The 72089-nt window shown below is 33.4% G+C and overlaps 1 long non-coding RNA gene across 1 annotated transcript; it reads left to right on the top strand.

Annotated features, from left to right (window-relative positions):
• Nucleotides 1-24566: 24566 nt before the first annotated feature.
• Nucleotides 24567-64209, top strand: LOC139486748 (uncharacterized). The gene is made up of 3 exons (XR_011655628.1): nucleotides 24567-24834; nucleotides 63098-63221; nucleotides 63595-64209. It is a non-coding gene; the product is annotated as an uncharacterized lncRNA (long non-coding RNA).
• The last annotated feature ends 7880 nt before the right edge of the window (nucleotides 64210-72089 follow it).

The raw sequence follows: 72089 nt of genomic DNA, 5'->3' as shown, positions 1-72089 counted from the left end.
CAACATCCTTCCAGCTGAAATTGATTGTACTTTACCCACTAACCAGTGGAAGAAGCCGACCGAAATTAAAGTGGATCTTTCCGATAATAATGATGTATCACTCGACCCAAGGCTGTTTTTCGCTGGAGCCCCATCCTCTTATATGAAACACCCCCTAGCTAAAACACTGCAAGAGCAAATCAATCTATGTAGAAAAACCCGTGCCTCTCGGTACCAGAGAAGGCTAATACCAATTGGTACCAGCCGGATAATGAAGGAGGAGAGATGCTACCTGCCAGACGGTACAGTCTTAGAACTTAGGGACACTTGAACTGCCAATCACACTGAGGAATAGGTATATAATTTGTAGGTAGGATTTTGTAAGTAGTATTTCCTTATTATTTTTAGTTCGAGGCGAACTCTTCCCGTGGGTGGGGGTAATGTTACAAAATAGGGGTAAGGTTTAAGGGTGATAAGTATATTTATGTAAAGCTTTATGTAAAGCTATTATTATTCTTTTCTTATTATCCAGACTGCACTTTCTATTTTACTTCGTTCGCGGTCGCTGCCGTTTAAGTCTGGATAATTGTGTGATTGAGATTATATGTACGAACACAATTCTATTTCAGGAATCGTGTCCGAATTATATTATTATTGTATGTATTTATTGTTATATTTATTGGGAATGATAGGATATAGAGTTCGTCTCACTGTTTGTCCAAAGGGGGGTCCCGACATGTTCCCAGCCTTATTTCTCCCCGGGTTATCATTGTCACGCTTTCTCACCTTTATCGTGTATTTATATAAGGGTTATATATTGTAACTGGGCATATCATTTGTTAATGCTAAGCTTCCATCGTCCCCTTTTCCTACACTTTCCTATATTTCTCCTACGTTTACTGGAGGCCGCCATTTATTTACCATTATTGCGCATGTGCTTGCCGTGGGAAAAGAAGACGACACACGACCTATAACCCCGTGGGCAACCAACCAATGAAGTGCCGTAGAATTGCCCACGGCTACCATGGGGATGTGGGTTGTGGGCGCTAGTATAAAAAGGGCATCTTCTGTGGGCTCTGGTCAGAACGTTGTAACCCGATACCAGGGACCTTTGATTGTAATATACCATAAATTATACCTACGAATTTACCACCAACAACTGATAAACATCATTACCAGATAATATTGAGTAGGTTTCCCTGTTTTATAATAGACTGGCCTCTGACCTAGATTTTTACTACAACTACTACGGAATTTTTACAACCGAAACATTATGCTTGACGCTCGACGTTCCACGGGGGGTCTCTGAATCGTTTTTATTCTCTGGGTATTATATTATTTGTATGAAATATTTCTATTATATGTGTATTAAATTGAATAGGACTTGATTTTGACTCTGTTATTATTTGAAAGTGTTTTATTATATATTTACAAACCAGTGCCTTATAAGCCATGCTACCAATGGTTGAATACCAGTAACCTACTACCAAGGTTGATTTAAAACTACATAAAACAGTTTGAGGTCTACAGACCCGAACCGTAACACTAGCAAGAAAGAAACAGAAACCAAAATCAAAGAGCTGAAAGCTCTGAAGAAAAATGACGCCACTGTCTCTAATATTGGGATAGTTTTTATGCAAGTCTTGATTTTCACATACCGTAATTAGTTTAACAATGCAACATGTCTCGTAAGCATATAATTGATATTCGTATATGTGTGTGTGTGAAGTGAAGGTGCCAACTGGCTGGGGTTTTTTTTAAGACAAATGAATAGGTCAAGACTACCTGAATTGTACAAATAAATACTGTATAAAGGCTTCTATATTTCTCACTGGTACATAGGCTGAATCCGGGTCCGTTCGCGCCCATTCACGTTTGCACCAACTCATGTTCGCCCCCTTTCACTTTATCACCCTACATGTTCGCAACTAATCTTAATTGGTTTTGTGTTTAATAACTCTGTAAGCAAGTGTTTTCTTATAAGTATAATTGTTGTCATTGTCTCAAAATAAAGTGAGACAGCATTTTTTTTTTGTGTTGAATAAATCTTAATCATGTTTTGGATAGCGTATTGTTAAAGATAATAATAATCCTTTCTAAATAAAGTAGTATTTTGTCAACGTTTTATTTAGCGTTGAATAACTCTTAATCATGTTTTGGTTAGTGTATTGCTATACTTTGTTTCATTGACCTCTTTCATAATGAAGTGAGATTCTGACTATTTTTTTTCTGTGTGTTGAATAAATTTTATCATGTTTTGGTTATAATAGTGGATTGCTATATTTTGGTTCCTATATTTTATTGTTTCGTTGTTTCAGATCAAAGGGCTTAAAAACAATTATCTTTTGTGTTTTTCCTTTAAAATCTTCAATGTTTTACTCATACCAAGCTAAAAATACATTCAGTATTTACACCAAAGCAATTTAAAACAACAATCATGATTTTCCAATTATTCAACTTGAATTTGAATTAAAATTGGGCGCGAATGAGTAGAGTGCGAATGGACCTTGGGTGTGAACGTGCGAGGTGCGAAAGTGTATTGGGCGCAAACAGACCTGATACCACATAGTCTGAACCCCCTTCTCCCACAAAATATGATGTAAATTAAAAACAAATTGTTCAGAGAATAATTGAAGTCTTTCCACTAGAAAAGATCTATTTTTATATTGAAATATGAAAAATCAGTTTAAAATGTTAGTTCCTATGGCTTTATGACGTCCTATTAACCTATGACCTTGACCTCAATTTCAAGGTCACAAACCATGGACCTTGAATCAAAATATTCTAGGTCTTTAATATGTTTGGTTAATGAGAACTACCACTTGACGCGTAATTTTAAATGTAAGATGGACAAAAACTCCCTTTTATTGTATGCGCAGCCTTTCAACCAAAATATACAAGTAAGGACATGTCGCAACTAATAATTTATGAAAAATTATTTGTCAAAATGTCATACAGTATTTGAAAAGAAGTGAAAATAAGCCAAAATCAAAATTTATAATATGACCTTGACCTTTGACATTGACCTCATTTTCATTTTTAGTACCAATGACCTCATGAAGACCCTAGGTCTCTATCAGTTATGGTTTACCAGTTGAAAATGCATATCGCTTGAATCAAATGAAAAAGGGGGAATAACTCTCATATGGAGTCCCCATAGAGCTATGGTTCAAACGAATATTCTTATCCTAAATATGTAACGAGCAATTTGGTAAAATAAAATCTTTTACGGTTACAAAGGAGAGGTGGCCACAAGAAAAACAGTGTTTGGGGAGATAACTCTTACAACGTAATGTATTTTGTTATAATTACATTTGATATATGTTTCATTATAATACTTTATTCTGATTGGCTAACTGCACATCACATGTTATTCCTCAAGCAATTGCATCACTCAATAAAACTTTTCATTCATGATAACACGTGGTCCCACAATAAAGTGCACAGATGAATTGAATAAAAAAGTTATAAAATTCGTGTTTTCATGATCCTAGCTAAAAAAAGTAATTATAAGTATTGAATGTTTCTTTTTGTAACCTCATAGGGTTGCAAAAGCGTTGACCGTGTGCACATTTTTAGAATGAAGCGCTTATGCGCTTCATACAAAAAGTACTTCGGTCAACGCTTTTACACCTCAATGAATTTACAAAAAAAAGCATTCAATACTTATATGCAGTTGTAAATTTTTAAAGCAAAAAGAGTTAATACTAACTTTCACTTTTTTGGATGTTCATGTACATTTTGAATGTATTTATTTTTCTCAACTACATGAATTTTTTGGTGTATTTTTAATGATATATATGAGTAGTCCAAATAATTATTACGTCTGGCAAGGCTTTTTAAATTTTATTCTGGGACACCTTCCTATGACCACAAGGCTATGTTAATTTTTTTCTGGGACGCCTTCTTAGGAAGCCTTCCTACGAACGTCTTAGGAAGGCGTCCCAGAAAAAAATAAAATAGCCTTATTGGATATTTTTATGCATTATTTAACCAGTTGAGTCTTTTACAGGATTGTTTGTTTAATGCTGTTTAAACATTACTGAAAAAAAAACACCTTAAATTTGCTAATTATTTGGCATGAAAGTTTGATTTATTGAAAGGGACTCATAGTTTTCCATTTAATTTTAATAATTGTCTAATGGTTAAAACAATAGCTTCGTTGTTTACTTTTATACACAACAACATATTCACTTTGGTCTCGTTGTTTACCTAATATTCACTATGTACTTGGTAACAGTTATTAATTAATTGAATAGAAAATATTATAATAAATATTATTGGAAGCCGAATTGACGTCAAATAGGTGCCGATTTGACTAGATGCCAATTTAACCAGGTGCCGACTTGACTTGTACGTTTCAATTCCTCTGCGATCGTTTGCGGTATTTTCTTGAGAAAACCTATTTTCCATCATCAAAGAGAAGAAGAAACTGCTTGAAATGATTCCCGAACGCTTCGTGATTGTTAAAATAAGTTTAATTCACTCAAAAACAATTTTAAACAGGAAGTTTCAAAAGCACGTGTAAAAGAAGAAATTAACCGGTGAGAGTGGAAATCCGTACATAACATATATCACTATAGTACGACTTTTAAAGCAAAACAGTTTCATCCTTTTGTAAAACAGTCTTTAATATACCTATCACATTAATGTTTGAAGGGTCTTAAGCTTATTCAAACCATATAAGTCGGTATGAAACACCAAAACGGAATGATAATAACCGATTACGTTTTGTAGTTTACAAAATTCTGGACTGGTTCCTGTCAAACTACAACACTTTCTTCTGTAGTGGAATACAAACAGAAACCAGTTAGTTTGTAAACTGGTTCCTGGCTGATTACTACACAATGCTCATGCATAATGATAACACAAGCACATTCCTCCAGTTTGTATTGAAATTAGTAAATACGAAACCAAGCGCGGTAGGCAGAGAAATCAGGTCGGCAGTTATGGAACAATGACTGCGTCATTTTCCAAAAACTATACGTAATGTGGCAATATAATATTGTAAATTCCAACTTCCTGGTCAACAATAGGGCTCTTTAAAGGATAATGTTTATGTTTGAGTTGTTACATCTGACAAGAGTTGCGTTACATAACATATTATGACATCATCCGTTATTCTGCTTTAACATGATTTTAATTTGAATAATATATAACTGGCTAAATTTCTAACAGTGAAAATATATGTTATTGGTATTTTAAAAGAGAGGATAAAGATACCTAGTTGATATTCAAACATGATAAACGAGGCAAAGTAACAAGTTTATTATTCACACAAAAATGACAAAGACAGATGAAAAAACCCCGAATAAGACAAATATTTTAACAAATTTTGATTAGTTTATTTATATGTTAACCTGTAGAATCAACGTTTCCAAGCAAGAACGAAACAGAAATTCAAAATACCCCGGGTATTATGGAAATATAATATTGAGAATGCCAACTTCCAGGTCAAGAATGGAACTCTTTAAAGGATAATAGATCTAGATATAGGAAGATATGGTGTGAGTGCCATAAGACAACTCTCCATTAAAAAGTAAACCTTTAAAGGTCAATGTATGGCCTTCAATACGGAGCCTTGGTATACACCGAGCATAATGTCTATATTTGAATTGTTACAACTGACAAAGATATCTTTTATGAGTCGCGTTACAAAACGTGTTATGACATCATCCGTTATTTTGCTTTAACATGATTTTAGTTTGAAAAATATATAACTAGCTAATTTTCTAAAAGTTAATTATATGTTATTGGTATTTTAAAAGAGAGGAGAAATATACCATGTTGACATTTAAAAATGATAAACGAGACAAAGTATCAAACACAAAACAAGTTCAAAAAATGGAAAAAAAATGTGGAAAAAAATGCGAATGAGACAACTATTTTAACAAATTTAAATGTGTTTATTTATATGTTCAATAGCAGAATTGACGTTTACAAGAAAGAAAGAAACAGAAATTCAGAATGCTACACGTAATGAGGGAATATAATATCTTGAATTCCAAATTCCTTGTGAACAATGGGGCTCCTTAAAGGATAATGTCTATATATGAATGTTTAAAACTTACATATATTCCTTTTATAAGTCTCGTTACATAACGTATTTATACATCCGTTATTTTGTGAAGACAAACTATAAACGTAGCAATAAATGAAACACAAAACAAGCTTATAATGGACACAAAAATGAATAAAAAAGACAGTTGAAATAGGAAATGAACGAGGCTATTCCTTGTTAACAAGGTTAAAGTTTTGAATGTGTTTTACCATCATTAACATGATTAATTCATATCGGTAGTCTTATTTACAAAATGAATAATTACACTTTTGCAGGACAGTGTGTATACAGTTGTATTATTTCAACTTGTTTTTGCATGTCATATTCCTATTAACTATTCATTTACCTTTACTACATTTCTTTTGAATGACTTTTTTTCGGCTGTGTTCTAGGATCATACATGACTTTGATGATGAGACAATCCATCAAAATACTTAGAATTTTTTTTTCAAAACCTTATTCAAAACAGTTTTTATTTGCCTCTGATGATAATTTGATCAAAATACCCTTCCAGACTACACTGCACGGTATTATTTGCTGAACTACTACACAGGCAAATTTTGTTCACGTAAATATCACGTGAAATTCACGTGAATTTCACATGAAATTTTTCACGTGAGATTCACCTCAAACGAGCTTATACATGAAGCTCACGTGAGATGTTGAGAAAATTTTTGATTTTCAGTTAATTTTTTATAACTTAGACACTATTTATATTTTTTCACATGAAATTCACGTGAAATTTTTACGTGAAATTCATGTGAAATAATTTCACGTGAAATTCACGTGAAAATTTAATGTGAATTTCACGTGAAATCTCTTCACGTGAAATTCACGTAAAAAATTCACGTGAGCAAAATTTGCCTGTGTATAAAATTGAGAATGGAAATGGGAAATGTGTCAAAGAGACAACAACCCGACCAAATAACAAAAAAACAACAGCAGAAGGTCACCAACAGGTCTTCAATGTATCGAGAAATTCCCGCACCTATTTACTTTATTCATAACTTGTCCTTAAGTGATTATGAGTTTTAAATTGTTGCATTAATGAGAATCATCAATTATATGTATCGATATCTTGAGATGAGAGATGCGAAACCTGTTGTCGCAGCTGGTTTAGCTCATCTTGTTGAAAAAATCGACTTACTAGATTTGAAAATCGGTCCATTACTTTAGCTTTTATCTCAAGTCATGACGTGTCTCAAACTCAAATTAATAATCGCAGGAACAATAACATACATGTAAATTGCAATGGTGCATATTAAGCAATCTTGACCTTAAACGCATATTTATTTCAATGGATAGGAGAATTGCCTGTATTATTTTTGTAAAATGTTAATGACAGATTTGTGATTGTACCCCTTTTAATGCTCGTGATCAGTTATAGATCAGAATATAGACAATCTCTGTCAATTGTTTACCTGTAGATGCTCAATGCTTTATAATGTTGTTTTTTCTCAATGCATAGTACTTCACATATTCATATGAAATAGCAATAATCTAGATATAATCTTTTATTCTCAGGAAAAACAACACTTAGTCAAGAGGAACAGAAACACAGCCTTGTTGGAATCATGGGAATAGGAGTGTTTGTAGGAGTATTTGATGTTGCTGTATGTGTCATATGTGTCATGGGCTTCGCAAGATGGGTACGACTCAACAGACCACGTGATTTAAGATATTTCATCCTAACGGAAGACTAGGATTAAGCGTGAACACGGATTTGATTTGGATTTGCAACGTTGGCGTTCACCACTTTATAAACCATTGCTACTCATCTAGTATCGTTTTTAATCAATGTAGATTCTCCATTACTCATTGACGAATGATACATTTATGAGGATTGCCCTGATAATCATAAATGAAGAAAATACTAAATTCTGATGGATAAATTTTTTTGAAAAATTCATAAAAAAAATCAGACAGACTAGAATCATATGTCCTGATTTGTTTTTGGGGGAGGGCTAAATTTCAGAAACAAAACGAGTTCGAAAACTATTTTAACGTTTTTCCGTGTGTTAGTGTGTGTGTGTGTGTAGAAATAGGTTCAACCGTCTTTCCACTTTGTTACTTTAGAATTTGGCGTTTGTTCTCAAAGATACTTTTTTTTGATATATTATAATATCAATCTTTAGAAAGTGTAAATTATCAATCTTGCAATAAGAGTTATCAACATGTTGTCATTTACGAAGAATTTTCTTAATATAGACCCAAAATTTACTCTAAAAATATAAAATAAACAGCAATTTATGCTCTTTTCCATATTAAGATGGTTCAATTCTACTAGGGACAATATTTTATTAGATTGACGATAAAGTGGACGAAATTTTGTTTCCTTTTATTTATCTTAAGATTCTTTACCATGTTATAACTTATCTTCAATTTTACCGTTTTAATATTATCCCTATTCGTTCACCTGACGCAAGTAATTTTATTAATTCCAATGAACGCAATATATATATTATGATGTGAGGGGCATTCCCTCGAACAGCTACTTAAACCTTTTACTAACACATTTTAAGAATGACTTGTTTTTGAAGTTTTGCTGTATCATTCACATTTTTCATTGACTTTTAGTTTTATAGAGTTCGAAAATTTGGCTACGATCCATATATTCTCATCAAAACGTTGATTTTCATACTAAAATTTAATCGATTTAACACTGTAATAAGATCTTTAAACATTGTTTTCATCGTCACTATCAATTATTAATCAATAAATAACATATACCTAGATATCTAATGTTTTTTAAAGTTCTAAACAATGGTCCTGTCGAGACTTAAATTTAGGCAACGCACATGGTAAAATCTACATTATTTTAATATCTGGTTGATAGTTGTCTCATTTACAATCAAGCCACATTTTCCTACAATTGAATTATCTATTACTAATCGATAAATCATCTATCAATAAAAGGTAAGGGAAACATTAATCAACCAGGAACCAAAATGACACAACAAATAAGAGGGCAAAGACAATAGAGGTGTGTATAAACAATATATTGATCTTTCATGTATCATCCTGAGTCTTCGAAAGTTGTGAATAACCGAATCGAAACAATAAAATTAACAAATCTGCCATTTAAACTCCATTTTCCAAAAAATCATGGTGCAGTCGTGCTGAAATCAGGTCATCGTAGAAGCGAAGTGCGAGCGCAGTCAGGTTGAGCGGTCATATCGCAAATATAGATGTACTATCGTAGCGAAAGCGATATTCTAGACGGGGAGACCTTTCTATGATCACCATGTTCTCACCGCGACAAAACCACGCTTTTACTACGACTATACCACGTTTATACAACGCTGTTCATGATCATAGTACGATTCTAGTACGCCCATGCTGTCCTCATCATCCTCTTCTTCTGACCAGACTATACGTTCATACTACGACTACCATGCTAATCATTGTCGTTATCACATGCAATACATTTATAAAAGCTCCCCGGAATTGCTTGTCTGTATGTAATTTTGACCTCTTATCCTTTTCACCAACAGCGAAACCATGTTTGACATATCGGTATCATCCCCACTATTGTTCACTAAAGCAGCGTCATTTGATCTTGATGGACTTTCAATACCTCAGATTCAGGTTAAATTGATCAGGTCCGACATCTCATCCGAATCAAGATTCGTATCAAAAGACATCTACCACTACCATCCCGTTCACGAGTTCTTGTAGATTTTGTTGGCATTACAGTGTTGTTTTCTAGAATTTTACGTATTAAATAGAATTAGAAGGAATTGAACAGTATGTATATGGAACATAATGTTGCTGAGAGTGTAGTTAGATCGCAACATGAACGTGGTATGATCGTAATAAGAACGTGCTATAATTGCAGAAGTAGCGTGGTAAGATTGTGGAATGGTCGTAGTAAGATCGTAATAATCGTAGTGAGTTCGCAGACTAAGCGTGGTGAAAACGTGACAAAAGCGTAGCGGGGTCGTTGTAGAAGCGTAATGGGTACGCAGTAGCATCGTGAAAACATAGAAAATTTACATTTTCATGCCGCTCATAAATTCATTTTAGATCGCAGTGAGCGTTGTGCCATCGTGGTCTTGTGTGACTAAGGCTTTAGATATGACAACCAACGCATAATCGTGTGTTCCAAATGCTCTTTAACACGACAAACGTCACATGCGAAGCAAGATATGCTTACCTTTCCGTCTTTTAGTTTATAATTGTGTTGTGTTGTATGGTTATAACATGGTAATGGTGCTTGTCTTTTAACTTCTTCAAACAAACCATCATTGCAAGGTGGTCATATTGAATATATGCGGAAACATTTTGCAATTCCACAAACCGTCTGTCATCTTTTTTTCCATCTGTTTATAAAGTTTTATTGTCTATATATTGAGCGAAATAATATTTCAGTAAAATGCGTTAATTTTGCACACCTTATCGTATCTTGCAAAAACCGCACGAAATCTTTTTCTTTTGTGGAATTCTATAGATGTGAGACGACGTGGTTAGAGTGCCAATAAGAAAACTATTCATTTAAGTTCAAATTTGTCAAAAGTAACCAATTTTAGGTCAATCTACGGTCTTCAAAACGTCACTTTGGATGACACCAAACAGCAAACTATGAAGGGTAAAAAAGACAAGTGTAAAATCATTCATATCTCTCTTTTATTCCAATATATTATTAATACAAATATATTAAATCATGTTTCATTTGTTAAAGGATACAAAAAAAGAAGGGATGTGTGATATATTAAGATAAAATCACAGCGACACAAATAACCAAAACAATTATTTATCATGTCCGATTTTTGCAAAAATAAACATTAATATATTGCATTTTTTCTTAATTTAAAAGTAAGTTAGTATTTAAGGGTCATTTAAACATTGTTTAAGATTTAACATTATACAGTTAGGTCGCAACAATGATTGAAACGTTGAATGCATTCAACACATGGTGACCTATAGTTGTTAATGTTTGTGTAATTTGGACTTTTGTTGAGAGATGTCTCATTGGCAATCATGGTGCCACATCTTCTATTTTAATAAGTCGTCCTCTTTGTGGAATTTTATATAGTAGACAGTAATCGTTGTAGATTAATGTGAACATATCGATATAATAGTGTAATTCATGTGCAAAACGTGTTATTTTTATATAAAAAATTATGTTAAATGATATTTCATACTAAAGAGTATGTATCTCCCAAAACTCCAGGGCTTGGTTTTCCTATTAACAATTCATTGATAGGAGGTTGCTGCTTACAACAAAGCTATAAAACCTAGAGTTCGAAGTGATAATCTAAATTGTTCCTTCGGGTTGATTGACCGTTATGGGATATCCCAAATGAGGACACATATGTTTCAATTGTTGTAACCACAATCCTGGGGTTGAAGTCATAAAACTTTGCTCAGTGTTTATAGCACAAAATTTATGCTCGAAACATATAATCTAGCATTTTGATTGGTTGATTCTCGAGTATGAGTACAAAAATCCTGCTCGAAAGTTTATGACCGCAAGGCCAGTTCTTTTTCCACCGAGTATAACCAATTGAATTAGACTTATTCTAGGTTTGTATATACATAAGCAACACTGATTAGAACAGATAACATTTTCGGTACCAATTACAATGCATGGAAAGTGTACTTAGGCCATTCATATCTTTTTCAGCGATTTGCTACTTAGTTTTTAATACTTAGTTTTTACATGTTTACGAACCTATTTCCATTTGTCAATAATAACAACGTGTTAGGTTTACATTTGTTTTATGCATGTATTTCAATCGTTCATTGTCAGTTGTGTCGTCTGTTTGAACCTTTCAGATTCCGTTTTTGTTTTGCATTTGAAGTAGATCCTTACTAAACCCATATGGTTGCTAGCCCTATAAGATAACTAACCATGTTTTGTTTAGGGCATCCTATACGAAATATATAGAGTCACCACGTGTAGCCCGTTAACCAATCATATCCCCATAAATCTATAGGTGGTAAGATAATTATATTGTTTGCAAGTATATATATACTGTGAACCAACTTATTTCCGTGGATACTTAATTTTGCGTTTAGTCCATTCTAGCTAATTTTGCGGCGATAAATACGCAATTCTAAAATGGACATGATGAAGTTAATTAAGATACATTCCATGTTTTAACTATTCACGACGAGTTCTACTCGCGAAAGTCGCGATATTAAATCTGTCTCTAAAATTAGATGGTTTACAGTATATGATACAATCTTACCTCTTACAGCAATAATAATATTGATTATTATAGATTATATGGGGACGAAGTCCCCAACAACAGTAGAAAATTCAATAAAATAAAAAATTCGGAAAAATTTCACGAATTTTACATTGTACTTATGAACTCAAAATCGTTCAAATCTTTTTTTGTTGTGTTTTGAAATCCCGGACCTGCGAAGAAATCTACAATGTACTTCCTTTTACGGTCTAGTTTGTATGAATCTTTTAGTAAAATATAAATTTATCAGTCTAGTATAAAATAGGTAGGAACGCAATATCAATTTCATTTTTAATAATTCCTTGATATGAAAAAACGTTACCTTATGACAGCGTTTCTTTGTTTACATTGCATATGACGTCATAACTTAAATAACGTCACAACTAAAATCTCTAACAACAGGTAATGCCTGCCTCATATTAGTTTTTCATCTCAATTTGATTGATTTTCTCGATTGAGCCGGAACGGCGAAAGCGAGAAAGGCAATCGAGTTGAGATGAACATTGATAATCTGTTAATTGTCTATTTTACCGATAACAACGTTTTCAATTTCGTTAGCAACGCCACGTGCCTGCTTAGTTTCTAGCGAAAATTTTCCATCTCAAGCGAGAAGCACGATAAGAAAAATTTTCTAAAAAAAAGATCAAAGGTAAAATGCACAAAATAGCGACAATGTACGATATTGATATACGCTATCAACATTAACACTTATCCAGTTTCTACATTGAAATGTACACATCCTTAATTAAACCTTTTGTTTTTCCAATAAACATATCCAACTAAGTTAGACATCACGTGACTTTTGTGACGTATACTAGCCGCCGTTTTGTATTATATTTCCCCATATAAAATGCATATATGCTTCAATAAAGTTTAATTTTCTCATAAACCTGATACGTTTTCTTACTTTTGCAAATCAATCCTTGATATTCAAACATATTTCTATCAAACAATGTTGGTCCTAACAGTTTAATTTTTGATAAAATTCGGTCAGATCGGAATCGAAAAACATGCACTTCTTCTCGTCATTTCTCCGTTGACTCAATGCTAAATTACCGATACCCATGTCTACTTTTACAACAAATAAAGAAATTCTGTAAATAAAACTCAAACTTTGCAAATCGATTAAGTATATTCAAACATATAGCTGGCGAAGAATACTACTTAAAACAGTTTAATTTCAGGGCAAATTCGGTCAAACATCGATTTAAAAAAGGGAATTTTCCGAGATTTTTCAAAATGGCGGCTGATGTATCTTATGGAAATGTTGCATCAAATCAATGATTTCTATAGTAAGACTTTCCTAGATTATATTTAATTTTTCAGAAAGAATCTCTGATGTTTCTGTTATTTTCCTTTAGTGATATTTCGATTTCATTGATTTCAAAATTTCTTAATAAAAACAAAATATTTAAGTGTGACACGGGAACATTTATTTTGACAGATAATCATCCAGGAGATACTGTTACCAGAAAATAATTTACAATATCTATAATAAAAAAAAAATTCTTCTTTTTTTAAAGGTGTTTTTCAATTTTCTGTATATTTTATCTTTCTTTAGAAATACATTTATACATCCCTTTTAGAACAAAAAAATGTTTTCATCCTAAGAGAAAAAGACAAACAATGTCCAATTATAATAGATAAATATTCTATACCTTCACCTTTAAAATTTCATTCCTTGACCGAACAGGTGAAATCTGACTTGGGTTATATTGTTACATCATAATATATTGTCAGGTAGACGTGCAAACTAAAGCAACCAGGTGACATTTAACATCCTGTCAGTGTGTATACATGTATTACCAGAGTTTAAATTTTGTGATATACAAAAGTTTTCATAAATGTACAAATAAATATCTTCTCCTTCCCGTGTCAAATCAGAAGAAGTATGTTTCAAAATAAACTTTAGGAAAAAATGAATATTATGAACATTTCGTTAAAAAAATATTTTTTGCTTAAAAGGCATTCAAATATTTTTATGTTTCTATAATTATTTCAAAGAAATATACTGATTCAAATTTTAATTTAAATGAATTTCGATCATTGAATATGATTTTGCTGTTATTTTTTTTTAAATTCAATATTTAAAGCTAAATCCAGGCAATGAATCGATATATAGTTTAAATTGTGTAAACAAAAAAGAGTTATTGTTTATACATTCCAACAGAGACGTATAATACGATTGATCTGGCTTTAACAATATTGTATACCCGATAATATCTATCGACAGACTTATCGGTCCTGAATAGGACTGATATAGTGGGGTATGCCTTAAAGTCATAAGAAACGATTGACCGGTGAAAAATAATGTTCTTTTAAATCTTGAACCAATGCATACAAACATCATAAACTTAGTCTTCTGTGCACGAATTTATCCTTTTTTTCGTGTAAATTTCGAATAATCGTCAATTTTGTTTTCAATCGGTCAGTGTTGTTGTGAAAACATGGCAGGTAATTAAAGTTCGTGTTTTGAACAGAAGTTTAACGATTGTCACCTGTTTGTCAACAATCGACGAAAAATCAAATAAAAGCATGGAAATTGAGCACGTGTTTAACATTTAAATTCAGATGATAGTTTATTTAAGGACATACATGCGTATTGCGATCACCGAATTTTTACGAGATGGGTCACGTGAGGTCACTTTGCATACGGAAAATATGTCGGGGGAATTGAATCGAAATAAAGTAAACTTCTTCTAAATTTGAATAAATTAAAGAATTTTCTTCAGAAAAAAGTATATGTACATACGTTTTATAATGAAAACTATCCAATGAGTTATACAAAAACATATGCATTATTTTTTTTACTTTGAGGTTTCTTATGACTTGAAGGGTTTTAGTTTGTTACCCCGATTTTTTTTTGTCCATGAATTTAAGAGTTTTGAACAGCGGTATACTACTGTTGCCTTTATTTAAGGGTAAACGATACAGTTACAGGAGAGGTAATGGCGTTGTTAAAGTAAAATGTTATTTTCGCGACGTCAAACTGCGACTTATCGGGAAAAGATGCATTTTTCGACTGTTTTTTATCATTCAAACTGATTTAATTTGAAAACGAGTTCATGGACCCCTATTTTTCAAAACGGCAATTTGTTTCATTTTGCAGGGAGATTATGTGACCCAATTTTTATAGAACTGTAAAAAGAGGATTTTTTTAAATTTTGATAAACATGCAGCAAAAAATTACGATTTTTCTTCAATTGATGAACATTTGATAAATATGAGTTATTTTTGAATAAAAAATGCATAATTTTTTATGAAACTTATAAAATACAGACATTGACGATTATTTAACAAAAAAACAATTTGTGTTAATCGTTTAAAACAAAAAAGTTATGTCTTTCTTTCGAAAAAGAAAATACGGACACAAATCTAAATGTTGAGCAAATATACAAAATTTCGACCTCATTTTACCCAAAAAGTAGCACATGAAGGTATATTTTTTATTACATAAAAATTATTTGATTTAATCAGGTAAAAAATAGCCTATATGCAAATATTCATGAACTTGTAAATGCAGGATCAAAACTGTATCGTATGCCCTTACGTAAGGGCATATCCAACAGTTTCAGGGTAGGTAATAACAAACGTAACCGTCGTCTATTGTTTCCCGTAATTTCACGGTGTTTCAACAAAGTCATAATGGCCGTCTGGAAATGGTGGTTTCTTTCCTCAAAGGAAAGGACACGGCGGGAATCGGCAAACAAACTCTCACAGAATATTAACAGAACTAAAACTCAAAACTTAAAAGACATTTTTGTCCTCTTGGTCTATTATAAAAGACCTGCAATTATCTTGATCATTACTATACTATAAAATTGAGAATGGAAATGGGGAATGTGTCAAAGAGACAACAACCCGACCAAATAAAAAAACAACAATAGCAGAAGGTCACCAACAGGTCTTCAATGTAGCGAGAAATTCCCACACCCGGAGGCGTCCTTCAGCTGGCCCCTAAACAAATATATACTTGTTCAGTGATAATGAACGCCATATACTCACTTAAGTTTCTGTTTTATTAAAATAATCTTCAATACAGTAGAAAAAAACGAGAGCAAATGAGTATTGATTTATTATTGCATTAGAATGCAACACAAATTGTAATTAATTAATTTTTTACCAAACTTGTCCGAGATTTTGTTATTCAGGATAGAAAAAAGTTTGGTGTATTTGAGAAAGATGATCATAGATGAAAAAAGGGTTTCTTGAGAAAAATAAAACACGGCCGCGTTTAAATGAATACGACCTTTAACCCGTAAACAATGTAAAACAAAAGATGACACAGTAATAAAAGAATAATGAAATAGGAAAACATTGCCGTAATATATACGTTTTACCGCTAGTACACTCTTTATATCTTGATAATGTATCAATCATTTATTTCAGATCCACTCGCGCCTCGTCGTAAATATGCGTGATATATTTGCCACTGGAGCAAGGGAGAAATCATTTCACCAGTTTCATATAGTGATGAATAATCATTAGTTCTCAACGGATAATTGTCTAATAATAATAATACATATTAATATATTAAACAACTGATAATTGTATGGGCTTTGCTCATTGTTGAAGGCCGTACGGTGACCTATAGTTGTTAATGATTGTGTCATTTTGGTCTTTTGTGGATAGCTGTCTCATTGGCAATCATACCACATCTTCTTTTTTATATATCAAACAGTATTCCAGTTTTGGTATTTTTATTTCTTTCCGCATCTTTCTCTTTGAATTCTTTTGTTTGAATAATCAATAATAATATAGTAGTCAACATCAGTGGTTACATGGTATGCAGCCAAGCTATGTAGCATATATAACATTGTGCCTTAATCATATTGAATCACTTGTAATCATTTGTATGTAATTAATGATGATTGCTCTGCTCCTTGTGGGCGCTTTGATAAGCAATAAAATATATTTGAATATTTATGTAGAGAGCAGTAGACTTTATCGTTTCATGCAAAAACCACAATATTTCTGCCATCTATCATTTCTTTTATGTTAAAAAATAAATAATATTTCAACAGAGATAAACCAAATGATAATGTACACTCTTTAGACAAAGTACATATTACGCAAACATGAGGGACAAGAATACTAAAAAAAAAAGTCCATAGCACTATAATACAATGGTGGTATGCATATTATCTGTCGCGCCAAAAGTATATTACCTTAATTGCAAATTAGCTAATTGGTTATTTTTTTTAACTATACAAAGACAAATAAAAAATGAACACTTCAACACGTAATTAAGATGATAAAGACATCAGTATCTAGAAAGTATACACTCAGTCAAACCATCATGTATTATTTGTAAAGTAGATTCAGAATCTTTTACAACTAGGTCTCTGGCTTTTGTGATGAAAAAGAAGGAGAGGTTCATTGAAATAACCCTGGTAGGGTATATTAACGAAACAATTTTCCTGTTACCCAGATATTATTAAAATAATTTGTTTATCTCATTCCCACTTGGTCCGTTGCTGGTATGTTGTACCATCCCACCAAAAGTATTGGTTCCTAAAGTTATAATTTACTTTCTGATTGTAAATTTTAGTAAAAAGATCAATATAAAATATTTCTCAGACTGGACATTCTAAATTATCTAGCATTTTAAATTTGCACATTTGAGAGTAAATCTTTTTTCCAGTTTTTTGCGAGTATATACCAGTTAGTCCTTATTGATTAGACTGTGTAGTATATGGTGTCTGTATTATTCAACTATCAACGACTTAGTATCCTCTTTGCTACTCTTCATAAGGCATATCAAACCGATACAGCCAAAATAATTATAACAATTTCACAGATCATTCCAATTAATCCACCGACCGCTAATCAATGATGGTCGTCCTCCTCGTCTGGATACCAACGAAGACTTGATTGGGTTTTAATGTGATTTGGTTCATGATGAATAGTACTTTAGACTTTTAGGAATTTTGGTCCTCAATGCTCTTTAACTTCGTACTTTCTTTGGCCCTGTTTAACGTTTTTGGATTCGCGCGTCACTGATGAGTCTTTCGTAGACGAAACGCGCGTCTGGTGTATATACAAAATTTAGTCCTGGTATCTATGTTTAGTTTATTAGTCCTTCATGTTCATGGTATGATAAAGAACCAATACTGTCCCAAGAGTTTACAGTAGTAGATCGGATAAATCGCATAAATACAAAAGAGAAAACAAGAATTGTTCGGTCAATTACAATGTATTTGAATACTATTTAAAATCAAGAAATCATAAAAAACAGATGTGAATTTCAATGAAATTCACGGTGGGTATGGTTGTCCTGCGAGAGAACGTACTGTGCTGGTGATTCGGTCCTGACGGGTGCTGGTGATCAATGAAAAAATGTAAACAAAGACGAAAATGATGATTTTTGACGTTTTCACTCATAAAAAATGGAAGAAAACAGTTGAGATTTTTCAATTTCGTTTCTTATGGGTTCATATATAAACCATTAAAAAAATGACCCTCTAAACTGTTTCAGTAAGCGTAACACAAAAATGCTCATTGTCAGAAAATCTCGAACTGAAAAAATAAAACTAAAATGCTCATAGAGTCCGCTTTCTATACCGCAATCCACACAACAAAACAATTTTGTGAAAAAACATTGCAATTTATTAAAATTTAGCATTTTCTCAATTTATTCATGTCCTGATACTGTGCTGGTGGGTCCTGTCATTGTGCTGGTGGGTCCTGATACGGTGCTGGTGATTTTGGATAAGAAGTTGGTCATATTTGAAACAAATGTTACAAAATCAATAAAATTAGCCAGATAATTGTTGCCAACAGGATCTATGACTCCTATGTTAGCTCTTGTGCATCCATTTGGCTGTTTAATATGTGTTTTCAAATGATCTGAACTTGTATTACATAATAACATAAAAGGGCAACATCTTTCGTCCAATATCAGATAACAATATATAGTAACTAAAATAAGTTAAAAATTCCACAATACTATATAATTCATTTTATGTGTCAATTTGTTCGAAAAAAGTCGAAAAGAAGAGACTTTTTTTTAATGTCATGATTATATGTCGCTTTCTAGATCTATGCTTAGCATTTATTTCAGATGACATGGACTCCTCACCCTGATGACCCTGCTGCCTTTCATAACTTTATCCGTATACATATATTAATAGATAAACAAAAGACTGCATTCAACACGTATTTTTGTATTTAAAATGATTCGTTGTAACGAGAATATTTGTGGTGAATGGAAACTGTGAGGGTCACAATCTTAAATTGCTTATAAATGTTGCTGGAACCAGTTTCGTTATCTGATCTGAATTTTCTGAAATGTGCAAGGTAGATAGACATTTTGATTTTTTTTTACTCGGTAATGAACCGTTGTGTTGATCCCATGCTAAACATAACAAAAATCTCTGTACAAAGGTCTGTGAATTTTCTACAAAAATAGTGATTTTATTTTCACTAAATTCTCTTTTTCTACTAAATACAATAATGAACTATAAATAATAATGCTTTGCAAGAAGTTTCCCCTTGATATATGTACAAAATTATATCTCTATTATTCATTGTCTGTGCTGTTTTGATACTATTGCAGTTTGCACATTTCGGAATTGACAGGCCACAGGAGGGGTCATAACCCGTACACGAAAAGATAAAATATTGATATAAGTACTTATTTGCATCTTTGAACCCCCACCCCTGCTTGTTTTTTTAGGAGCCTGGGGTGTCTAAAAATGGTCGATTACAGACAGCCGAGTACGCATTTTACTTTCCAGGCGTGTTATTGTTGATTGTTAAAGTCCTGAAAACGGATAGATGGAAACAAAAATGTTTGATATATATCTGGCTTTAGATTCAGTTGTGTTTAAATATAAATTAAGGCTACATTTTAATATAATAATTCTAAGAATTCACAATATAAAAAAATGCAGGAAAAAAAATGAATGAAGTGAAATATCTTGAATAAGGAGTCATTACTACAGAGATGGTGTGTTTGACACACAAAACTTAAAAGCTTAGTGATATTTCCAATATTAAAATAAAAGTGTATTTTAGTTGGGTATTTTTTCCATTTACTCATTTTCAATTATAATCAAGGCACATTTTATTTTTATTCATGAAAAATATTTATATATAGAAAAGAAGGACACATTGTTCACTTCCTCCCCCGTAATTCTTTATCAAAAATATTTATTTTCAAATAAAAAAGCTAAGAAATCTTAATTTTATTAGTGTTCTCTAGGTTATCTTGTCTTAATTATCTGACATATTCTAGCCTGCCCTTTCATAAAATAGTGATTTTTTTTAGTGTTCTATCGAACTTTCGAAAAAAAAAATACCTGATAACCGTTTAGACAAAAAAAAATTGTTGGAAAAATCTTACAGCAAGTGATTCTTAATAGCTATAAGATACATTTTTCTTTTCCAATACAACTTTTAAATCTTACGGGAAACTATTCCATGCTTTCACTGTAACCTCGCTCTAACTTATCCCCATCCCTCCCCCCCCCCCCAAAAAAAAAAAATATAACACACCAAACAAACAAACCCGCAATACTATTGTCATTCTTATAGTCAGCACTCAATTGTTCACAAACAAATGTGTTTTAAGCTGCTAAAGACATGATTCAAACGCTCAGAAAGTCCTTTGTTCTATATTTTTGCTCTCCATTTTTATGCAAAACCTTTTACATTTTTATTTTATGGGTTATTGTTGAAGGTCGTACGATGACGTATCGTTGTTAACACATACTTCCTTTGGTTTCTTATGGAAATTTGTCCATTGACAACAAACATACTACATCATCTACTTTATATAAGTATTGTATAAATTACAACGTATTTTGGTGATCTTACAAAATTATCGTAATCCCGAAAATCGTAAACATATTTTCTTATCTTAAAAGGGGGCAAAAAGGGTTCCATTAACAGGCCAATAAATAAGATTACAGTTAGTTTTAAAAAAAAATTAAAAAATAGGGGTATTTTTTCTCTCATAATAACAGTAAACACATTCACAACAATGTCAATTTCAAGAAAGCAGACAACAGCTAATAAGTCAATAACAGTACAGCATCAATGATCTTGAATATATGCCACTTTTAACTAAAATATAAAAGCACAGAACCAGGACATAGGAGCACAGAACCAGGACCGTTTTTCTTATCACCAGCACAGCGTCAGGACAATTCCGTTTAACGAACTTGCACGACTTTTGCAATACAATATTGTTGTAATATACTTTGCATGGTACTTATGACACATCAGAGAAAAATTAAGCAACAAAACAGTCGTTTTATTGCCGTTCTGATACAATGTAAACAAACCCACCAGCACAGAATCAGGACCCACCAGCACCCGTCAGGACCAAATCACCAGCACAGTACGTTCTCTCGCAGGACAACCATACCCACCGTGAAATTACTCCTCATAAGAGATCAAATGGCAAAAAATAAACAACTATAGGTCATCGTACGGCCATCAACAATGAGTAAAGCCCATATCGCATATTTGGTTTTTAGTTAAATCTCAATCTAGATATACATTCATCTTTATTTTTCATTAATTATGACTTTTGACTGTTGGCCGCTTGGCTTCAAAACGTCGACGTTAATGTGTAAGGCCTTCTTGATGACGATTAATCAATAACTGTGCTTTGGACACACGACACAGAATATTTCTTTTTTGACTGGTTACAACACATTTTAAATTATCTATGAGTAAAATTGACACGGAAATTTACCAAAGACTATTTATGCTACTTTCCTTATGTCAATCATATTTCCCCCCTTGTATATTTATAAATTGTTTCTTGTTTGATGGTTTCTACAACAATGATTTCAATGACAGTTTCGTATGGACCAAATTTAATATTTTCCAATATCTCGATGCAACGTCAGAGAAATATCAAACTCGTTTTCTTTTTTTCTTTTATCAGAAACATAAGTCCATGTTGCAAATGGACGGTGCTATGTACTAGCGAATACAAAACTTGGATCGCTTCCAAAGCCCACTGTATTACTTTAGTGCAGTTTTGATGCGATCAGTCTTCAGTTGTCTCTTAGTAATGTTTTGTACATTATGCTTATCGTTTAGTCTTGAACAACAACATTTATCGTCTGTCCTTCTCCCTTCAAAAAATTCAAATTCTTACTAAAAATAATTCAAAGATTGAAAATTAAAATCTATCTTCAGCTATGTTAGTTAGTACAATCATTGTACACACGACCCCTTTTCTTTCTGTCATACATTGGACCTAGCAATGCATGGTCTCTGAACTGATGGAACTTTTTCGACTTTGCTTTTAAATATGCATTTGATACACATATTGCTGATTGGTAGTTATGGTGATAACGTAAACGAATGCATTCATGAGATCCACTTGAGATCTTATGATGAGTTAAGCCTTTTTCCACTCTATCAAAGTTTGTTCTTATGTTGAACTGTTACACCATTGTCCAAAGTAAGAGAAGGGTTGGGATCTCGTTAACATGTTTAACCCCGCCTTATTCTGTATGTATGTGTCTGTCCCAATTCAGGAGCCTGGTTGTCGTTTGTTGATGTTTTACATATTTTTTTGTTTATTCATTTATACATAAATAAGGCTGTTAGTTTTCTTGTTTTTTATTTGTCATTTGTTGGTCTTTTATAGCTGACTTACATATCCTAACACTGAACTAAATGTTTTACAAATGGAAAGGCAATATTTCTTTTGATGTCCAACATAACTAACCGTTTATAGATATAAAAAATACGTCTACCTGTATCTTACGAAATATGTTGTTTACAAAATGCATATCCGTGTACTTTAACAGTCACTTATTTTAAACTATTTCAAAATTGACATACTTAACCAAACAAGAGGTTATAAGGTGAAGGGTGTTTTATATCCGTGTACCCGAATAATGCAAAATTTGCATATTAAAATGATTACCTTTAATGTTATTACAACAGATAATATCTCTAAATTAAGAGGACTTCTATATCAACATTACGTCTTTGTGCAACTAGTGGGGCTTGTTTTTCTCCAGAATGTTGTTTTATTCAAATGTACAATATCATGGAAGCATTTGTTTTTAAATTTGAAACAAAAACTAATCTCTGTTACGATGTGAGATACTTTAGCGATTGTAATATTTGTGTTTCGAAAATTCAGATGGTTTTACTTGGAACAAAAGAGGGACGAAAGATACCAAAGGGACAGTCAAACTCATAAATCTAAAACAAACTGACAAAGCCATGGCTAAAAATGAAAAAGACAAACAGACAAACAATAGTACACATGACACAACATAGACACCCAAAGAATAAACAACACGAACCCCACCAAAAACTAGGGGTGATTTCAGGTGCCCCGGAAGGGTAAGCAGATCCTGCTCCACATGTGGCAACCGTCATGTTGCTTATGTGATATCAAATCCGGTATATACACTACCAACAATTTGACTAGCAATTACATGTACATTAAATGCCGCTATATAAACAGTACTTTTAGGAAACATCACTAATCAGTACATTGAATGCCGCTATATAAACAGTACTTTTAGGAAACATAACTAAACAGTACATTAGATGTCGCTATATAAACAGTACTTTTAGGAAACATCACTATTCAGTACATTAATTTTTATATCATTTTCAGTAATGTTGGGAAAAAGTTGTTTACAGTACTGAAAATTTCAGTCATTTTACAGTACTGAAAATTTCAGTCATTTTTCAGTACTGAAAATTTCAGTCATTTTTCAGTACTGAAAATTTCAGTCATTTTTCAGTACTGAAAATTTCAGTCATTTTTCAGTACTGAAAATTTCAGTCATTTTACAGTACTGAAAGTTTCAGTCATTTTTCAGTACTGAAAATTTCAGTCATTTTCAGTACTGAAAATTTTAGTCATTTTCAATACTAAACTTTTTGTCATCTTTAAGTACTTCTAAACATACAATATTAGGTCAATGTCAGAAAAATATATAATGTTTTTTTTATACTGCAAATAGTTCTGTTTATTTCATATAAAATATAGTAACACAGCTATATTGTGTACGATGTCAATTTCATCATGGAACACTTTCTCCACAATCAGGGGTCCATTAAGGGATGAAAATAAGTTTGACATTTGTGTTACGATTTGAATAGCTATCAATTTATTAATTTAAGTTGCAGTTTAAAAACAATATTAGGTCAATGTCAGAAAAAATATTTTTGTTTGTACTCGGCGCAAAAATGGGGAAGGGCTCAGTAGAACTTCGTCCTTCCCCAGTTTCTCAGCCTCATACAAAAAATATTACTGAGACTGAGAGACTGGGAAGGACGAGATTTTACTGCGCCATTCCCTTCCCCAGTTTTATTCGGAATACCAAAAAGTTTATATCTTTATGACATTGACCTAATATTGTTTTTATACTGCAACTTAAATTAAAACATTGATTTTTAAATCGTAACTATCATATATTAATAGCATAAAAATCAAATTTAGTATTATCCCTTGATGAACCTCTGATGGTAGAGAAAGTTTTCCATGATGAAATTGACATTGCACAAAATATAGAAATCAACGACAACGGAAGCCCGCAATGAACGGTGTTTTAATCTTTTGCTGACGACAACTTCTAAATCTACTCAGGACCAGGATTCTTTAAGGTAAAAAGTTACGAAATATATCAAAGTATTTCACATTTGAGTATGGTGGTCCTGAAATCAAATAAGATGTTCAAACTTGGGGTATTTTAGTTGGGTGCAAAACTATGGAAGGGAATATCCGCCAAAATTATACAATTCTTAATTTGTGAAATGGCATGCAATTTCTTATTCTATAACATATGCAATTTCTTAATTTGTAAAATGTCATTTCTTAATTTGTAACATGTATTTTTTCCATCCGTTACACGAATTTCTACATTTCTTGATTTGTGAAATGTAATTTCTTGATACATGTGTAAACACAATTTCTTAAATTGTAAACGTATTTTCTCCATTAGTTTCATGAATTTCTACGTTTCTTAATTTTTTAAATGTAGTCACTTTGTTTTAGTCACGTTTTGTGAGATCGCGTCTGTGTAATAGTTACCGCTACCAGCCAAAGAGAAGTTGCGTTTCTAAAGAAAAATACAAGTCAAAAGTTTTACAAATCTAGAATAAAATAGCTGTGGAGCCATGTCAACTCGTACCTTCGCAAACTCGTACCCAATATTTACCAACGCGTATTTCTACCACAATATATTTCCACTTTTAAAAATGAAACCCATTTTCACACATTTCAAGTATATTTAAATAATATTTATAATTCATCATGTAAAGTTTACGGAAGTGTTTCCCGATTTTTGTTTGGAAAAAAAATTATGAATATCTGGTGCCATCTAATACTTTCGAATAGACCTATTTTTCAATAAATTGTGTGTCAGGTTATTTATTTTCAAAGTACCACAGAACAAACCTTTGATTTTTGTGATTATCAAAGCTTAGTATTTATTTTCAAAATCCTCCTCCCCCAGAATATCAAATAGTCGTCCCCTTAGTAGGACACTATAAGGACAACTAGCTGGATAAATAATAAACACACACGGACAATTACAGTAAGAGTACGACCTTTTGTTATTCTAAGGATGGAAATGGAGCCGGCAGGAAGATCTTTTGCGAAATTTTGTATTCATGTTAAAGATTTAACTTGTCGCTAAGCATGGCTTTTTTTTCCAGCTTTTACCAGCCCACCATATTCATATTCAAAATACTCCTGCCACCTCCCCCTTTTAACCCAACAAATCAAATGATTTTCTCCTTATTGAACACGAGTTTAAATTGATTGATTGTTAGTTGTTTGTTTTTAACGTCAAGCAACTAATATTTCATAAATGTTTAGACAAGACCCGAAACTAAAAGCCATGTATACAATATCATACATGTAACAAGTACTAAGAAGATGTGGTATGACTGATAATTTGGCAACTATCAACTGAAGTTCAATGAAGTAGTATTATCAATTATAACCAACTGTGTGGCCTTAAAAAAGGACAAATATCCATACTGTATATCAGTTATAAAAGGCAACGACAAAAATGTGAAACAATTAAGACGAAATAAAGTAACGGTCTAGCGATATATATAACAAACCCATTCTAAAAACTTCAAATATGAGTCGACAGATATGAACAAACAATAACCACTCAACTACATGCTCATGATAATGTGGTAGGATTCAACATGTGTGTGAGCGTTCAACCCCTAAACTTAAACAGTCAGTGTTGTAATAGTATAACATAAAAACAACGTTTAAAAGTCCGTTGCAATTGGATTGACCTAAAAGATCGATACGAGACACAAAAACAACTAACATTTACTAAAAATTATAAAAGTGAAGCACCAAAATAAGAGTATTTGTAGTAACTGAAAACTACTAGTACTAGCACACTATTTAAAAGCCAATTAAAACCAGCATATAAATCATGCTCTTCCAGACTAAAGTATCAACCACTGGCGGATCAAGAAATGTTCATAAGGGGCCGGGTTTGTGCAAGAGGATACTCGCTATTATCATGCTTCAGTATATTATCAACCCCGCCCCTAAATCCTCCTCTGTCAAGCATTACACAACAAACGGATTAGTCATAAACAGTCTGAAAAACGCCATTACCTTGCACACTTTTACCTTGAAACATATACATTTGAACGATTAAGGTTCTTAGAAAGTGGTGGTACTAATGTTTTGACGACTACTAGAAGATTTGTCTTCCAGGACCAACAGGGAATAAACAGATTTTAAGAACTCTGCAATATCTTTTATATGCAATTTCCTTTTCGGTCAAATATATATACCAGTAAAATATTGACAATTTTTAAAATAGTTTCAGATTATTTCAAAAAGATAATAGTCCGAGTTTTAAGGCATATTTGTTTATCTTAATTAAGTTAGAAAAGTATAAAGACAAAATATTACTTACACAGCAATTTTTTCCAACCATTATTTTTTTCTAGTATATAATAGAATCCATATCGACAGTTTGCTGACAATTTGCATATAGGCTATTTTTTGCGTGATTAAATCAAATATCTAATAAAAATATACCTTCATGTGCTACTTTTTTTTTTAGTAAAATAAGGTCGAAATTTTGTATATTTGCTCAAAATTCGGATTTGTGGACGTATTTTTCCTTTCGACAGAAATACATAACTTTTATGTTTTAAAAGATAAACATAATCTGTTTTTGTTAAATTATTTGTAAATTCTGTTTTACATGTATATATGTAAAATGTAGTTTAAATTTGTGCAAGGTGTTTTTTCAAATTATTCATATTTTTTTAAAGAAAGTTTACTGTTGAACACAGTTTTTATTTGTTTTTTTTTAAACTGAAAAAAAGTTTTAAATGTCTGAATATATTATTTTCTTTTTATTAGACATAATTTGGACTAATTTGTACACTCTGCACTTTCAGGCCCTCCTTTTTGCTACTTTGAGTCCTGTTACCAAGGACATATGTAAACATGTGGGCTAAGTTGTAATATTTTTTGTTAAGCTCATGTGGCTTTAGTGAACTAATAAAGTTTAATACCGCAGTCCAACTAGGCAACTATCGCACTACGATCTCTGAAAAAAATGCAAATTTTGGCGATCGTAGTGCGATCGCAGTAAGGTCGTATCACGGTCGTGGTGAGGTCTTCAAGATCGTGATGAACGTAGCCAACTTTGAACATGTTCAAAACAATCGTGGTGCGGTCGTGTCGAAATCAGGTCGTAGTAGAAGCGTAGTAAGAGCACACTAAGGTCGTGGTAAGATCTCAAAGGTCGAGACCACTACGATCTCACAGCGACGTTATTACGACCTCACGACGACCATCACGTTCTCACCGCGACCCAACTACGCTTCCACTACGACTATATCACCTTTACACCACGTTGTTTAAGACCATAGTATGATACTAGCACGCGCATGCCGTCCTCATTACGCATTTCTTACGATCTGACTACGTTCATACTACAACCATCATTCTCATTGTCATTTTCACATAAAATATTAAATCTCTCCAGGTTTTGTCTGTCTGTATGTAATTAAGACAACTTGTCCATTTTCTCTAACAGGCTACACCATGCCTGACACATATGTGTCATCACTGCTAGCGTTTACTAAAATATCGTGTAATTTTCCGTAATTAGAAACGTAATGACGCAACGTCAGATATTGCTACCATTTAGTGTTACAGAAAAATGACGTTAAATTGGAAACGGGCTTTATCTAATTCTTCCTGCTTTCCTTTTTGGGTAAACGCAAAGTATAACACACAAGTATAAATGCCGTGATAATCCAATCAAATATGATTTTATAATTAACATAGGATTTTAAAAATACCACTTTGAGCATCTGGTCCGCATGGTCAAGCAAGGCTTGAATAATTGTATAGTCATTCGTGTAGGGATTATTTTTTTTACTTATTGTCACTTATCACAGCTTCAAATTGAACCCGATCTTAATAATTTACGACGCAGAATATATGTTCCAAAAATTTTATTACATTGCCTACATTTTTTACACAAGAGTGCACACGCTGAAATGTCTCGCCTTCTATACTAATCATTGATATTATGTTGATAGTCCTAGGTGTAAAGCTAAGCTTTATTACAACTGTCACATAAACTTAACATTAACCAAGATAACTAAACAAAGACCAATGAACCTTGAAAATGAGGTCAAGGTCAGATGAAACATGCCAAGCAGACATGTTAAGCTAACAATGCTTCTATACAACATATAAAGTTGACCCATTACTTATAGTTTAAGAAAAATAGACCAAAACACAAAAACTTAACACTGTGCAATGAACCGTGAAAATGAGGTCAGGGTCAAATAAAACCTGCGTGACTGACATAAAGATCATAAAATATTTCCATACACCAAATATAGTTGACCTATGGCATATAGTATTAGATAAAAAGACCAAAACTCAAAAACTTAACTTTGACCACTAAACCATGAAAATGAGGTCAGGGTCACATGACATCTGCCCGCTAGATATGTACACCTTACAATCATTCCATACAACAAATATAGTAGACCTATTGCATATAGTATGAGAAAAACAGACCAAAACACAAAAATTTAACTATAATAACCACTGAACTATGAAAATGAGGTCAAGGTCAGATGACACCTGCCAGTTGGGCATGTACACCTTACAGTCCTTCCATACACCGAATATACTAGCCCTATTGCTTATAGTATCTGAGATATGGACTTGACCACCAAAACTTAACCTTGTTCACTGATCCATGAAATGAGGTCGAGGTCAAGTGAAAACTGTCTGACAGACATGAGGACCTTGCAAGGTACGCACATATCAAATATAGTTATCCTATTACTTATAATAAGAGAGAATTCAACATTACAAAAAATTTAAACTTTTTTTTCAAGTGGTCACTGAACCATGAAAATGAGGTCAAGGACATTGGACATGTGACTGACGGAAATTTCGTAACATGAAGCATCTATATACAAAGTATGAAGTATCCAGGTCTTCTACCTTCTAAAATATAAAGCTTTTAAGAAGTGAGCTAACGCCGCCGCCGTAGCCGCCGCCGCCGCCGGATCACTATCCCTATGTCGAGCTTTCTGCAACAAAAGTTGCAGGCTCGACAAAAATTGCACAAATCCCCAATTTACAGCCTCAATTTTCTCGAAAACGAGCAGTGTGACTTATGTTTTATTTTGTGTTTTACAAGATTGATCGTTTATATAAATATACAGTGTTAATTTCCATTGTTTAAGTTTAACCCAAGCGTACATTTTAGATAAATAAATTGAATGAACACTACGGTTCCTAATTTGTGCATTGGGATTAAAAATTCGTATTTATCATTACTTTCTTTTGTTTACAACTCTGTCTTGTGTTGTTCTGGTCGTACTATTTCAAATATTCAATTTCATGACTGTATCATGTGTTTCCATAAGTTTACCATAGTACTATCATATGGTTGGGTTAAAAAAAAATGGTAAACCCTAGTTTTTAGTGTTTTAAAGTCTAATCTTACCGTTTTAATTTATTGACATAACTGCACGACTCGATTCTCAATTATATGTGGTAAGATAATCGTTGCAAAGAATCCTGCTCAAACTTTAGTGAAAGACGGGTTTAACTAAATGCATTGTTGCGAGAGTTTATATTCTTTGTTGAAGGCAATTGTAGTGACCTGCAATACAAGTACCATTCAATTGAGTTTAGTTATATGTCTTGTGTTTCTGTCTCTGCCCTAGGTTTTCTATATTTTGCATGTGTAGTGCATCATGACATGAGACATTGTTATACCCTAGTCCCACTAGGCCACGATCGCACTACGATCTGTGAAAAAAATGAAAATTTTGATGATCGTAGTACGATCGTGTAGATCGCAGTAAGGTCGTATCACGGTCGTGGTGAGGTCTTCAAGATCGTGATGAGCGTGGCCAACATTGAACATGTTCAAAACAATCGTGGTGCGGTCGTGGCCAAATCCGGTCGTAGTAGAAGCGTAGTGAGAGCGCACTAAGATCGTAGTAAGATCGCAAAGGTCGCTGTACCATCGTAGTGAGAGCGTAGCGAACGCGTGATTCTATTCGGAGAAACTGCGCTACGATCTAATTGCGACGTTATTACGACCTTACTACGATCATCAAGTTCTCACCGCGACCAAACTACGCTTCCACTACGACTATACCACGCTGTTCACGACCATAGTACGATTCTAGCACGCCCTTGCCGTCCTCATCACGCTCTTCTTACGACCTGACTACGTTCATACTACGACCATTATTCTCATTGTCATTTTCCCATAAAATATATTAATTCTCTCCAGGTTTTGTTTGTCTGTTTGTAATTGGGACTTCTTGTCCATTTTATCTAACGGCTCAACCATGCTTATTGTTTTCATAGATTAGACCGTTTGTTTTTCCGTTTGAATGGTTTTACACTAGTAATTATTGGGGCCTTTTATATCTTGCTGTTCGGTGTAAGCCAAGGCTCCGTGTTGAAGGCCGTATCTTGGCCTATAATTGTTACTTTTAAAAATTGTTACTTGGATTGAGAGTTGTCTCATTGGCACTCATACCACATCTTCCTATATCTATTGACACATCTGTTTCATATCTGCTATCGTTCACTAAAATATCGTCATTTCAGCTTTATGGACCAGCAATAGGTTGTAATTTAGGTCGGATTGGTCGGTCCTACATCTCTACTTGATCAAGATTCGTTACTATCAGAGCTCCATCTGCCTCTACGTCAACCCTAACACCACGCCCACGTGTTCTAGTAGATTTTGGTGGCTTGATTGTATTTTTTTCGAGAAATCTACGTATTAATTAGAAATAGAACTGAAATAATGATACTGCATTGATATGGAACACGATGTTGACGTTATTGATGAGAGCGTAGTAAGATCGCGGTTTGAACGTAGTGTAATCGTGGTAAGAACGTGCTATAATCGCAGTAGAAGCGTGGTAAGATCGTGTTGCAATCGGATAACTCGTGGTATGGTCGTAGTGAGAACGTGACGAGCGTAGAAAGATCTTGATAAGCGTAGTAAGGTCGCAGAATAAGCGCGGTGAGAACGTGTTATAATCGTAGCGATCGTTGTAGAAGCGTAATGAGGACGTAGTAGCATCGTGAAAGCAACGAAAATTTACATTTTCATGCCGCTCATACCGCGACCTCACCACGATCTGAATTTAATTTAGATCGCGGTGAGCGTGGTGCGATCGTGGTCTAGTGGGACTGGGGCTTTACGTGTACCATGATGAGCTTTCGTGCAAGACTGCTGTGTGTATTTTTTACATGGAACATTTTATCAGACTTTGACTTTTGACTCCTGACCTACATGTATGCACGTTGGGTGTGTCATCATGTTGCAGTGTGTTTATCGGTATATTACCTTGACCTCAAAATATAATGTTCAATGGACCTTGCTTCTAAATATGTGGCATGTAGATGTGTTGTCATAAGATGATGAGTCTATTGGCACGAAAAACTTCATGTGAGCTTGACCTTTGCCCTCAATGTAAAACTTGTATATTTTGTTTGAATTAAATGGAGAATTAACTGTATGATTGGCACTCGTACTACATCTTTTAGATATATTAGACATGTTAGATATATAGATATATTGTTAGTTTTGTGTACCAATATGACCCTTTTTCTCAAAATCCGCTTTGTGGGGTTTTTTTTTAAAGGATGTCTTGACCAGACTCTAACTTTTTGACTCTTGACCTTTGCATATTGGATGTGTCTCTTGGTATGATTACCTTGACGTCAAGTCAGGAGTCTCTTGTTAGTCTTGTATGTTTTTAATTGTAAGTTTATTATATGATTTGGAGTTTGAACTGGTACACATTTTGTTAAGGGCCATCTGAAGCCCGCCTCTGGGCGAGGGATTTTCTCGCTTTGTTGAAGATATAAAAAAGAAGATGTGGTATGATTGCCAATGAGACAACTATCCACAAAAGACCAAAATGACACAGACATTAACAACTATCAATGACTATAGGTCACCATACGGCCTTCAACAATGAGCAAAGCCCATACCGCATAGTCAGCTATTAGGACCCATTAGTGGCCTTTGACTGCTTTCTGCCTTTTTGACATGGTTACTGTCTCTTTTACACATTCCACATTTCCATTCTCAATTTTTAAGAATGTTTGGTTCAGATGAAACTAAATCCTTTAATTTCCATGAATATCAAGTAAGAAAATGTACTGCTTCAGTAGCATCGTATGCTGCCAGTTGTGATAGATAATGCAAAATGTTTCAATCATTTTACCTTAGATTTCATTTCATGGACATGTAGGTATATGCTTCTACATCTCATAAAAAGTCACACAGAAGGTATACGCATATCAATAAACTGAACTCAATGCTAAGAACCTTTAAAGTACACTTAGACAGAGAGCTCAATCTAGTGAAACACTTTGTTAAGTTGGTCACATTTAACTTGAAATATCACTGTCTGTTACCAAACTGCACCGAGATTCTAAAAAAAAAAACGTGCAAGTTAAGTCTATTTAAAGAAGATTTCAATGGAAGTAAATAAGCTGATAACTGAAATAAATGCAAAATATGTCTATTAACCACAGATGCCCCTGCTTGTGAAAAAGATGAGTAGACTTCCACATATAGATGCAGGATTCACGTAATTTTGACCGTTTTGCGACCATAAGCATTGTGAATAATTTTCAAATCATTTGGTTGAGGCAAATTAAAGTTAAAGAACGGAAACAATAGATTTAGCAGTTTTCCTATCTCAAGGCTCCGGGTTGACATTTGTATCATTGGTACTCGTACCACAATTTTTACATATATAAAAACTCATGAACAGTGACGCCATCGGGACCCAATATCGAACTTAATAGATCTGTGTTATGGGGTAATGTGAATCGCATATAAGGTTCCTAACATTTGATTGAGTCAGACTTATTTATGAAAAAGAAACGAAAGAGTCAGCACTTCATATGTTTGTAAAGGGACATGATAACTCTTGAACGGTAAAATTGACACTTAAAAATTTCAAATTTGATTTTGTGTTGAGGTGGGGATCCCGCTTACATGTTCAACCCCGCCTTATTCGGTATGTATGTGCCTGTGGTAAGTCAGGAGCCTGTAATTCAATGAATGTCGTTTTTTAGGTGTTACATACTTGTTTTTCCTTCATTTTTTGAATATTGTTTTACAACGTCATTTCAGTGCCTTTTATTGCTGACTATATGCGGTATTGACTTTTCTCATGGTTGAAAGCTGTATATGACCTATAGTTGTTAGTGTTTGTGTCATCTGGTCTTTTGTGGAGAGTTATCATTGGCACTCATGTCACATAAGGGGGAGGGTTGGGATCCCGCTAACATGTTTAATCCTGCCTTATTTTATATGCACGTGCCTATCTTGTTTTTCGTTTATTTTTTGTACATAAATTAGACCGTTTGTTTTCTCGTTTGAATTGTTTTATATTGTTATGTCGGTGCCTTCAATAGCTGACTTTGCGGTATGAACCTTCCTCATTGTTGAAGACCATGTGGTGACCTAGGCTACATTGTATAATTGTTAATTTCTGTGTCATTTAGTCTCTTGTGGAGAGTTCTCACTGGCACTCATGCACCAGCTTCTTTTATATATCATGTATATTGTGTATATTAAGTTTCGTAGTATTTGGTAGACGCAAACTAAAGTTAGGAGCAGGGATGGGCACGATTACTGACAAATGTAATCGATTAATAATCGATTACATGAAGGATTTTTGTGCAATCGATTAATAATCGATTACTCAAATTTTAGTATGTAATCGATTACAATCGATTACTTTATCAAAAGTAAGTACATTACTTTTCGATTACTGTCAATTACATACTTCAACATTTCAACAAAAAATAACATGAGTAAAACACAATTATATTGCTCAACATTTGTATATATAGTGGAAATTAAGATCTTTACCTAATGCATCATTCAAAGCATTGTTTCTAAATTATAAGTTAATAGCTGCTTTTTAGATCAAATTTCTTGATGAAAATTAGAAATATTTAAAAAATCTCGTAATTTTGACTTTCAACATATATGAAAGATGTCATCGCATTGCAATAATCACTTATTCGTAACTAATTGTTTTTTTCAAAAAATTAGCTTTCTTACTGACACGTTAGCTTTTTTGTTTTTACTCTTTAAAAAAAATATTTTAGCATAGTTAATTACAATGTTTAAGGAAATATAAAAAAAAGTAGAATAATTAATTAGTTCAGCTAATTTTTAAGATCAAAATTTATTTTTATAATGACATGCATGTTTAAAAACTTTTGTTTGGATAACCACCCTAATTACAGATTATTTAACTGCCACTGGAGTACAATTTATAACCTGGGGCTAAATATTGTAAATTTCCTTCTTTATTAGACATAAGATAATTGAAATAAAAACAAAGTATGTTTGTTATTGATTAGAAGACTTTGATCATCTCATTAGTAAAGGCAAGAATGTTGTTAACTTCTCCAATCAAATTATATACAAAATATATTTATAGTGTCAAAGGGATACATGTATCTATTTCTAAAAAGAATTGCTATGCATTGCCATTGGTTCATTGTTAAAAGGATTTTGTGTTCTTTTTTAATTTAATTTATATACATGTATATATATCATAACATTTAAGAAATCAACTGTTTATGTATTCTAAGCTTTAATTTCAACTCTGATTGAAAATGATGTTTTCAGGAAATTTAATACAAATAAGCTTACTACTTTTAAAAAATGTAGTACAGAACTTAACGAAAGACAGACACATTTCTTATTTAAGATCTATTTTATTTTTTCAAATCTATTTTCTTATTTAAATATTAAAGCTCTTGAATTATTGACAAGCACATACATCCATTTGTTTCAAAAGCTAGATATAAAGTAAATTTAGGTAGGGGAGGGATCTGGTTACTCATAATGCAGCTAGAGACAATAGATAGAAATAAGGCAGTTGCTTAAATCTCAAGTATTGTTAATGCATAATATTTTATTTGTACTAAAAAGTGATAACATACATATTTTCCTCTGAAATAGGTTATTTTTCATCAAACTATTTTACTAAAGTAATCGAAATGTAATCGAAAAGTAATCGATGATTACATCCAAATTTTTGCTGTAATCGATTAAATTACGATTACATGTAATCGAAAATGTCTTCGATTACAGATTACTGTCGATTACTTGAAAAAATGTAATCAATTACAATCGATTACGATTACAGATTACGATTACCCCATCCCTGGTTAGGAGAGCGGAACCCGTTTTTATTGGATGTTCGGGACAGACGGACTAGTGTAACTCTTTATGCCCCTTAATCATGGCGCCAACACAGAAGTTCTGACTATTGTGCTGGTGATACACATCCCACTAGCACTGTCATTAACACATGTACACATAATTTTATTATAAAAATATTCAATCTTAATTTTGATTTCTTTATTTTTGGCCGAATTAGTATATGCATGCCCTTCACAATGACTGAACGAGTATCAAATTTGACAAATTTATTGTACATAATTATACATTTTATTATATTTTATAACCTTTTTTTCAACTAATTAAAGCTTACCAACTTATTGATCATGTCCTTTTTATGTCTTTTAACATTCTGTTTTGAACAAAAAGATTTGTTACATATACTTCACATGTATTTCTTTCAAATCTGACATTATTACAAAGCCATTAAATAAAATTCAGTCGAACTTGATAATCAATGTGCAATCAAATATATATGCAAGTCGTCAACTGGTCAAGTGGCTAGATGCACATATCGTTAGCCATATAAACAACATGTCCTAATTGGGTGGTTTTAAAACTTCTAGCATAGGCGGATCCAGGGGGTGGCGCCCCCCCCCCCTTTTCGTGGGAAAAATTTGGTTGATTATATAGGGAATCATTGAAGCATGACTGGATCGAGCCCCCCTTAGGAAAAGTTCTGGATCCGCCACTGTCTAGACATATTTACGTAAATAAGGGATGAGTAAAAGAAAAACAAAACAAAACAAAACAAAACGAATGAATTAAATAAAAGGATGTTCGATATACTGTATACTTCGGTTTGTTTTTAAAAATCTATACGATGCTTTATCTTTATCTAGTTTCCTTATCAAAATAATTAAAATGAGAAGATAAATACCTTATAGCTTCCTTTACCGTCGATGCTAAAATGTTTAATGTTATAAAATAATTATAGCGTCTTTGACCTACTTTACCTTTTTATTCGGAGACTTGCGGTTATCTTCTGTTATGTTCAACGGGAACATTAGAATGATCTAGAATAGAACCCAGATGGAACCAAGAAGTTGGGTTGCCTTAACCGAACAACCCGGATGTTGAACCAGTTACCATGGTTTCGAACCAAAGAACCAAGGTTCAGAACCAGAAAACCCAGATGGAACCAAGGTTTAGAACCAGAGTGCCCGGATATAACCTAATTACATTCGGAATTCTCATGACTTTTTATACCTTCAATGTATTTTCCAAATCATTTATTTATTTAGTATATTTACAAGATTGATCGTTTATATAAATATACAGTGTTAATTTCCATTGTTTAACGCAAGCGTATATTTTAGATAAATAAATTGAATGAAAACTACGGTTCCTAATTATTTGTGCAATTGTGATTAAAAATTCGTATGTATCATTACTTTCATTTGTTTACAACTCTGTCTTTCATTGTTCTGGCCGTACTATTGCAATTTGAAATATTAAATTTCATGACTGTATCATGTGTTTCCATCAGTTGGTTCGAGGCCACAATTGTCTCCCTTGATTATCGTTGTTCGAGACCACCACAATTCTGAGAATTTCTCGTCCCTTAATTTGATTTTCGTTGTTCGAGACCACAATTGTCGTCCCTTGATTTTCGTTGTTAACAAATATAGTCCCTAGTGTTGAAAGTGGGTTACTTGCCATTAATTTGTATACCTCTTCCAAATTTATTTCTCCATGTTTAATGCCTCAAATTGCAAGAAGGGGTGAAATTACACTGTAAACAAATTTGGGTTCAGAATTTTAAAGGAAAGTAGTGATTTGGTGCAGCTTAAAAAGGTTGAAAAATAGCACTTCAGAAGCTGTCAAAAGATTTGAAGACGCCCTAACATAAAATTGTCCATATTTTGAGTTAAAGCCGGTGAAGTTTTCTATAATTTTGATATAATTTGTGCCAAAAGTAGTACAACACACGGTAAAAACTACATTGAGAAAGCGCAGGTGGGATTTTTTTAATTTTCATTTATCTTCTAAAAGAAATACACTACGACATAATTGTGGTCTCAGACCAGTTTACCATAGAACTATCACATTGTTAGGTTTGAAATTAATGGTAAAACCTAGTTTTTAGTGCTTACCGTTTTAATTTATTGACATAACTGCACGACTCGATTCTCAATTGATAGTGGTAAGATAATCGTTGCAAAGAATCCTGTTAAACTTTTGCAGTGTTGCGAGAGTTTATGTTCAATTTTGAAGGCAATTGTAGTGACCTGCAATACAAGTACCGTTCCATTGAGCTTAGTTATATGTCTTGTGTTTCTGTCTCTGACCTAGGTTTTCTGTATTTGGCATGTGTAGTGCATCATGACATAAGACATTGTTACGTGTACCATGATGAACTTTCGTGCATGACTGCTGTGTATATTTTTTACATGGAACTATTGACCAGAATATGACATTTTGACTCTTGACCTATGCACGTTGGTTGTGTCATCGGGATACACTGTGTATATTACCTTGACCTTAAAATATAATTTTCAATTGACCTTGCTTCTGAATATGTGGCATGTACATGTAGATGTATTGTCATAAGATGATGAGTCTAGTGGCAATAAAAACTTCATGTGAGCTTGACCTTCGGCCTCAATGTACAACTTGTATATTTTGTTTGAATTAAATGAGGAATTGTCTGATTGGCACTCATACCACATCTTATTATATCTATTTTAGATATAAAGATATATTTGTTAGTTTTGTGTAGCACGACTAGCCTTTCCTCAAAATCTGCTTTGTGTTTTTTTTATAAGGAACTCTTGACCAGACTATGACTTTTTGACTCTTGACCTCTGCATATTGGCTGTGTCTCTTGGTATGATTACCTTGACGACAAGTCAGGAGTCTCTGTTTTTTGTTGAGCTTGTATGTTTTTAATTGTAAGTTCAGTTTTATGTTTTGGAGTTGGAACTAGTACATTTGTTAAGGGGCCATCTGAAGCCCGCCTCCGGTGGAGGGATTTTCACGCTTTGTTGAAGACCCATTTCATGGACATGCAGATATGGATAGTCTGTTTTTACATCTTAAAAATTCACACAGAAGGTATACGCATATCAATAAACTGAACTCAATGCAAAGAACCTTTAAAGTACACTTAGACAGAGAGCTCAATCTAGTGAAACGCTTTGTTATGCTGGACACATGTAACTTAAGATATCGTTGTCTGTTATCAAACTGCACCGAGATCCTGAAAAAAATATGAAAGTTTATTCTATAAGTAGAATTCAATGTAAGTAAATAAGCTGTTTACTTAAATAAATGTAAAATATGTCAATGGGCCACAGATGTCCCTGCCAGTGAAAAAAAAACCATGAGTAAACTTCCACATATAGATGCAGGATTCACGTTATTTTGACCGTTTTGTGACCATAAGCATTATGTAAGTTTCAAATTATTTGGTTAAGGCAAACTGAAGTTGAAGAACGATAACAACAGCTTTGGTATTTTTCCTATTTTAAGGAATTGTTGACATTTCTATCATTGGAACTCGTACCACATCTTCTTACATCTAATGACTCATGAACAGTAAAAGTGACGCCACCCAATATCGAACTTCATAGATCTGTGTTATGGGGTAATAAACATTGCGTATAAGGTTTATAACGTTTGATTGAGTAAAATTTATTTAAGAGAACGGAAACGAAAAATTCAGCATTTTCTATGTTTTTATAGGGACACGAATTCTCATAAACGGTAAAAGTGACGCTACCAAATTTCAAATTGTATTTTTTGTAGTGTGGTAATAAGCATTGTCCAAGGTTAGGGGTGTGGTGGGGATTCCGCCTTATTCGGTATGTATGTGTCTGTCGCATGTCAGGAACCTGTAATTCAGTGTTTGTCGTTTGTTTATGTGTTACATATTTGTTTTTCGTTAAATTTTTGTTCATAAATTTGTCCGTTTCTATTCTCGTTTGAATTGTTTTACATTGTCATTTCGGTGCCTTTTATAGGTGACTATGAGGTATGACCATTTCTCATTGTTGAAGACCGTATTGTGACCTATAGTTGTTAATTCCTGTGTCATTTGATATCTTGTGGAGAGTTCTCATTGGCACTCAATCCATATTAGGTAAAGGTTAGAGGATCCCATTGACTAATTTAACCCCGCCTTATTCTGTATGTATGTGCCTGTCCTAAGTCATGAGCCTGTAATTCAGTGATTGTCGTTTGTTTATGTGTTACATATTTGTTTTTTGTACATATATTAGGCCGTTAGTTCTCTCATTTGAATTGTTTTACATTGTCATTTCGTAGCCTTTTATAGCTGACTATTGTGTATGGACTTTGCTCAGTGTTGAAGGCCGTATGGTGACCTATAGTTGTTAATTTCTGAGTCATTTGGTTTTCTTGTGGAGAGTTCTCATTGACACTCATGCCAAATTTTCTTTTTTATATTGTGTATAAGTTTTGTAGTATTTCCCAATATTGGTTGAGGCAAACTAAAGTTAGGAGAACGGGACTCATTTTTTTGGGATGTTCGGGAAGGACGGACTAGGGTAACATCTTGTGCCTTTCTACTATGGCACCAACACACAGAAGTTCCCCATTAGCACTGTCATTAACACACACACACACACAATTTCATTATAAAAAATATTCAATCTTAATTTTTATTTCTTTATTTTTGAGCCGAATAATTATGTGCATCCCCTTCACAAGGAGTCTCAAATTTGACAAATTTATTGTATACACATACATTTTTGTAATATTTAATAACTTATTTTTCAACTAATTAAAGCTTACAAACTTAAATTGATCATCAATCTCTTTCTTTTTATATGTCTTTTAACATTTTTTTTTAACAAAACGATTTGTTACATATACTTCACATGTATTTCTTTCAAATCTGGCATTATTACAAAGCCAAATAAATAAAATTCAGTTGAACTTGAAAATGAATATGCAATCATTCAAATATATATGCAAGTCGTTAACTGGTCAAGTGGCTAGATGCACATATCGTCGGCCAATTGAACGACATGTCGTTTTAAAACTTAGGGGCGGATCCAGCCATTTTAAAAAGAGGGAGGGGGGGTTCCAACTATATGTCCCCATTCAAATGCATTGATCGTCAAAAATAGGGGGGTCCAACCCCCGGAACCCACCCCCTGGCTCCGCCACTGAAACTTCTAGAAAATATTATTGGAAATAAGGGATGAGTAAAGAAAAATAAATGAAAACAGAAAGACTGAATTAAATAAAAGGATGTTCGATATACTGTATATTTCGGTTTATTTTAAAAATCTATACGATGCTTTATTTTTATCTAGTTTCCCAATAAATAATTAAAAGAGAAGATAAATACCTTACAGCTTCCTTTACCGCCGATGCTGAAATGTTTAATGTTATAAAACAATTTTAGCGTCTTTGACCTACTTTATCTTTTTATTCGGATACTTGCGGTTATCTTCTCCAAGTTCAACGGGAACATTAGAATGATCTAGAATATAACCCAGATTGAACCAAGAAGTTGGGTTGCTATAACCAAACAACCCGGATGTTGAACCAGTTACCATGGTTTCGAACCAAAGAACCAAGGTTCAGAACCAAAAAACCAAGATAGAACCAAGGTTTAGAACCAGAGTGCCCGGATAGAACCTAATTGCATTCAGAATTCTCTTGACTTTTTATACCTTCAACGTATTGTCCAAATCATTTATTTATTTAGTATATTTATATATAATATATAATTTTATAACTCGCTTGACCATCACGAAAAAAACAACCATGACATTATACTGTACCATGTTAACGACGGACAGACGGAAGTCGGACATTTGTATACCATAATACGTCCCGTCAAAATTTGTGCATGCAATATTTGCCACTGGACATTAAGCAACCAACAATTAATCAATTTATAGGACATAGTCTTGGTATTAAGCTGGCATTTAAGGCAGCGCCTTCCTCATATCAAAAATGATATAACTACATAAATGACATTCTATCGAAAAACTGTATCGGATACCAATAGGTTGTAATTTAGGTTGAATGGTCGGTTATATCTCTGCTGAATCAGGATTCATTACTATCAAAGCTCTCTCTGACTCTACATCTACCCCTATCACCACGCCCACGTTTTCTAGTAGATTTTGGTGGCATGCCTGTATTGTTTCGGAGAAATCGACGTATTTTAAATCAGAAGTAGAAGGAATGGAAGAGTATTGATATGGAACACGATGTTGACGTTATTGTTGAGAACGTAGTAAGATTGCGATATACACGTAGTATAATTGTGGCAAGGACGTGCTATAATCGCAGTAGAAGCGTGGTGCTATCGTGTTGCAATCGCATAAATCGTGATTTGGTCATAGTGTAAACGTGATGAGCGTAGAAAGATCTTGATAAGCGTAGTGAGGTCACATAATAAGCGCGGTGAGAACGTGGTATAATCGTAGCGGGATCGTTATAGAAGCGTAATGAGGACGTAGTAGCATCGTGAAAGCAACGAAAATTTACCTTTTCATGCCGCTCATACCGCGACCTCACCATGATCTGGATTATACTACGTTCATACCGCGATCTTACTACGTTCTCAGCAATACCGTCAATATCGTGTTTCATATCAATATAGTTCCAGGCCTTCTATTTCTGATTAAAACGGAGATTTCTCGGAAACAATACAGTCATGCCACCAAAATCTACTAGAACACGTGGGGTGGTGGTAGGGGTTGATGTAGGGGCAGAGGGAGCAAAGTATGAACGCCATACTAAACTCCAAATAGTACACAAGAAACTAAAATTAAAAATAGTACAAGACTAACAAAGGCCAGAGGCTCCTGACTTGGGACAGGCGCAAAAATAGTGGGGTAAAACATGTTTGTGAGATCTCAACCCTCCCCCTATACCTCTAGCCAATGAAGAAAAGTCATCGCAGAACAATACGCACATTAAAATTCAGTTCAAGAGAAGTCCGAGTCTGATGTCAGAAGATGTGACTAAAGAAAATAAACAAAATGACAATAATACATAAATAACAACAGACTACTAGCAGTTAACTGACATGCCAGCTCCAGACTTCAATTAAACTGATACTATACACATAAGTAGTATAATACTTGTCATCAAGAGATGTCGGAAAGACCAATCAAACCTAAATTACAACCTTTTGCTGGTCCATAAAGCTCAAATGACGATATGTTAGTGAACGATAGCAGAGATGACACAGATGTGTCAATATATATATAGGAAGATGTGGTATGAGTGCCAATGAGACAACTCTCCATCAACGTATAAATCTATAAAAGTAAACCATTATAGGCCAATGTACGGCCTTCAATACGGAGCCTTGGCTCACACCGAACAGCACGCTATAAAGGGCCCAAAAAATACTAATGTTAAACCATTTAAACGGGAAAAAACAACGGTCTATTCTATATAAAAACGAGAAGCATGGTTGAGTCGTTAGAGCAAATGGATAAATACATTCAAACAAACAAAATCTAGGGAGTTTTTTTTTATATATTTTATGTGAAAATGACAATAAAAATGATGGTCGTAGTGTGAACGTAGTAAGGTCGTGAGAAGAGCGTGATGAGGACTGCAAGGGCGTGCTAGAATCGTACTATGGTCGTGAACAGCGTGGTAAAGTCGTAGTGGAAGCGTAGTTGGGTCGCGGTGAGAACGTGATGGTCGTAGTAAGGTCGTAATAACGTCGCTGTGAGATTGTAGCGCAATCTCTCCAAATAGAATCACGCTCTCGCTACGATTGTACAGCGACCTTTGCGATCTTACTACGATCTTAGTGCGCTCTCACTACGCTTATAATACGACCTAATTTCGCCACGACCGCACCACGATTGTTTTGAACATGTTCAAAGTTAGCCACGCTCTTCACGATCTTGAAGACCTCACCACGACCGTGGTACGACCTTACTGCGACCTACACGATCGTACCACGATCATCAAAATTTCCATGTTTTTCACAGATCGTAGTGCGATCGTGGCCTAGTGGGACTAGGGTATGAAAATGACAATGAGAATGATGGTCGTAGTGTGAACGTAGTCAGGTCGTAAGAAGAGCGTGATGAGGACGGCAAGGGCGTGCTTGAATCGTACTATGGTCTTGAACAGCGTGGTATAGTCGTAGTGGAAGCGTAGTTGGGTCGCAGTGAGAACGTGATGGTCGTAGTAAGGTCGTGATAACGTCGCTGTGCGATCGTAGCGCAGTCTCTCCGAATAGAATCACGCTTTCGCTACGCTCTGGCTACGCTCTCGCTACGATTGTACAGCGACCTTTGCTATCTTACTACGATCTTAGTGCGCTCTCACTACGCTTCTACTACGACCTGATTTCGCCACGACCGCACCACGATTGTTTTGAACATGTTCAAAGTTGGCCACGCTCTTCACGATCTTGAAGACCTCACCACGACCGTGATACGACCTTACTGCGATCTACACGATTGCACTACGATCATCAAAATTTGCATTTTTTTCACAGATCGTAGTGCGATCGTGGCCTAGTGGGACTAGGGTATTAGATCGCGGTGAGCGTAGTGCGATCGTGGTCTATTTTTTAGTGCGTGCTGAAATATTTTGGTGATTACAGAGAACTGCTCTTAAATGTAGAAAAAAACATTATATTTTGCTGTATACATTGTATTTATCTAATTTAAAAAAAATGCACGATTTACGTGGCGACGGTTTTTATTTTAACCATAAAAAATTTTAAATCTTGTTTTTAGGAACTTTTTTATGATTTTTTGAATTGTGATTTATTATTAATGAATGGACCACAATTAATTATACATGTTTTATTCAGTTTTTTATTATTATAGTCACTGGCATACATTATTATCTAAGAAGAAAAACATATGTTTTTGCTGTATATTTATCTCATTTAAAAAAATTGCACAATTTACGTGACGACGGGTTTTTTTTTTTTACCAAAAAAATTTATAAATCTTGTTTTTAGGACATTTTTTTATGATTTTTTTAATTAGATTTTTTTTATTAATGAATGGACCACCATTAATTATACATGTTTAATTCAGTTTTGGTTTGATATATAGTCACTAGCGTTGTGTCAAATAAACTGGCGTAACTAAACTTTTTAATAAATTATCGTAAACTTTGTTTATGTAATCCAACATAAAAAAAAATGTGCTATATTCGACGGCAAATTCCATAGATTGCTTTATATAAGTTTTAAGTTTGAGTCAAGCTGGTTAAAATTTGTAACTTCTTCATCATAATATCTCCTGAAGAAGTCCTGATTCATTAGCTCACCTGTGCCGAAGGGACAAGTGAGCTTATGCCATCACTTGGCGTCCGTCGTCGTCCGTCGTCCGTCGTCTATCGTCTGTCGTCGTCTGTCGTCGTAAACTATTTCAAGAATCTTCTCCTCTGAAACTACTGGGCCAAATACTTCCAAACTTTAACTGAATGTTCCTTAGGGTATCTAGTTTGTAAATTGTATCCGAAGTTATGATCTATCAACAAACATGGTCGCCATTGCTAAAAATAGAACATAGGGGTCAAATGCAGTTTTTGGCTTATAACTCAAAAACCAAAGCATTTAGAGCAAATCTGACGTGGGTAATATTGTTTATCAGGTCAGGATCTATCTGCCCTGAAATTTTCAGATGAATCAGACAACCTGTTGTTGGGTTGCTGCCCCTGAATTGATAATTTTAAGGAAATTTTGCTGTTTTTGTTTATTATCTTGAATATAATTATAGATAGAAATAAACTGTAAACAGCAATAATGTTCAGCAAAGTAAGATCTTCAATTAAGTCAATTTGACCAAAATTGTCAATTGACCCCTTAAGGAGTTATTGCCCTTTAAAGACTTTTTTCACAATTTGTTCATCATGTTGACTTACTTTAAAAAATCTTCTCCTTTGAAACTGCTGTATCAATTTCAGCCAAACTTAGGCTAAATGAGTTTCAGAGTATCTAGTATAAATTTTATATTTTATTTCCTTGTATGTCAAGAAACATAGCTCCTATGGCTAAAATAGAACATAGGAGAAATGATTATTTTTTTTGGCTTTTGAAGAAAATAGGACGATCCAAAAAACATTTAAATAAATTGAAAAGCCAAAATAATCATTGATGAGAGATTTAACCAAAAGAATTAAGGTGAGCGATTCAGGCTCTTGAGAGCCTCTTGTTTTTTTGGACTATTCAACAGAATATATTCTGGAGATATACGTAACAGAAGAGACCAATAAAAAAATGTAAAAAACGCCCTAGGTCTGTACATCTATATCAGCAGTTGAGTACTAGTGCTAGTCTCAAGTATTTTTGGGACTTGTCTGTTTACGGTCCTTGGACAGAAAATTCACTTAAATTATTTCCGCACTTTTGCATTATGCTTGACGATATTTACTTGATATTTGTTATATTCAATGTAGTTTAAAGAACTAGTTTAACCGATAGGGGACTATATATATATGTATTGCCATGCAATAGACAACTTTCGAGTTTGATGCATTTTCGTCAAAAACTCTGGTTTTAGTGAACATCATTCGTACGTTTAGGGGCATCGTCACTTCCTTTCCAATGTTGAGCGAGTGGTTGCAAAACTACATTGCTTTATTGTACAAATTATTCGGCAAATAAAAATCCTCATAATTAACAATCAGCATTGCTGTCATAAGGAGACTGTGATTAAGTACTTACAAAACAAACTTTATTTTTAGTTTATCCTGTATAATGACGATGATGAACGGTAATAGTGCAGGAAACAGGCGACCCCTTCTATCTAGTAAATGACGTCAAAAAGGCGTGCATAACTGACGTGTTTAATGCCTAATTTCACTTATTGACGCCGGTGGCGGATCCAGAGGGGGGGGGGGGGGGGGGGGCGCAATCTAATTAAAAACCGATCTCTCATCGCTCCTGTTTCTGATATGTCGCGTGGGAGAACGCGACATATCAGAAACAGGAGCGATGAGAGATCGGTTTTTAATTAGATTGGGGGGGGCGTAGAGGGCGTACATCCCCTTTGCTTGGACTTTTTTTATTTGTTTGTAAAATGATTAATCAGACTTCGTGAATTTTGCCATTTCCTGTGTATTTCATTTTTATGCGACAATTCTTTACTTATAAAGATAATTTCGCTGGTATTTACTGATTGTGTCAAAGTCATGTAATTCTCTATGGTGGAGTTGACCAGTGCGTCAAAAAAAACGTCACTCAGTCATTTTGAAATTCAAATTACAGTTACACGTTGATTAGGCTGAGGATGACAACCATGCATGAAACCTTCAAAGCGACACAGGATTGACCAAGAACGTAGTGACTTCTATTTCACTATTCAACCAAACAGAAAGTAAAACTCTATTACACTCTCATGAAAAAAATAATCCGCAGCAATATTATTTACCAACGAAAAAATGTTTAACCCCAAACGCCCCAGCCCTATTTTAAAATAACATGATAGTTTAAATTGACATAATAGCTGAATAATGATCCACATTCAGTATATTAAGCTCGCTCTGGATAGCTTGAAAGTCTAAGGTACGAACCATTTGAATTGAGGAGGCAGTCTATTAAAGGTATTTGAGAGAAAAAAATCTGACTCTTATTTTTGCATTAAATAAAAATTCTGGACGTATCTGGATTGAAAACAATAATCTTATCAACTGTTTTGCTATTAGAAACGGAAATTTCCAACAGAATTATTTAGCATTAAATGAACATGATGAATAAAAAACGGGCGTATTTTTTTGAGGCCGGGGTTTGCGTATCTGACCGGAATGTCTGTTTCGCCGAACTGTTATATTGAATACTTTTTTTCAAGACTGCAACCTGACTGCTGAGTGTGGCCTTTATCACGGTCTCCATTTGTCGACCGTCATTCACAAATTCCTTGTCATTTCAGACTCATTCGTATCCTTTGGTTGATTTGGAACCCCCTAACCTCCCTTAATTTTGTTGGGTGAAACATATCAACCAAACATTTAGATATAAATTGCTTGTTTGAATTTTTGAACTCGTGTCGGTTGTATTCTAAATGTCATCCAAAAGCCTGGTGTATTTCTTGTCCATAACAAGAAATCTGTGAGGTTATGCTTACTTAACATACAACAAACGAGAATTTTCCATGTCTATTTTATTGACAAGTCCCACATCAAATATATCAGTGTATATAGCTTTGGATCCATACTCATGAACACTTTATGATAGACAATCAATAGGGAGAATACAACATAAAAAATGTCCAACCCTTACACTTTACAGCAACTATAGAATATACATGCCCCACGCCAGGAAGCATTTAAAAAGTGCATTTTACACTTATTTTATGTTTTTTAGCCAAAAAAGGTCCCAAAAACTTTTGAAACTTCGCCCCCCTTTCAAAATTTCTAGACCCCCCCCCCCCCCCCAGTATAGAACAATTTTGTCATGAAATTGTCTCCTTTGAAAGTATGCAAAGTGCATGTGCATGCAGGTCAAAATTTAATTTGTTGAATGATTTTTTTTATACTATTAGTGGGTGCCATAGGAGGTCCACTGGAATTTTTAGCGAGAATAACTTGGCATGGGAGAAAGGAAGAAAGACCATTCACAAGTTGACTACCATTTGTTTTCTCTGTTTTGATTTCAAATGAGAGTGCATAAGATAAAAAGATTCCCTGAGGAACACCTCCTTTTTTGTGCTCTAAATTTTCAACCCTCGAATTAAGATTTTCGATCTAAATTAAAATGAAAACCTTGCTTTCTAACCGATCTTTATTATGTGCCGGATCGGCAACTTTTTAATTTTATTTCATAAGAGAAAATCTGCATTGCCGTTAAACACATGCACGTTGTCTGCTTGGATACCCGCCGCAAATCAATAAGAAATAAATAGCCTAACTCCAGGATAATAAATTCTTGCATCACGTGATTTTTGCCACAAGGAGCTTATACCGAATATGGAAAGTGAAACTAAAATTCAAAACATAACATCTGAAGGCGGGCACATAGAAGAAAAGAAGGTTTTATTTTTTTGGCAAAGGGTTCCTAAGTAATCTTCTCTGCATGTGTTCAAAATATACATGAAATATTTGCAACTACCCCTTGTCTGTTCTATAAATTATATCTGTTACTTTAAAGAATTTAGATAAATACATGTAGGTAATGAGTCCATTGGACACAGCCCCGCTTGCATATCATATAAAGTTATAAAAGGACATCACTGAGGAACAGTAAAAGTGATACTACCTAAATTCATTTTGTACTTGATCCGAGTTTTGTCGTAATAAGTATTGTTTATAAGTTACATAACATTTGGTTTAGGCAATTTAGACTAAAGTTAAAAATAGAAACAAAAAATTATCATTTTTTCATTTGTATAGGGGCATAACTCTAAAATGGGTAGAATGACGACACTAAAATTCAAACTTAATCCGTTTTTTGTTGTATTTAGCCCTGTTTATATAAGTTTTCCAATTGTAAAAGATATACAAGACCAACACAGGCTTAAGGTCTCGACTTCGGTCAGACACAAAAAGGCGGCTGGTTTAAACTGGTTTTATACACGCCCATCATTTCCCCTTCAACTCTAGCCTATGTAGACATATATAATTTTAACGTCCACAATTTTGAGTGTCATTTTCAAAGAATAAATGTTGAGGTCCCTAACGAATATTACCCGGCTCTACAGCTGCCCTAAATTGCCCACTCTAAACGAAACTTGCAGAAGGGGTCTTTTACATATGTACCATAGCTTGGTTGCTATATCTTCCTTTACGTTTAATATGACGGTGCTAGCTATGAAATTTAATTATGATTAAACTGCAAGCTATCCGCTGTATCTCAAAAGGCTATCTGCTTCTTCAGAAAATCCGATAGTAGTGATTATCAATCCATTTTATTTTTACGAAAAGATATAAACAACAAAAATAATCAGCAATACTGTATACAATTCTATAAGCAATCATCATTCCAAAATGTTAAACAGTTACACCAAAAAAATAGTTTCGTTTCCACAGTTTTACGCAATTCGACTTTTGTAACTCGCAACTCGACTTTCTCAAGTCGGAACTGGACTTTCTTAACTCGCAACTGGACTTTCTTAACTCGCAACTCGGCATTCTTAACTCACAACTCGACTTTTGTAATTCGCAAATCGACTTTCTTAACTCGTTCTTAACTCCCAACTCAACTTTCTTAAATCTTATTGTGTCTACAAATAGTAAACAATCGTACAATACTCGACTTTCATCATCGGATAATTGTATTGTCACTAAATCAAATACAGAATTATACAAAGTTTTTCTTTTACTGGTCCAAAAGTGTGGAATTCATTATCCAGTGAAATAAAAAAAATAAAAAAGTATATCTGCTTTCAAATACTCCTACCAGTCGGAAAGCCAGTTGAAATAGAACAAAAGAATCGAAGCTCTTTGTTAGAGAAGGCGATAAGTGCTTACTGTAATGTTTACTACAGTAACAACATTTTTAAATGTAAATAGAAATGAATAAATCGACATTTTTCTCCGAATACGGAGTGTTTTATTTTATTTTATTGCATAAGTTTTCAATTTATCTATTAATATCAAGTCGACGTCATGGGTATCCATCAAGTTGGATGTAGAACATGCATAACCTCAGATTTTTTTAAAAATTTTACCACGCACGGAGAACATATGTATCAATCTATTAGTTCAGTAATTTTCATGTCTGCCCTTCCATTATGTGACTCAAGAAAAAAAATCAAAAAAATGGTTAACAAATGTATCGAAAAGAGAAAATCGAGTGCACCTTTTTATGTTAAGGCGTGTTTTACATGTAGGAGTATATTTTGTCTTTGAAACGCACAAAGCAAGAGTATTTGATATATCATCTCGCTTCAGATTCTATCATTTTTAACCGGATTTTTGTGACAAAATGTCGGTTATTGAATTGGGGATGTACGGCGGACGGGCGGGCGGCAATCAAATGTTGTCCGTGCATTAACTCATGAACCGTTCAACCAAAGCTTTTAAAATTTTAATACGTTGTTACTGACAACTAAATGAAGGTCAAGTTCAATGATGGCGATTTTGACTTTTACCGTTCAGGAGTTATGGTTCTTAAAAGATTGAAAAATGGAGTTTCCAGTCGTGTCCGTGCATTTACGCATGAACTGTTCTACCAAAGCTTCCCAAATTTTAATATGTTGTTACTGATGACAAAATGGAGGTCAAGTTCAATAATGACGATTTTGAATTTTACCGTTCAGGAGTTATGGTTTTGAAAGATTGAAAAATGGCGTTTCAATTCACGTTGTTGCATTTACTCATGAACCATTCAATCTAAGCTTTTCAAATTTTAATATGTTGATACTGATGACAAAATGGAGGTCAAATTTGATATTGACGATTGGCACTTTCACCATTCATCAGTAATGGTTCTTGTGATATTGCCAGGACACAAATAAATGTTAATAAATCCGGTTTGCTGTCGTTGTGACAGCCTCTTGTTATATACATGTATCAAAGCTACAGGTTGACTTTATAACGTAAAACAATCACAGTACGAAAAGATAAAATATATGGGTCAAGTGAAATACCTATCTAAAAAATCACAGAGTAGGTGTGTTCGAATAGCCATTTAAAAAAAAAATAAAAGTACTTGACGACAGTCTTTTTAGTTGGATGATAAAAATGCATATCTTCGAAAAAATATTTTTTTGTGTGTGTGATAACTAGGGTTTATAATCTTCAACCACTGATTTTTTTAGTCTGCCCTTCCACGAAATATTTAATAAGAATTTTTATAAATGTTTAAGAATTTTCGAAAATTCCACCAGACAACCGATCAGACAATAGTTTTAAGTTGAATCAATGCAGACAAGATCATTAACTGATGCTCATTAACTAGTAGATACATTTGTCTTTTAAAATACAAATAACATATAAGGATCGTAATGGTGCTATGTGGATAAATTTATCGGTTTTCAAGAGCAAAATTGGCAGCGCGTCATCCCTACAATGGCTTCCATTTCTACGATTGTGAAAATGAACTGGCGTAATGTGGAGATAATTTTGACGAAGTAGAGTCCTGACTGTGACACGTCATTATTTTTTTAAAGTGTCAAAGAGGTATGGCCAATTTCCCGTGAATTCTTTTCATTCGATAAGATAGGTAAATTATGTTTTAAATAGCCCGATAGATGCTAATTATAGTACATTAAAATACGTCATATCATCTATTTTCATATCTTGAAAGGTATTCCTACAAAAAACAAGACCAAGACTATTGATTTTATCTGATTGTTTTTTTTTAAACACCCTTTATGCGCATAAGGTAACATAACACGTAACTTGTTAGGAAGCCAAATAATATCGAACAAATTCAAATAGGATGCTTTTTATCTCATTCTGAATATATTTATATCTGTATTTGTCCTGGTCTGTAAGGTTTAATCGTCTATAAGATAAGATAAGATCATAATTATATATTTTAACCGGAATCTGACATCAGTTGGTCATAAAACACCTGATGTGTTACAACCACGCAACACATCATCACATGTAATATGGCCTTTCCTGTCATTTTAACAAATAAAACAGCTTCTTGATGTTTTACATTTAATTACGATTTGTAGTGTAATTGATTTGTTCTGTAGTGTTGTTTTATTTTCTGATGACTTAGGTACCAGTACAGGGACAGTGGTACACATTTCAGTAGTAGTATCTACACAGTTGGTGGATTGGCGACAAAATTGCTTTTGACTGAATTTTTTACGTATAATACCATGTTCAAAAAAGGTTTCCCAAACTTGTTTGTGTTGTTTTGAAACTTGTATACAATGGCCTTATTTTAAGTTATTTGTATATTACACTATATTACTCATGCAACATTTGAGCTTCATTGCTATATAATCAATTCTCGTGTTATTGGTTATGTACAGGCATCTACTTCAGTTTGACGGCAGGTGTTCCTTGCAAATATGTAAAAAATGTAAACACATGAATAGAAAGTTAGTCAAGAGTATGTACAGCCATATGAATGCATGCAATAAACGTTTTTTTCTTTAATAAAATGATATATAGTCAAAATGATTCACAATGACTCTATAAATTAAGCACACATCCCAAAAAATATGATAAAAACATTGTTATCTAATATTTCAATACAAAAAAAAAATCAAAACATCCATATGAGACTCGAACCCTTTCTTGATAATAATATTTCCCCTCAAGTGCTAGGCTCTACCGATTGAGCCACGGCGGTGCATATAATTACTTCTGGTGTAAATCAACTATATAGGTACAATTGAGCGATGTTCAACTTTTTCATTGAAAAGTTGTTTCTTAGGTAAATAAATACTGTAATAAGGACACACTAAACCAATTTCATTTTTGAGGGAAAAGTTGTATTAATTACAACAATAACAAAAAACATAACTTGTTTCTTGGTTTGAAATGTCATTCTTGAGGGATTCTCTATTTCTCCAACCTGAAAACACCCTAAATTCTGCATATTTGACTTTCATCCTTTTTATACGACCGCAAAAATTTTAATTTTTCGACGTATATTGCTATAACGTTAGCGTCGTCGTTGTCGTCGTCCGAATACTTTTAGTTTTCGCACTCTAACTTTAGTAAAAGTGAATAGAAATCGATGAAATTTTGACACAAGGTTTATGACCACAAAAGGAAGGTTGGGATTGATTTTGGGAGTTTTGGTCCCTACATTTTAGGAAAAAGGGGCCAAAAAGGGCCCAAATAAGCATTTTCTTGGTTTTCGCACTATAACTTTAGTTTAAGTTAATAGAAATCTATGAAATTTTGACACAAGGTTTATAACCACAAAAGGAAGGTTGGGATTGATTTTGGGAGTTGAGGTCCCAACAGTTTAGGAATTAGGGGCCAAAAAGGGCCCAAATAAGCATTATTCTTGGTTTTCGCACAATAACTTTAGTTTAAGTAAATGGAAATCAGTGAAATTTAAACACAAGGTTTATGACCACAAAAGGAAGGTTGGGATTGATTTTGGGAGTTGACGTCCCAACAGTTTAGGAATTAGGGGCCAAAAAGGGGCCCAAATAAGCATTATTCTTGGTTTTCGCACCATAACTTAAGTATAAGTAAATAGAAATCTATGAAATTTAAACAAAAGGTTTATGTCCATAAAAGGAAGATTGGGTTTGATTTTGGGAGTTTTGGTCCCAACAGTTTAGGAATAAGGGACCCAAAGGGTCCAAAATTGAACTTTGTTTGATTTCATCTAAAATTGAATAATTGGGGTTCTTTGATATGCTAAATCTAACTGTGTATGTAGATTCTTAATTTTTGGTCCCGTTTTCAAATTGGTCTACATTAAGGTCCAAAGGGTCCAAAATTAAACTTAGTTTGATTTTAACAAAAATTGAATCCTTGGGGTTCTTTAATATGTTGAATCTAAAAATGTACTTAGATTTTTGATAATTGGCCCAGTTTTCAAGTTGGTCCAAATCGGGGTCCAAAATTAAACTTTGTTTGATTTCTTCAAAAATTGAATAATTGGGCTTTTTTGATATGCCAAATCTAACTGTGTATGTAGATTCTTAATTTTTGGTCCTGTTTTCAAATTGGTCTACATTAAAGTCCAAAGGGTCCAAAATTAAACTAAATTTGATTTTAACAAAAAATTGAATTCTTGGGCTTTTTTGATATGCTGAATCTAAAAATGTACTCAGATTTTTTTTTATGGGCCCAGTTTTCAAGTTGGTTCAAATCAGGATCCAAAATTATTATATTAAGTATTGTGCAATAGCAAGAAATTTTCAATTGCACAGTATTCAGCAATAGCAAGAAATCTTCAATTGCACAGTATTGTGCCATAGCAAGAAATTTTCAATTGCTCAGTATTGCGCAATAGCAAGAAATCTTCAATTGCACAGTATTGTGCAATAGCAAATATTTTCAATTGCACAGTATTGCGCAATAGCCAGAAATATCTAATTGCACAATATTGTGCAATAGCAAGAAATTTTCAATTGATTGGAGTTATCTTTCTTTGTCCAGAATAGTAGTTGAGTCAACTTAAATCGTTGTTTTATACAATATACAATGTATATTCACTTTTACTACCAACTGATAAATTAAAACAATCTTTACCATTCAGTGATAACAAGCACCTTTTGTTACATTTTAATATTTTATGATGTATTTAAATGAGTAGTTATTGTTGCAAACTCCATTAGAAATTTGAATTGAGATCAGTTTTGGAAAAAGGGGAAGAGGGATGTGAAAACAAAATGGGGAAAGGGGGGTTAAATTTTTCTCATTTCAGATTTCATTAATAAAAAGAAAATTTCTTCAAACATTTTTTTGAGAGGGATTAATATTCAACAGCATAGTGAATTGCTCAAAGGCAAAAAAAATATTTTAAGTTCATTAGACCACATTCATTCTGTGTCAGAAACCTATGCTGTGTCAACTATTTAATCACAATCCAAATTTAGAGCTGTATCCAGCTTGAATGTTGTGTCCATACTTGCCCCAACCGTTCAGGGTTCAACCTCTGCGGTCGTATAAAGCTGCGCCCTGCGGAGAATCTGGTTTAGGGTTGAAATAACTATCTTTCACACATATCATGATATATGATAATCGACATATTGATCAAAAAGCATTTTTATTTTTTGTTTTTAAAGTAAATTTTATTCTTTCAGCACTTTTTATACGACCGCAAAATTTGAAAAAAATTTCGTCGTATATTGCTATCACGTTGGCGTCGTCGTCGTCGTCGTCGTAGTCGTCGTCGTCGTCCGAATACTTTTAGTTTTCGCACTCTAACTTTAGTAAAAGTGAATGGAAATCTATGAAATTTTAACACAAGGTTTATGATCACAAAAGGAAGGTTGGTATTGATTTTGGGAGTTTTGGTCCCAACATTTTAGGAATTAGGGGCCAAAAAGGGCCCAAATAAGCATTTTCTTGGTTTTCGCACTATTACTTTAGTTTAAGTTAATAGAAATCTATGAAATTTTGACACAAGGTTTATGACCACAAAAGGAAGGTTGGGATTGATTTTGGGAGTTGAGGTCCCAACAGTTTAGGAATTAGGGGCCAAAAAAGGGCCCAAATAAGCATTATTCTTGGTTTTCGCACAATAACTTTAGTTTAAGTGAATAGAAATCAGTGAAATTTAAACACAAGGTTTATGACCACAAAAGGAAGGTTGGGATTGATTTTGGGAGTTGACGTCCCAACAGTTTAGGAATTAGGGGCCAAAAAAGGGCCCAAATAAGCATTATTCTTGGTTTTCGCACCATAACTTAAGTATAAGTAAATAGAAATCTATGAAATTTAAACAAAAGGTTTATGTCCATAAAAGGAAGATTGGGTTTGATTTTGGGAGTTTTGGTCCCAACAGTTTAGGAATAAGGGACCCAAAGGGTCCAAAATTGAACTTTGTTTGATTTCATCTAAAATTGAATAATTGGGGTTCTTTGATATGCTAAATCTAACTGTGTATGTAGATTCTTAATTTTTGGTCTCGTTTTCAAATTGGTCTACATTAAGGTCCAAAGGGTCCAAAATTAAACTTAGTTTGATTTTAACAAAAATTGAATCCTTGGGGTTCTTTAATATGTTGAATCTAAAAATGTACTTAGATTTTTGATAATTGGCCCAGTTTTCAAGTTGGTCCAAATCGGGGTCCAAAATTAAACTTTGTTTGATTTCTTCAAAAATTGAATAATTGGGCTTTTTTGATATGCCAAATCTAACTGTGTATGTAGATTCTTAATTTTTGGTCCTGTTTTCAAATTGGTCTACATTAAAGTCCAAAGGGTCCAAAATTAAACTAAATTTGATTTTAACAAAAAATTGAATTCTTGGGCTTTTTTGATATGCTGAATCTAAACATGTACTCAGATTTTTGTTTATGGGCCCAGTTTTCAAGTTGGTTCAAATCAGGATCCAAAATTATTATATTAAGTATTGTGCAATAGCAAGAAATTTTCAATTGCACAGTATTCAGCAATAGCAAGAAATCTTCAATTGCACAGTATTGTGCCATAGCAAGAAATTTTCAATTGCTCAGTATTGCGCAATAGCAAGAAATCTTCAATTGCACAGTATTGTGCAATAGCAAATATTTTCAATTGCACAGTATTGCGCAATAGCCAGAAATATCTAATTGCACAATATTGTGCAATAGCAAGAAATTTTCAATTGATTGGAGTTATCTTTCTTTGTCCAGAATAGTAGTTGAGTCAACTTAAATCGTTGTTTTATACAATATACAATGTATATTCACTTTTACTACCAACTGATAAATTAAAACAATCTTTACCATTCAGTGATAACAAGCACCTTTTGTTACATTTTAATATTTTATGATGTATTTAAATGAGTAGTTATTGTTGCAAACTCCATTAGAAATTTGAATTGAGATCAGTTTTGGAAAAAGGGGAAGAGGGATGTGAAAACAAAATGTGGAAAGGGGGGTTAAATTTTTCTCATTTCAGATTTCATTAATAAAAAGAAAATTTCTTCAAACATTTTTTTGAGAGGGATTAATATTCAACAGCATAGTGAATTGCTCAAAGGCAAAAAAAAATATTTTAAGTTCATTAGACCACATTCATTCTGTGTCAGAAACCTATGCTGTGTCAACTATTTAATCACAATCCAAATTTAGAGCTGTATCCAGCTTGAATGTTGTGTCCATACTTGCCCCAACCGTTCAGGGTTCAACCTCTGCGGTCGTATAAAGCTGCGCCCTGCGGAGAATCTGGTTTAGGGTTGAAATAACTATCTTTCACACATATCATGATATATGATAATCGACATATTGATCAAAAAGCATTTTTATTTTTTGTTTTTAAAGTAAATTTTATTCTTTCAGCACTTTTTATACGACCGCAAAATTTGAAAAAAAATTCGTCGTATATTGCTATCACGTTGGCGTCGTCGTCGTCGTCGTCGTAGTCGTCGTCGTCGTCCGAATACTTTTAGTTTTCGCACTCTAACTTTAGTAAAAGTGAATGGAAATCTATGAAATTTTAACACAAGGTTTATGATCACAAAAGGAAGGTTGGTATTGATTTTGGGAGTTTTGGTCCCAACATTTTAGGAATAAGGGGCCAAAAAGGGCCCAAATAAGCATTTTCTTGGTTTTCGCACTATTACTTTAGTTTAAGTTAATAGAAATCTATGAAATTTTGACACAAGGTTTATGACCACAAAAGGAAGGTTGGGATTGATTTTGGGAGTTGAGGTCCCAACAGTTTAGGAATTAGGGGCCAAAAAAGGGCCCAAATAAGCATTATTCTTGGTTTTCGCACAATAACTTTAGTTTAAGTGAATAGAAATCAGTGAAATTTAAACACAAGGTTTATGACCACAAAAGGAAGGTTGGGATTGATTTTGGGAGTTGACGTCCCAACAGTTTAGGAATTAGGGGCCAAAAAAGGGCCCAAATAAGCATTATTCTTGGTTTTCGCACCATAACTTAAGTATAAGTAAATAGAAATCTATGAAATTTAAACAAAAGGTTTATGTCCATAAAAGGAAGATTGGGTTTGATTTTGGGAGTTTTGGTCCCAACAGTTTAGGAATAAGGGACCCAAAGGGTCCAAAATTGAACTTTGTTTGATTTCATCTAAAATTGAATAATTGGGGTTCTTTGATATGCTAAATCTAACTGTGTATGTAGATTCTTAATTTTTGGTCCCGTTTTCAAATTGGTCTACATTAAGGTCCAAAGGGTCCAAAATTAAACTTAGTTTGATTTTAACAAAAATTGAATCCTTGGGGTTCTTTAATATGTTGAATCTAAAAATGTACTTAGATTTTTGATAATTGGCCCAGTTTTCAAGTTGGTCCAAATCGGGGTCCAAAATTAAACTTTGTTTGATTTCTTCAAAAATTGAATAATGGGGCTTTTTTGATATGCCAAATCTAACTGTGTATGTAGATTCTTAATTTTTGGTCCTGTTTTCAAATTGGTCTACATTAAAGTCCAAAGGGTCCAAAATTAAACTAAATTTGATTTTAACAAAAAATTGAATTCTTGGGCTTTTTTGATATGCTGAATCTAAACATGTACTCAGATTTTTGTTTATGGGCCCAGTTTTCAAGTTGGTTCAAATCAGGATCCAAAATTATTATATTAAGTATTGTGCAATAGCAAGAAATTTTCAATTGCACAGTATTCAGCAATAGCAAGAAATCTTCAATTGCACAGTATTGTGCCATAGCAAGAAATTTTCAATTGCTCAGTATTGCGCAATAGCAAGAAATCTTCAATTGCACAGTATTGTGCAATAGCAAATATTTTCAATTGCACAGTATTGCGCAATAGCCAGAAATATCTAATTGCACAATATTGTGCAATAGCAAGAAATTTTCAATTGATTGGAGTTATCTTTCTTTGTCCAGAATAGTAGTTGAGTCAACTTAAATCGTTGTTTTATACAATATACAATGTATATTCACTTTTACTACCAACTGATAAATTAAAACAATCTTTACCATTCAGTGATAACAAGCACCTTTTGTTACATTTTAATATTTTATGATGTATTTAAATGAGTAGTTATTGTTGCAAACTCCATTAGAAATTTGAATTGAGATCAGTTTTGGAAAAAGGGGAAGAGGGATGTGAAAACAAAATGGGGAAAGGGGGGTTAAATTTTTCTCATTTCAGATTTCATTAATAAAAAGAAAATTTCTTCAAACATTTTTTTGAGAGGGATTAATATTCAACAGCATAGTGAATTGCTCAAAGGCAAAAAAAAATATTTTAAGTTCATTAGACCACATTCATTCTGTGTCAGAAACCTATGCTGTGTCAACTATTTAATCACAATCCAAATTTAGAGCTGTATCCAGCTTGAATGTTGTGTCCATACTTGCCCCAACCGTTCAGGGTTCAACCTCTGCGGTCGTATAAAGCTGCGCCCTGCGGAGAATCTGGTTTAGGGTTGAAATAACTATCTTTCACACATATCATGATATATGATAATCGACATATTGATCAAAAAGCATTTTTATTTTTTGTTTTTAAAGTAAATTTTATTCTTTCAGCACTTTTTATACGACCGCAAAATTTGAAAAAAATTTCGTCGTATATTGCTATCACGTTGGCGTCGTCGTCGTCGTCGTCGTAGTCGTCGTCGTCGTCCGAATACTTTTAGTTTTCGCACTCTAACTTTAGTAAAAGTGAATGGAAATCTATGAAATTTTAACACAAGGTTTATGATCACAAAAGGAAGGTTGGTATTGATTTTGGGAGTTTTGGTCCCAACATTTTAGGAATTAGGGGCCAAAAAGGGCCCAAATAAGCATTTTCTTGGTTTTCGCACTATTACTTTAGTTTAAGTTAATAGAAATCTATGAAATTTTGACACAAGGTTTATGACCACAAAAGAACGGTTGGGATTGATTTTGGGAGTTTTGGTTTCAACAGTTTAGGAATTAGGGGCCAAAAAAGGGCCCAAATAAGCATTATTCTTGGTTTTCGCACAATAACTTTAGTTTAAGTACATAGAAATCAATGAAATTTAAACACAATGTTAATGACTACAAAAGGAAGGTTGGTATTGATTTTGGGAGTTGAGGTCCCAACAGTTTAGGAATTAGGGGCCAAAAAGGGACCCAAATAAGCATTTTTCTTGGTTTTTGCACCATAACGTTAGTATAAGTAAATAGAAATCTATGAAATTTAAACACAAGGTTTATGACCATAAAAGGAAGGTTGGTATTGATTTTGGGAGTTTTGGTCCCAACAGAATAAGGGGCCCAAAGGGTCCAAAATTAAACTTTGTTTGATTTCATCCAAATTGAATAATTGGGGTTATTTGATATGCCGAATCTAACTGTCATGACTGTGTATGTAGATTCTTAACTTTTGGTCCCGTTTTCAAATTGGTCTACATTAAGGTCCAAAGGGTCCAAAATTAAACTTAGTTTGATTTTGACAAAAAATGAATCATTTAGGTTCTTTGATATGCTGAATCTAAATATGTACTTAGATTCTTGATTATTGGCCAAGTTTTCAAGTTGGTCCAAATTGGGGTCCAAAATTAAACTTTGTTTGATTTCATCAAAAATTGAATAAATGGGGTTCTTTGATATACCAAATCTTACTGTGTATGTAGATTCTTCATTTTTGGTCCTGTTTTCAAATTGGTCTACACTAAAGTCCAAAGGGTCCAAAATTAAACTTAGTCTGATTTTAACAAAAATTGAAATCTTGGGGTTCTTTGATATGCTGAATCCAAAAATGTACTTAGATTTTTTTATTATGGGCCCAGTTTTCAAGTTGGTCCAAATCAGGATCTATAAATTATTATATTAAGTATTGTGCAATAGCAAGTCTTTTCAATTGCACAGTATTGCGCAATGGCAAGAAATATCTAATTGCACAATATTGTGCAATAGCAAGATTTTTTTTTAATTGGAGTTATCTTTCTTTGTCCAGAATCAACTTAAATCTTTGTTATATACAATATACAATGTATATTCACTTTTTACTACCAACTGATAAATTAAAATAATCTTTACCATTCAGTGATAACAAGCAGTTTTTTTACATCTTAATATTTTATGATGTATTTAAATGAGTACTTATTGTTGCAAACTCCATTAGAAATTTTAATTGAGATTAGTTTTGAAATAAGGGAAAGGGGGATGTGATTAAAAAAATTGGGTTCAATTTTTCTCATTTGAAATTTCATAAATAAAAAAGAAAATTTCTTCAAACATTTTTTTGAGAGGATTGATATTCAACAGCATAGTAAATTGCTCTAAGAAAAAACAAAAATTTTATGTTCATTAGAACACATTCATTCTGTGTCAGAAACCTATGCTGTGTCAACTATTTAATCACAATCCAAATTTAGAGCTGTATCCAGCTTGAATGTTGTGTCCATACTTGCCCCAACCGTTCAGGGTTCAACCTCTGCGGTCGTATAAAGCTACGCCCTGCGGAGCATCTGGTTTAAATTGGCCCTTCTGTGACTAAAATTATGGGAAATTGGCCCTACCTCAAATTTTATAAGTTAAGCCACAATGTAAACTATAGGTGATTTTTTATACGACCGCAACAAATTGTTTGGGATCGTATAATGGTATGACGTCGACGTTGTCTGCGTCGTCTGAAGATATATTGGTTTCCGGACAGTATCTTTAGGAAAGGAAAATAGATCTTTATAAATTTTTTTTAGAAGGTTCAATACCACAAAAGGAAGGTTGGGTTCGACTTTGGGGATCGTGGTCCCAACCGTTTAGGAATTAGAGGCCCAAAAGGTGCACAAAGCAAGCATTTTTCTAGTTTAAGGATAATAACTTGTGTATAAGTATTTAAATTGCTCTGAAATTGTATCACAATGTTTAAAACCACAAGTAGAAGGTTAAGATTCATGTGTGGGGTTATGGGTCCAAAGTTTAGGAATTAAGGGCCAAAAAGGGGTCAAAAACAATCAAGACAATAACTTACAAGTGTGTAATTGTATGGAACTCTCTAAAATTGTACCACAATGTTCCATATAACATGGGGGAGGCTGGTATTAAGTTTTGGATTAATTGCCCAAAATATGTAGGAATTAGGGAACAAAAAAGGACCAAAAAGAAGCATGTTTCTAGTTTCCAAACAATAACTTGTGTTTAAGTGAATGAATATCTCTGAAATTGTACTACAAGGTTCCATACTACAAAGGAAAAGATGAGATTGAATTTAAGGGTTAATGCTTAAGGGGGGGGGGGGGGCAACAAGTTAGGGAAGGGGGGGTTTACGTTTACAATTTTTTTAAGGGATTCTTTTTTTTCAAAATTTTTCAACTTTCGAATTTTGAAAAGTTTCAGAAGAAATCTTCAATTGCACAGTATTGTGCAGTAGATTTGTTGGATCTTTGATCACATTTATTATGTCAAAAATTCGATCACAATCCAAATTCAGACACTATCAAGCTTGAATATTGTGACCAAATTTGCCCCAACCGTTCAGGGTTAGACCACTGCGGTCGTATAAAGTTGCGCACCCGCGGAGCACCTGGTTGTTGTTGAGGAACCCCCCTTTTTGGGAAAAAAATTGGTTGCTTAAATAGGGAATCACTGAAGCTTGACTGGAACGGGCCCCGTCTTAGACAGTCAGTGGGCCCCCACTTATCCACGTAATCATTGTCTGTTAACTTATCTAAAATTGTAAAAACTGTTTCTCCTCTAATATTCTTATGAGCTTAATTATTTTACCAAACTAGGGCACAAGAAATCTTCATACGGATATCTAGATTGGACATTTTCTAAGGGGATCCACAGAAATCTGTGTCTTATCTGCAGTTGCTGCTGTTAGTGTAATGTAAAAGTGTGATGTTGACTTAAAAAGTGAGTATATTTATCAGTAAAATACAGAATTAAAAGAATATATATATGTGTATAAAATACTCGTATATAAACTACGGTTTTTATATACTGATAATAAAATCAATGTTATACCAATAACAAATATATATATATATCTAATTTAAGGGGTAAAAATGGTATAAACTTATTAGAAAATTTTTCTTGTTCTAGTTTATCATGGAGAATGCAATGATAAATTATAAATTACAAAAATTCCTTAATCTCACCATTGCACATGTCAGAAATGCGAAATATGTGGACTCATCTTTAAAATTCCTTAGTAATAATCCTGATTGGTAAGGTTACCGTAGTATTTGATTATTTTACGAAAATTGTACCCTGAATTTTATTTTAGATTGCAGCAACAGAATGAAGAATTCCAAGAGTCTAATACGGTTTATTTAACAGGATTTTTATCATTGAATCAACATCCTATAAGAATATAACATACAAATAAATGAAAGAATCCATGGGTACTGATAGTAATTTTGTGCAGGGGAGAACATTTAAACAATACTTTAATGTAAGAGACATACAGTGGTGTATTTTTAAAGAGACCGAAAGAACCTGCAATAACTTGCCATGAGTGTATATTTTCCCAACCAGAAGCTCGTTCATAATAATATACAATTTAAATTAAAATTATTGTATGAACATTACAGATAAAGTCTCAAAAGAGCAATTTAGTTTAGTTTTGAATGAAACTTTAAAGTACAAAACATTGAAATAAAAATAACTTTTACAAACTTTTAGTCCTTTCCATGTTGTGGGACATGTAGAAAGTTTATGCTTTAACCATTTATGTAGCTCCATATAGGGGACTGGATCCCTGCCCCCTAAAAGAAAACGCCTTCGAATCCGACAGCAATCAATCGATAAAAAAACACCAAACAAAAATCTAAAGGGAAACATGCCATTCGTACACTTGATACATGTAGCATGCTCTTCATTGTGAATCAAAGCTAAATCAACACAGATTTTTTTTATGTTTTTTTTACATGATTTTAAAGGTTCCTACCTTGGTGCAGGCGTTTGAATAAATTATTTTTAGAATATTAAGTTGATAAATGGATTAGAAAAAAAAATCATAAAAGAATGAACATCTTTCGTTCTGTCTTTTGCAAGTTAGACTCTTTTCCCTGAGTAATTTGTTTCAAAGTTGATCAACAAATAATTACATTAGATGTATGTTTCATTATAATACGTTATTCTGATTGGCTAACTGCACTTCACGTGCTATTTCTGAAACAATTGTATTAGACAATAAAATTTATCATTCATGATGACACGAGGTCCCACAATAAAGTGCACAGGTGAATTAAATGAAAACTTGATAAAAATCGTTTTTTCATGATTCTAGCTAAAACAATGTAATTATAAGTATTGAAGCTTCTTTTTGTAACTTTATAGGGTTGTAAGCGTTGACCGTGCGCACATTTTTAGTATGAAGCGCTTCTGCGCTTCATACAAAATGTACTTCGGTCAACGCTTTTACACCCAAATAAATTTACAAAAAGCAGCATTCAATTCTTAAATACAACTAAAATCCAGGATGCGAGTCATCGATGTACATGACATTGCTTGTCTTTTTGCTGTATTGTCGTGCCTGTGACATGCGAAAGATACAGATAACAATCCTACGGTGTTAGCTATTTGTATTGAGCCTGATATTTTATATGGTAATTGACTTGAACTGGAGGCTTCATACCTTGTGTACAGATGGCTTATACATGTATAACGAAAGTCTGTATTGTGTCTGTTGGCCTTGACCTCATTTTCATTGTCAAGCAACTGCTTGAAAACAAATTTCTATTTTTTTTATGTTAATTTCTCACTTACCTATTAGTGAACTACCGAATTGGACTATTTACCGGGTTTGTAATAACACGGGTACCAGGATGGGTACTACATTTATATGTGGAGCAGGATCTGCATACCCTTCAGGAGCACCCGAGATCAAACCCATGGTGGGGTTCGTGTTGCATAGTCATTAGTTTTTTATGTGTCTTGTGTACTATTATTTGTTTAATTTGCACAGGTCATTGGTCAATGTTAAATTTATGGTTCATAGGTCAATATGTAATTTTCATGGTTTTGTCTGTTTCTTGTTTAAGATATGGGCGACTTTTTTCTATTTTTTTGGTTTATTTATCACCAAATTTCAAACGACTGTGGTTTATCTCACATTGACTTCATTTTCATTGATCTTTGACAATGTGTGGTGTATGTGACACTTGTACTAAAACTCTATCAATGGACTATCAGCTTGAGCATTCTTGTTACATCTTATGTTATAAGTTATAAGTGAGACATTATTGGTTAGAGCTTACAAGACTGACTGATTGTTGAGGACCAAGAAATTTGAACAACAAGAAAGAAATAAAGAAAGGTTGTATAAAACATGCTCACTACCAAAAAGAAAACATATTTACTTTCTATAATATTATCTAAAATATGTTCAGTTACTGTTAAATTCATGTGAAGGCTCGATTCGTGTTCATTTCCCATAAAAAAAAATCATGTGATAGCTCGATTCACTTTAATTTCATAGGTAGAAAATTTGTCTGTAGTTTAGATAATTCTTTTACACTAACCGTGATTTTGAAAGTGCTTTAGGTCAAGAACAAAAAAATGCAGTTTTTTGCAAATGAACACTTTTTTACTTGTAATGTAAAAGATGAAGAAAACCGAATTAGACTCCATATAGTAATAGACTGAAATATCTTTGGTAGAAGGGTTACTATTTCGTGAGAATTTAACTAATATTTCTTTTTATATTTAGAATATGTATTTTAATTGGATTCTGCCATACTACCCTAAAAATTAGTCCAGCTTTTCATTCAAAATCTACTGCTGTCAAAATTTTTATGCTATCACAGATATATTAAAACCTCACAAAGAACAATAAGAAGCAAAGTTCAATTTTCTTGCCGTTGAATAGAAAATATCAATGTTGGTCAAAATAAGAAATGTGGTATAATTTTCAATGACACAACTATAATTCACCAAAGTTTTAGTTAGATATACGCAATTGCAGTCAATTGTACGGCCTTGATAGAGTGAGTAAAAGTCGCTATAAAAAGTTTAAACATGTGAAATATGAATATGAAACAATTCATATGAGAATTTTAACTGCCTAATGTATAACAAAACAATTTACAAACAACAAATATGACCGAAATGAACCAACCACAACCACTAGACTACAGGTTCCTGACTTGGTCCAAGGTTCATGTTATAAAAATATCTTGAAACGTGTGCTTATTCTTTTAAATTACTTTGAAATTATTACTGATAATAAACGATATTCTGACAGTGTGCTGTACATCTAGATGACATCTATTGTTTTTGTCGGAGCTATTCAGAACTTCTTGTATGGTGTTGACTGCTTAATATTGAAGAACTGTATTGGTGACCTCTGTCTGATGGTTTTGTATTTGTTGCTTATGTGATTGAATTTTACTGTCTCCCTTTCCGTCTTTCACATGAATCAACAATAAAAACATCATTGCTCATGGAAAGCTGTAAAAGTCTACTTGATAACTAGTGAAACTAATCGTAAGGAAAAAACGCACTGATCTACGCCAAAAACATTGAATAACACAAATTATGACATACAACACATAACGACAATCAAAAATGAGAAGTCGTGGCTTGAAACAGGCACATAAAGAATGTTGTCATAAAGTTCATCAAAAGAATCCTCTTCAATGTATTAATGTGTTGATATGAAAGAATACATATAGCCATGGAGTTTTAAAATAAAATACTTGTTTTTATCCCAAACCAACTTATGATATTTGTTGATGATTGATTGATTGTTGATTGCTTTATGTCCAGTGGCAAATATTTCACGAAGGTTCAGGACGAGAACAAGTTAACAATAAATACAACAGGTACTAGTAGGTCTTGTAATAATAGAGGCCCACCGGGATGATGATCGGGAGGAATTTCGACTTCCACTGGAAAATAAAGGTATATTAGATAGGGACAGAAATTTTGCCATGCAACAGGAAGAGTTGTTGCAAGGGTTCTTAACATGCAGAGATCTTGTCACTCTCCTTACACGAGGCATTGGATTTAACCTCCCCATATGCATTCTGACAGGACGTAGCTGCAAACTTGATACATCTTGCACAGCCAGACGGACGCCCCACTTTAAGAAGCTTTTTACTGCTGGTCGGAACAGGACCAAGTGACCATATTTCTTTTCCCAACTCCCTCTTGGGGCTTATGATGTTTGTGATAGCATAACCGAGTTTTTTTTTTATCAGGTCTTGAATTTGACTACAACTTTCTGTACTTAAAAATAATTGAATTTTCAGTACTGTAAAATGACTGAAATTTTCAGTACTGGAAAATGACTGAAATATACAGTACTGAAAAATGACTGAAATTTTCAGTACTGAAAAATGACTGAAATTTTCAGTACTGTAAAATGACTGAAATTTTCAATACTGAAAAATGACTGAAATTTTTAGTACTGAAAAATGACTGAAATTTTCAGTACTGAAAAATGACTGAAATTTTCAGTACTGAAAAAAGACTGAAATTTTCAGTACTGTAAACAACTTTTTCCCAACATTACTGAAAATGATATAAAAATTAATGTACTGAATAGTGATGTTTCCTAAAAGTACTGTTTATATAGCGGCATTTAATGTACTGTTTAGTGATGTTTCCTAAAAGTACTGTTTATATAGCGGTATTTAATGTACTGATTAGTGATGTTTTCTAAAAGTACTGTTTATATAGTGGCATTTAATGTACTGATTAGTGATGTTTCCAAAAAGTACTGTTTATATAGCGGCATTTAATGTACATGTAAATGCTAGTCAAATTGTTGGTAGTGTAGTCTAATTCGGTAGGTCATATTCATTAAAGGGAAGGGGATTGTAGTTACGACGTAAGAAACATATCCGATATCATTTGTGAAACGGTTATCCCATAACGGTCAACCAACTCGTGATGGCGTCAGTCAATTTACAACTGATCACATTAATTTATTAAGTCATATAAAGTCAGTTTCCTTACAAAACCTCATACTTTCGACCATTCAAACGAAAAACACATTGTGTACGTATTTTGTCCGATTTCATGTTTAATCTTGCAGAAAATGAAAAATAACAAAAACACCAAACATCAAGAACAATTAAAAATGTTTTTCCTTACCAAGTAGCAATATCAAACAAATGAAATATAGCTTAATAATCCTATTATAAAACAAGTATATCCATGCATAGAAAAGGGTCATTTAAACCTGTTTTATAGCTACCGAGACCTCTCATTATACGAAAGGTGCATATGATTCCATTTTATTGATAACAATGTGTTAGCAAAACAAACATACATTATAGGTAGGAATGGCTCAAATTTGGGAACAGAAGTCAACATTGGGTTATAATCTTTCTAAAAACAAACAACTATGCCAACAAAGAAAACAAAACATTATACTCTATAGAAAAACGCATTACTAAAACGACGAAAAGACGAGAATGCAAAAAATGACAATACCACAAAATACACAATTGCGGGATGCATAAATACCAAGCCTTCCGATGAACGTTTTTAGAATAAGAATTATACGTTCTATGACATAAATCTGATTCACCACATATCTGCTCAGACAATAATAATGTTTTATAAAGTCTGAGAAGAAGGCGCACGCTCTTTAATACCGAATGAGCTTGCAGAAATTACTATTACTGAGAGCTCGCCCGATTATATCTAAAATTGGTTTTATCATACGGTTGCAACTAACTATTTTATCTGTATCCCTATATTGCTGTCAAAGTGTCGGAGATTGATAATCACTCTATACTAGAAACTACTTTAAGTATCCATTGTATATCTTATACGGAGATTTATAAGCATTCTATACTAGAAACTACTTTAGAGACGCCTGGACTGATTCGGATGTGTGTCTATTTTGCGATAAACTTGGGTTTAGTTTTCTGTAATTAGTTAATATTTCAGTTTCATTATGTATATCTCTTTCATATTCATTTGTTAAAATTTACTGTTTGCAATAGCATTAAGTATTCTATATAATAAGGATGTTCTTATCCCGTGCATAAAAACAATGCCGTATTTGTCAAAACCTTTTCAACTTTTGATCTTCAGTGTTGTACAACTTTGTACCTTTTTCACGTTCGATCTTTTATATCTAGGCGTTATGTATTCAGGTTTAGTTTTCTGTAATTAGTTAATACTTTAGTTTCTTTGTGTATATCTCTTTCATATTCATTTGATAAAATTTACTGTTTGCAATAGCATGAATTGTTGTATATAATAAGAATGTTCTTATCCCGGGCATAAAAACAATGCCGTATTTTGCGAAACCTTTTCAACTTTTGATCTTCAGTGCTGTACAACTTTGTACTTTTTTCACTTTCGATCTTTTATATCTGGGCGTCACTGGTGAGTCTTGTGTGGACAAGGCGCGTTTTTGGCGTATTGAATTTTAAACCTGATGCTTTTTGTTATCTATTAATCATGTTTTTCTGTGTCTAATATGTTCTCCTATTTATTTGTATTGTAGTCCTGTAATATTATGTTGTCATTTCAATGTTATATTTAACTTTGCCATTAAAGTGCGAGGTTTGGCATGCCTTAAAACCAGGTTCAACCCACCACTTTTATTCCCCTTTAAAAGTGTCCTGTACCAAGTCAGGAAGATGGTCATTGTTATAATATTGTTCGTTTCTCTTTGTGTTGCATTTTAACGTTGAGTCGTTTGTGTTTTCTCTTATTTTTGAGATATTCAGATAAGACGTGGCACGGTACTTGTCTATCCCAAATTCATGTATTTGGTTTTCAGGTTACATTTGTTATTCTCGTGGTGTTTTGTCTGATGATTGGTCTGTTTCTGTGTGTGTTGCGTTTCGGTGTTGTGTCGTTGTTCTCCTCTTATATTTAATGCGTTTCGCTCGGTTTTGGTTTGTTACCCCGATTTTGTTTTTTGTCCATGGATTTATGAGTTTTGAACAGCGGTATACTACTGTTGCCTTTATTTAAGTATCCATTGTATATCTTATACGGAGATTGATAAGCACTCTATACTAGAAACTACTTTAAGTATCCATTGTATATCTTATACGGAGATTGATAAGCACTCTATACTAGAAACTACTTTAAGTATCCATTGTATATCTTATACGGAGATTGATAAGCACTCTATACTAGAAACTACTTTAAATATCCATTGTATATCTTATACGGAGATTGATAAGCACTCTATATTAGAAACTACTTTAAGTATCCATTGTATATCTTATACGGAGATTGATAAGCACTCTATACTAGAAACTACTTAAAGTATCCATTGTATATCTCATATAATATTGTGCTACAACAAATAGTAAATAAACTCATCATAGATACCAGGACTAGATATCGTATCTTTTTCTCTGATTTTTTAAACTGTGTTTTATGTAGGGAAGGACATTTATTCGACAAGTCTTAATTCGACATTTATTACATCAAGGCTTTTCTTTTTCTTTCTTGTTATTGACTTAAACTATGGTTTTATTGTCTCTAGGTGTCGATATCTTTGTCTGTCTAGATCACTTCTGAGTATTCTTCTTGTGGGTAAGTCTTCATTTAATCAATCTTCATTCAACTATTACTACTTGAAGTCTTTTCTTCATTATTTGTCATTGATGTATGTGTTATCCTCCCTAGCTATCATTTTCTCTCACTCTCATTAATCTCTGTTACTTATGGTTAAGGAAAGGAAGCATCTTCTTTCAAATATCAATACAGCAAGGTGTTTATTCTAACGTTGCGAAATAATATAACGTAAGAGATTGTGCAATGGTTCCAAATTATTATGTACATTGTGTGCTATTTTGTACCTAATTGACAGGAGCAAATGGCCGGGGGTGATCATTAGTGTACACTCTTTTCTCTAATTTGATTCTTAAAATTTGCACATTAATGCCTTGCGGTACTCTTTTATTCGAAAAACATATAAGACTGGTTCTATAATTGGATTAATCAACGCAATAATGTTTGTAACATGGTTAAATTGCGGTAGATCTATGTAGTCGTTACTAGCCAATATAATGTTCGTCACAACAGGCGGTATGACAAGAAATGTAAGTACTATTATCAGTATACCTAGCGTGAAAATCGATCGCTTGTACTGTTTCATGTGGTTTGACAAGCTTGGTTGTCCGGCTGAGGTATCTTGATGTTGAACCGTGGTCATTTTTTTTCTCAATCTGAATATCACAATGCCATAGAAAACTACGATAAGTACATATGTAAGTAGTCTACAGGTGACCATTGAGAGTTGATATATCCAGAATTTATCTGTGAAAATAGCGTTAACCATGCATGATATTGATTCTGGTTTACCATATAAACCAAAAATAATACCACTGTAAGCAGCAACCAATGCAAAAGAGCCTATATATGAGAACGTTAGTCTCTTTTTCCAATTGCTCGTTTCGTGTGTATAACGGATGGCTAGGAATCGCTCAATACAGATGAAAAATACTTGCACCAGAGAAAATGTATGTGTTGTCGCTATAATTAAATGTAGAACGAAACAAATACATTTAGCATGTATATTTATGTACTTCAGAGCTGTATAAACTCCAATCACAATAACGGATGTACTGGTTATGATGTTACCAATGCTTAGACATAATGTGAGGCACGTAAATGTCTGTTTCCGTGTTTCTTTTGATTTTATGAGGACGAAAAGAGCAAGTGGATTTAAACCTAGTGATACTGTGGAAACGGAGACATACAAAACTAAAGCTGCAGTTGTTGTTAGTGTTTTACCTTCCGTTGCGTTCAGTTGAGTCATATACATGACAATAAATCTACAAAAACAAAAAT

This window comes from Mytilus edulis, chromosome 8, assembly GCF_963676685.1.
Source record: "Mytilus edulis chromosome 8, xbMytEdul2.2, whole genome shotgun sequence".
NCBI lineage: Eukaryota > Metazoa > Mollusca > Bivalvia > Mytilida > Mytilidae > Mytilus > Mytilus edulis.
This window is presented reverse-complemented; position numbering and strand designations above follow the sequence as displayed.